The sequence below is a fragment of the Lolium rigidum genome, chromosome 7, assembly GCF_022539505.1.
Source record: "Lolium rigidum isolate FL_2022 chromosome 7, APGP_CSIRO_Lrig_0.1, whole genome shotgun sequence".
NCBI lineage: Eukaryota > Viridiplantae > Streptophyta > Magnoliopsida > Poales > Poaceae > Lolium > Lolium rigidum.
The window spans coordinates 252,145,622-252,217,710 of NC_061514.1; the positions used below are offsets into that span (position 1 = coordinate 252,145,622).

Below are 72,089 nucleotides of genomic sequence, written 5' to 3' on the forward strand. Positions count from 1 at the left end.
AGGAGGATCTACAGTGCAACTCGAAGGCCGAAGAGTCAACAACTACTTCAAGAGACAGGACCCTGTCAGAGGAGTCAGATACCACATCCAACAAGGAGAAAACCTAGTTTAGCCATAGAAGGGAACTAGCTTCCTAAACCTAGCTCCTATTTAGCTAGAATCTATTCATAGACCCTATAGCTAGTCAAATACTCTACAAATAGAGTTCGTGATAGGATTAGACTACGAGTCGTTCTTCTGGAGTTTATTTGCAGATTTACCTTATTGTAAAGTAGGAGCCTGTGCTGATCTTATGTCTGTATGTAATTCTATAGACATGCCTTGGACCCTCATATGTTTCTGTTGTACCACTCTGAGCGATATAATACTAGTGGAACGGTGTTTCATTGGTGTTATATCAGACTTGCATACTACACCATGCAGTGGTATGCCGGGTCACCACATTTGGGATTTCTAAATTTTATTAATTTTCATGTACTACCTATTATTAAACTGAGATAAAAAAAATTGTGTTAAATGTGCTACCAATAAATTTAAAATTGTGAATAACTTGTGACTATTTAAGTTTTATTGGGTAACCCAATTGGTATAGGTAACCGTCAGGTATACATGTCGGTAAAGTTTTATAACTGTAAATACAAGCATGAATAACGTTTTGGACGCATCTAGCGAGCAAACGTTGGCTCGTTGGTTCCAGCCAGCCATCGGGCCAAAAAAGGAAAGTGTCCCTTCCTCCCACCCCCTTCCGACCAAACCATTCCAGAAAAGGAAACTGGACCCCCCCCAGCCCGGATCGCAACAAATCCCGCCAAAATCTAGTCGGGCCCACCGTCCTCCCGTCCCCTATTTACCTTAACTTTCCGTGTACAGCTGCACGCTCCCTTCCCTTTCCTTTCTCTCTTCTTCCTCCCCGTCCCTCCTCCAGATCTTTCTTCCTTCATCCAGATCTCCATTGCAGCTTCTTCCTCTCCAAAAAAGCCAGCAAGTTCTTCCTCCACAACCGACCTCGCAACTTGTTCCTCCCGCACTCGCAACTTCTTCTCCCTTTCCCTTCAAATCTCCATTGCAGTCAACACAAAAGACAACAAGTACCAGCAGAAATCTCCATTGCGAGTCGAGCACAAAGACAACAAACTAACAGACAAGTTCTTCGGAGGCTGGACAAACAAGGTTAGATTTGCACAGATGCTTACCTCCCCCCTCCCATCTCCTCTTTGCTATATTTTGTTCAACCTTTTGAACCTGGCAACCAGATCTACAAGTTTTATTCCCAGAAAAAGAACACAATTTGAGCAAAAACACAAACAAAAACCAGATCTACATGGTCAGATCCATTTTCATCTGAACCAAGTAGTGCCTGATGCATAAAAGACAACTATTGAATCACAGAATTGCTTCCTGATGCATAAGTATGTTCCTCATCCATACAAATTCATGGAAAAATGCAAAACAGGCTTGTATATCATAGAAAGAGCAGCATAAACTTGTAACAGGACACATGTAGATAAAAAAACTCAACTTTGAGGGCACAAACCTATTATAATTTGGTGGGATCCTCAAGGTAGTTGCTTTTCAGTTCAGATTATACTCAAGAAAACACCTTGCAAGCAACTAATTTAGATGATCTGATGCATACTAACCATAGAATAAGCCACAAAAAATGGGAAAGAGTAGCAATGCATTTAGATGGTCACATAGTACTGGGAAGGTTCTATAGTAGCATTAGGTACCATTAGTTTGTCGAAACCATCGAGACAACCAGTTCACCGACGAACAAACTATGTTTCAACAAGAACTAGTATTGTCACATGACAAAGCTAAGCAGTAAAATGATCGACTTAGCTACCATTTGAGATGCTCAGCAAAAGTTTCTTCCGTCATAGTGCTAATTACATAGGGTTTGCACCGTTTCTCCGTGGCTGATCGATGAAGCAAAATTTGACACTTGATCTGGTCCATGCTAGCCTCCAGTACCTGAAAAAAGCAATTTTGTGAGAAGGTGTGAATGGTGGTGACAACCATAAACTTTGGTAGCTTATGTCATGCAGATCTGAATCAAAAATGCAATTCGGGAAAACAACTTAGATGGCGTTAGTGTACCAACTTAGATGAATCAGAGAAGCAACTTTAGATGCATCCATAAACAAAGTTTTCAAGTTTACTTACAAACAAAATGAAATTACTTTCGTTTTGCGAGATGAGTGGTTTGGACCTGAACCTAGAACCGGACGATGTCGACATGGAAGATGCAGGAATAAATGGCGGTGACCCCTTTTCTCGCACTCAAGCTGCCCGAGACGGAGGTTGTCGATGAGTCTCGGGACCCACTCCTTGCCGAGCATGGTGGACAAGGTGGCGACTCGATGTGCACGAGTGGTGGAGGGCAGCAATTCAATGCAGCACCACCTCCGAGCAAATCCTAGCACCGAAAACATCAACACAACGACTATGCCTACTACAACCCTTTCCGGTTCTTCTAACCCCGAGTTGGCGGATCATGGTGCCGATGGAGTTGCTCCTAATGAAGAAGTTGCATCTAGTCCTCAAGAACCCTTCCTTGGTATGCGATTTGACACAATCGAAGATGCCAGAGAGCACTACAATGCTTACTCAAAAAGACTGGGGTTTTCTATCAAATCAAACACATCACTGAGGCAGCCTTTCACTAAGGTGGTGCGGAAGCAACAATTTGTGTGCAACAAGTATCGGGCACCGAAAACAGAAGAGCAAATTCAAGAGGAGAGAGTCAAAATTGTAGAAGAGGTTAGCCCTGTCCAGTTAGATGATGAAGACGGGGATGGAGAAGAAGCTGGACCGTCCAAGAAACCAAAATCTGCGAGGAGTTAAGCGGCAAAGGGAAAAAATAAAGCAAACCAAGTGTCCAACAAAAATGTGTGTGAAGTTGATTAACAACAAATATGAAGTGACATATTTTATTGCAGAACACAATCACCCCATGCTTGTGAAACCTTCACTGACAAAGTACCTGAGATCACACAAAGGCATACCTAGAGATGAAAGGGAGTTCCTGAAATGCCTACATGACTGCAACTTAGAAACGGGGCGTATGATGACAGTGATGTCTTCTTTTTATGGTGAAGAATGTTTCGTCCCCTATGATCCAAAAGCTATAACAAATCTGCGAACAAGTTTGAGGAAGGAGGAGAAGGAATGGGACATTGCTGAGACAGTGGCTTATTTTGCAGAGTTGAAGGACAAGGACCCGGGTTTCTACTCTCGAATTTCTTTTGATGAAGAGCACAGGGTTGAAAACATTTTCTGGGTTGACAGTGCTGCAAGGAAGGCTTACACAGAAGCATATCATGATTGTGTGTCATTTGATACAACTTTCTTGACTAATCAGTTCAATATGCCATTTGCTCCATTTGTTGGGATAAACAGACATGGACAGTCCTTCATGCTTGGCTGTGGTTTCCTAAGGGATGAGAAAGAGGAGAGTTTTACATGGCTTTTCACCCAGTTCCTTGATGCTATGCATGGTTTGCAGCCAACAAATATTATAACAGACCAGGACCAGGCTATGAGGAATGCAATCAGAGAAGTTTTCTTTAACACTGTGCACCGCAACTGTCGCTGGCACGTTATGAAGAAAGCAAATGAGAAGCTCGGGCCATTCCTGGGTAGGCACCCTGGTTTGGCTGAAGACTTCAATGAATGCATCAATGAAAGTATGAGTGACAAGGGATTAACTTGTCAATGCCTATGGATTATAGGCTAGGGTTTAGTTAGAAGTAGAGGGCAAGTAGATCTCGAAGGTTTCAGCCGAAAAGTACTCGACGAATATGAAAACTAGGGTTTGCGGACAATGATTCGATGATCTTCTCGTCCCTCGACCCCCCCTTTATATAGGTGGAGCCGAGGGATTCGTGCTATACAAGGATTACATAGTCCGGGACGGTTTCTAACTCATCCCGCCAGATTACAAATAACACTTCCTATTACAACTCTATCTTTTCCTTAAATACATCTTGGGCTCTCGAGTCTTCTTATTCTTCGGGTAGTGGGCCTTCAATAAACCCCGGGTACTATATTAGGCAGGCCCATTTGGGATGCCTATGTCGGTAGCCCCGAGATTTTGCTTGAATCATAGAGTCGGGGAAAATCTCCACTGTTTATTTTTACTTGAAAGCTCTAACTTTCATACTTTTTCTCATAAAATTCTATATTGTACGGGGATATTGGTAGTTGGGGCTAGTTCATCGACGGATCGGGTACTAGTTAAGCTGCTCTAGTGGCAATCCGCAAAAACCTACTTCAAAATCACGTCCCCGGACATGATTTCGGGATGCGGGTGTAAACTTCGACGGGCGCCGCTTAAGGTCTTACCATTCTGTCGAGTCCCGGTTAAATTTATCGAGTACCTAACGCGTCCGTCGGGATTTTCCTTCGTATCTGTTGATACGGATAAAAGTAGCAGAGCGCGAGTCTTCGGCGATGCCACGCCCAGCGAGAATAGGTGCGGGGTCTTACCTTCGCAATTTTGCGGCATTCAGAAATTGATCGCAACTTCGGCGTTACGAGAATATATTGTCGAGTGCTTTTCCGGCTGTTGGAATGGCACATTTTATTGAGTCAAATATGACTTATATTGCTTTCCCGATGGGAGTATATGGAGAGTTAATGATAACTCGAAATATACTCTCTTGCTTGTTCTATTTTTCCTTTGTCAATTTCATCGGGCACGCGAACGGCGTTCCCGATGGGAGTAGCCCCGAGGCTACGGCCAAGAACTTGTGCTTGGTTGTAGGCTCAACATTTTAGTCCATCTTGTCACTATATTGCCATTATCTCTTGATATTCTTTCCTCCTTCTTCTCTCTTTCTTTTTTTTTTTTATCGGATGCGCGAACGGCGCTCACGATGGGAGTAGCCCCGAGGCTACGGCCAAGAACTTGTGCTTGACTTGTAGGCTCAACATTTTCTATATTTGCCATTGTCGAAATTTTTCTTTTTTCAAAGTAGCCCCGAGCATTTGGGCAAAAACTTGTTTCGACCAAAGGCTCCCGATGCATTCAAATAACTTATCCTGTCGCCATTCTCCTTTCTCTTGTCGACATACTTTCCCTTGTCAAATTTTCTTCAACTCTATCACTGGTCGATATTTTTCTGCTTTGTGGGTCCGTCGTTCCCACCATGTTGACACGTCGTGCAAGTGGGGGACACACGTCCTCCGCTTTTTCTGGTGCTCGTGCGGTAACGCTTGTCCCAGTACAAATACTTTTTGCCCTTGTAACCAGAAGATCAATTCTCACCACACGATTTCCTCATCCAACGGTACACTTGCTTCACCCAATTCTTATATAAACCTGTCTTCAACCTCCGTTCATCCCCTCGCTTGCGCCGCTCACCTGTTCCTCTTCGCAAATCTTCCTCTGCGCCCAATCTTCGCCGATTTCCCGCTCTCGCATACATTGCTCAACCCGCTTCCGTGGATGCCGCCGCGTGCGCGTTTGACCCGCCACGGCACTCCGAGTCCGCGATGGCCGGCTGAAGATTTTGAGTGGGAGAGATCCAAGATCTCCAACCAAGACTCCAACTCTGATGAAAAGGCTTGGCACGATGAAGAAGGAAGGCGCCATCCGCTTTCCCGGTGAAGAAAGCTATCCCAAGCCTCCAATGGAGTATCGGGTTAGTTTCGTTGATCATCTTATCCGCGGCCTCTCTACCCCAATCCATGATTTCCTCCGCGGTCTTCTCTTTGTCTATGGGATTCAAGCTGCATCATCGACCCCCAATTCCATCCTTCACATTTCTATTTTTATCACCCTTTGCGAATGCTTTCTTGGAGTTGCTCCTAATTGGGCTCTTTGGAAACGCATCTTCGCCTCCGCCGCAATGGCTCCCACAACGTCACTTATAACATAGGTGGCGTTGTTATCTGTATTCGTACGATGTCGATTATTTCGACGTCAAGTTTCACGATTCTGTCCAAGGATGGCGCAAGAAGTGGCTTTACATTCACGAAGAAAGCGCCAACTCCGTTGAGCACAACATAATTCCCTTCGACGGGAGTGCCAAAATTCAGCGCCGTCGCTCCTGGGATGCCGAAGCTTCTGAGGAAGAGAAAAAGGCGACAGAGGCGCTCATGTCTCGCATTCGCCAGCTTCAAAATACTCGAGGCGAGGAGCTATACGGTGTTCAAATCACTTGCTTACTTCCTTAGGATTAGAGTGCAGCCTCTTCGGGCTCGCAAAAATCCCCTGTGGACGTACTACGGTGAAAATGACGCCAACCGAATCTCCGGTGACCTTTCCACCAAGGACTTGGAGAAGTTGGTTCGAAGACTTTCTCGCACTGGGCAAAGATCCGAGTTCCTTCTTCTTGTCGTGTGGAACCATACAGCTCCACCAATCCACTCCCCAAGGTATTTTGTCTTTCCGCGTTTTTATCTTGTTGCACCTTTTTTCTTGCATCTCATTGTCTTGTCATGTCTTTACTTTTTCTTTGGTTTCTATTTTTTCGGGATCATCCTAGTATAACTTCCCTTCCTCCTCTTCACGAGGGTGGAGAGGTCGAAGAAATGACCATCGTTGCCGACGATACTCGGGGCTCTTACGTTCCTGAAAGTGAAGTTGCGGGTTCTCACAAATCTGCGGCTTCTCATGAGAGAGAGGCTGAGTACGAGGCCGGTGAGTCGGCTGAATCCCTTCCTCCTGCTTGTTTCTCAGAAGAACAAAAGGAAAAGGACTGAAGTCGAGGATTATGGCATTTCTAAGGCTGAAGAAGTTGTTCCTTCGGATCCGAAGGCAGCTTATGATCCTTATTTTGAGTCCCTCATCAGCTCGTAAGTCAATTTTATCTCTCCTCCTTTTTTGATGTACTCGAAAGGTTTAACTCTGTCTTGCTTTTTATCCTGTCGATTTTTGTTTACTAGTGATGAGGAAGAAGTACCGATTCGCGACGTAGCTCCTCGGACCAGCACGTCACGTGCTTGTGCTTGTTTCAGACACGTTAGTTGAAGGAGATGAAACATCGTCTCCCCAACAAAACGTCGTCACTACTACTCCACCGTCAAGCCCCCTTGTCCCTTCGCCAAAAAGGGCAAGGGTTGAAATGGTCGTTGAGCCTCCTCCTCAATTGGGCAGCTCTTCGTCGCGGCTCTTAGATGATGTAAGTTTATCGAGATCTATATTTCCTCTATTTTGCTTTTGCGGACCCTTACTCTTGTAATGCCGAAGTTTTCCCCTTCTTACTTTTTTCTTTGACAGCCTATGATCAAGGATCTCATCCGCATCGGGTCCCAATTTATTGGGTACCGCGAGTATGCCGACGAGCCGAAGGTAACGACTTGTTGTACTTGCTGTTTTTCCTTGAATTTTTACTCCTTCGTTTGTCGCTATTTTGAATCTTTCTTCTCTTTCTTTTCCTTTCTCAACGAGAAAAACTTGCGAGAGGCTAACAAACGTGCGAGACACTTTCTCGGAATCTTGAGAAAAGTGAAACGGCTCGCAAGAAGGCTGAACTTGCCGCTAGCGAAGCCGGAGCTGAAGGCGATGATGCCAAGGCAAAGGCTGCTAGTGTCGAAGAATTGCAGCAAAGGCTCAAAGATGCTTGAATCTGCCTTGCACGAGCAAAAATCTGCACGGGTTGCACGAGAACAAGGGATCATCAAGCGCTTGAATTCGCAAAGTCGACGCACGCTGAGTAATATCGCTTGTCCCTTCTTTTTTGTTTGTACTTCTTGTTTCTTGGTTTTCGACTAACATTACTGTTTTATGTGGCAGCTCAAACCAACCAAGATTTTGATCTGGAGAAATCTGTCAATGACCCTCTCCTTGACGCACTTTCTCTTCTAGAGTCCCATGGACGCGAAATTCGTGAAGGTGTGGCCAATGCCAGTGGGGCTTTGTCGGCGTTGTTCCCCTACTTCTTCCCGAAGAAAGAGGAACCTTCGACTTTCCTTGACCTCGCCAAGATGTTCAATACATCGGAAGATCTTGGGCTGAAGCTGCGCCATGAGAACATGAAGGTAGCCGTTGAAAATCTTGTTGCTACGGTTGCGACGGTCGGCGGACTCTCGGCTGGACGAAGGTTGGCGACACCGATCGATAGAACGGTCGAGGTGGAAGTCAACGATGAAGGCGGCCAAGCCCAATACGAAGAAAATCTTGGCGTATCTCGGGATCCGGCCAACGTCAACTCCTAGTTCGTCAAGGCCGGAGGTCTAGTTGCATGCCTCTGTTTTTCTTTTGCTTCTTTTGCTCTTGTCGCCAAAGTAGTCTTTTGGCGACACGTATTTCCCTAGCTCCACTGTAGTGCCCTTGTAATTATTCTTGAGAGATTAATGAAGAACTCTATCTTTTCCTGTTTTTTAATGTTGTTCTGTTTTAAATTTCAGTTGATATTTGATAACTATACTCCAATTCCTACTCCTTCCAATGCTTCGCCTTCTTCCCGCGCGGAGAGAACTGTTACTGATACTGCACCTGTCGATGATACCTTGTCGCAAGAATTGAATGATCTTCGACAACAACTTCAGTATGCGAAAAAGCAAACACTTGTGATGATGGAGCAGTCTCGTAAATCATCTGAAGCCGAAAAAGTTGCCCTTCAGCAAGTCCACGAGGCTATGGCTGCTAAGGAGATTCTTTGTTTACGAAGCTGAAAAGGCGGTCACTCGAGAAAATTTCATGCTCGAGTTAATGAATGAAGCCGGTGCGGATATGTCGGGTATGTTTGTCTCGTCTTGTGATATCTTTCATCTTCATGCTATTGTCTCCTAAATGTTGTCCCTTCGTTGTGTTGATAGGTGCCTTTATTGATCTTTGCTGCCGAGGAAGAGAGGGTAAACACTAGGACAAACCTCCTTGTCAATCTTTCCTTGGACCATGGTTCTTTGTTTTGGGCCACTCCGGAGAGGACCCGCCAAATTACCAGATTTCAGGATCGTACCTCTCAAACCCGTGATTTCCTTCATACGTACCAAAACCTTATCCATGGTTTATAACTCCATGTTTCCTCGGAATGTCCCACCAAAAACTCTTCCTGAATTGATGGAAAGGTTCAAGGATGCTCGCAGTATCCACGATTTTGTCAAAGCACAACTGGTAGCTGGTGCCAGATTTGCTCTTATCATGCTCCAGATCTGTCACTCAAAGCTTGACCTTGCCCAAGTTGTCGAGAGGGTTCATCAAAAGGTAAAACGCCGGAGAGTTGGTGTTGATAGGATTAACACGAAGGTTACGCCTATAGCCGAAGAAATGATTGAGGACCTTCTTCGGATGGATGCCGACTTTTTTGCCGATGGCCATTATGCCGACTTTCTTGGTGCTGCTCCTGAAGAGAACAGAGTTACTCTTGATGACATACTGAATCAAGACTAGTTATTTGCTTCTTGTAGAAATTTCTTCTTTGTAGTCCATGACTATCTTGTAAAGCAACCATTATATTTCTATGTTTGCCTAGCCCCCGAGTGTTTTCGGTGACTTTTTACTATATTTGTATATTTGCGAGGTTGTGGACCAAGGCATTTATATATTGAAGGCAAATATGAGCCCCCGAGCTTTTACTGAGTACTATTTTGTATTTTTATTGACTCACGAGGTATTTGAATACCAAGGCAAGATTTTTCCTTCTTTTATCGATGAACTATATTGAAATTCGTCGGGGCGATGACTTTGGTCGCGTTGACAAAGAAAAAGGTGATATAGCCACTATCTTTATTATATTGCAGCACCGCGAGCCCGCCTCATTAAAAACCTTCTCCGGCCCCACTCGGTGCCCCGAAAAAGGAAAAGAGTGCGTGCGAAAACTCGCGGGCGTTTCGGTACATTGAAGTTTTACAAGGACTATATTTCGACTCTAGGCGTAGAACCGCCTGAGTTGCGCCACGTTCCGGGGGTTTGGCTCCTCCACCCCTGTCTTCTTGTCCTTTATCCTGTATGCTCCTCCTCCGATTACTTCCGTGACGATGTAAGGGCCGAGCCACGGTGACTCGAGTTTTTCATGACTTTTTTGCGTGAGCCGAAGAACTAGGTCGCCCACCTGAAAAGATCTTGGCCGCAAACGTCGGCTGTGGTAATTCTTCAAGTCCTGTTGATATTTGGTTACTCGAGACAATACTTCATCTCGAGCTTCATCAAGTGCGTCCACATCATCTTCTAATGCTTTTCTCGATGTTTCTTCGTCATACTCCGCGACACGTGGAGAGTTGTGCTCTATCTCGATTGGTAGTACTGCTTCTGCTCCATGTACCAGAAAAAACGGAGTTTCTTGTGTCGGTGTATTTGGAGTTGTTCGGATGCTCCACAACACACTTGGTAGTTCCTCGGGCCGGGTATGTCGAGCTTTTTCTAGTGGTCCTAACAAGCGCTTCTTGATGCCATTGCGGATGATGCCATTGGCTTTCTCGACTTGCCCATTGGTTTGAGGATGTGCAAGCTGATGCAAAGTTCAGCTTGATACCCACCTCTTCGCAATAGTCTTTGAATTCATTGGACGTGAAGTTGCTTGCCGTTGTACGTGACGATGCTTTGTGGGGCACTCCAAATCTGAAGACGAGGTCTTTTATGAATTTTACTGCAGATGCTCCGTCTGGTGAATTTATCGGCTTCGCTTCTATCCATTTTGTGAATTTGTCGACAGCTACTAGCATGTATTCCTTTCCTCCTGGCGACGATTTATGTAACTTGCCTACCATGTCGAGTCCCCATTGTGCAAAGGGCCATGACAAAGGTATTGGTGCTAGCTCTGCTGCTGGAGAGTGAGGTTTTGCGGCAAACCTTTGACACGCGTCGCAAGTTCGCACTATGTCCTTAGCGTCCTCTATTGCTTGTCAACCGGTAGAATCCTGCCCGAAAAACCTTGGCTGCGATAGCTCGACTACTTGCGTGGTGGCCACATATTCCTTCGTGTACGTCCTTTAGAATTATTCTTCCTTCTTCGGGTGTAACGCACCTTTGCAAGACGCCTGAAATACTTCGCTTATATAATTCTCCCTTAACCACCGTGAAAGCTTTGGAGCGTCGGATTACTCGCCTTGCCTCAAGCTGGATCATCTGGTATTTCTTTCCTGAGGATATATGATATGTATGGCTGCATCCATGGTATCTGTATTACTAGGACCAAGTCTTGCTCTTCTTCTTCTTCCTCTTGCTTCTCCTTGATAGCCCCAGGGGTTTCTTCTCCTTCTTTTTTGACTTTGTCGTCTCGGTGGATCTCTCTGTTATCTCCTCCCAAAATACACCTGGTGGGACTGCAAGGCACTTGCGACCCGATGTTTGCAAGAACGTCGGCTTCGTCGTTGCTCAATCTGCTAATATGTTTTACTTCGCATCCATCGAACAATTTCTCGAGCTCATTGTACACCTCCTTGTATGCCATCATGCTATCATTGATTGCGTCACATTGGTTCATAACTTGCTGAGCTACCAACTGTGAGTCGCCAAAGATTTTTAGTCGAGTTGCTCCGCGAGTCTTTCGCCATCTTCATCCCGTGTATGAGAGCCTCATATTCCGCTTCATTGTTAGATGCGTTGGGGAACGTCATCCGAAGGATGTACTTCAACTTGTCGCCTTCGGGTGATATGAGTACTACTCTGCGCCGGCCCCTTCTAGCCTCTTGGACCCATCGAAGTTCATAGTCCGGGTTCTCGATAAATGCGGGGGTCCTGTATTTTGCAACTCCATCCACTCTGCGATGAAGTCCGGTAGTATTTGCGACTTTATTGCTTTTCTTTTTCATACGTGATGTCCCGAGGGAAAGTTCTATTCCCCAAAGGGAGACACGACCCGTAGCTTCACGGGTTGTTCGGTATATTTGACAAAGGAGCTTCATTGACCACTATGATCGGGTGTGCCGAAAAATAGTGGCGCAATTTTCGTCTTTGTCGTGAACACTCCATATGCTAGCTTTTGGTGCGAGGGTACCTCTGTTTCGAGGGCGACAAGACTTCGCTCACGAAGTATACTGGTCGCTGCACTCCATGGATTTTCCCTTCTTCTTCTCTTTCGACAACTAACACCGTGCTAACCACTTGGGGCGTGGCTGCAATATACAGCAGGAGAGGTTCCTTTTCCTTTGGAGCCACCAGGATTGGTGGTGTCGATATTTTTCGCTTCAGATCCTCGAAAGCTCTATCGGCTTCTTCGTTCCATTGGAATTTATCTCCTTGCTTTGATCGGCGCATAAAATGGTAACGCTTTTTCTCCTAACACTGGCGACGAATCTGCTCAAAGCTGCGACTCGCCCGGTTAGTTGCTTGTATTTCTTTCAACTTTGTTGGCTTCCTCATTGTTACTATGGCTTGTATTTTGTCGGGATTTGCTTCAATCCCTCTTGCTGAAACTAGAAACCCCGAAGTTCTCCTGCTGGGACGCCAAAAGAACACTTCGTCGGGTTCGGCTTGAGGCGAGAATTTGTCGAGGTTGTCAAAAGTTTCTTTGAGATCCTCGATCAGCGTTGCCCCCTTTTTTGATGTTATGACGACATCATCGATGTATACTTGCACGTTTTTCCCAATCTGTGTTGCTAAACACTACGCATCATCCTCGATATGTTGCTCCCGCATTTTTAGACCGAAGGGCATTGTCTTGTAGCAAAACACGCCGTAAGGTGTAATAAACGCTGTCTTGGCTTCATCATCTTCTTTTAGTCTGATCTGGTTATAACCGAGTATGCATCAAAAAGGAAAGACGTTCACAACCTGCCAGTGGAGTCGATAATTTGATCGATCCTTGGGAGGGAAAGTGATCCTTAGGGCAATGTTTGTTGAGACACGTGAAGTCGACGCACATGCGAAGGACTGTCGTGTTTTTCTTTGGCACCATCATCTGGGTTAGCTACCCATGTGGCTTACGTAGATATCTCTACGATAAAACCAGCTTCCTCTAGTCGATTTATTTCGATAGCATGGATTTGCGGTTTGGTTCCGAAAAACGCCGCAAAGGTTGTACGATTGGTTTATTTGTTGGATCCAAATTTAGGTGGTGCTCGGCAAGTTCCACGGGTACTCCTGGCATGTCGGCTGGACACCATGCGAAGATTTTCCGGTTCTCACGGAGGAACTCGACGAGCGCGCTTTCCTATGCGATATCCATGTTGTTTGCAATGGATGTCGTCTTTTTTGGATCTGTCGGGTGAATCTGCACCTCCTTAGAATTTTCTCTGTGTTGAAAGTTGATTCCTTGTTTGGCCTTCCGACGTACGGCGGTACGTCGTAATCGGTCATGCTCTTCGATGCCAAGTATTCCGCTTGCATCCCGAAGGTTTCGACAATCGATGGAAATCCTTGTCGCACTTATCGGCTAAAGCAAAACTCCCTTTGACCGTGATTGGTCCCTTGGGTCCGGGCAATCTCCATAACAGGTATGTATAGTGTGGTACTGCCATAAATCTAGCGTACGCTGGTCGTCCCAACAAAGCGTGAGTGCTTGCGATGGGAAATCCACGACTTCAAACTCCAGCTTCTCGATTCTATAATTTTCTCGGGTTCCAAAGCGAACGTCGAGGTTGATCTTCCCCAATGGGTAACTTGGTTTCTCCGGTGTGATGCCGTGGAACCTTGTGTACGTTGGCTTTAGGTTTGCTAAGGATATGTTCATCTTCCTCAATGTATCTGCATACATGAGGTTTAGGCTGCTTGCCACCATCTATGAATACTCGAGAAACGTCAAATCCTGCGATAAGCTGTCGGCGAGAATGAGTGCTTGGCTGCCCTGGTCGAGGAACTTGCTGCGGGTGGTCCGCTATGGTGAAGCCGATGTCTTGTCACGACCAATTGAGGTACTCAAGCTGTTGGTGGAGGCATTTTCTCTGCCATGAACACCTGTCGCGAGATTACTTTTTGAGCTCTATTGGATGGCCTTCCCTTCGAATCATCGACACTTGCTCCGTTGGAGTTAGGATCAACATAGGGTGGTGGTGCTTGGTGCTGCCGCTATTCGAGCTGGTGTTGATTGCCTTCGTAATCGCGGGAGGTGGCGGTAGATGAATTTCGCTCCTAGGCTCCCGAGGGTTTCTCTGTGCTGCTCGTGCGTGAGCGTTTTACGCACATCCGAACATTGCTTGGAAATTTCGACAATCTTTACGCAGGTGTCTGATTGTCTTTTCCCATTGCTATCGAGGAAAAAATGCATACGGCACGGTCCGTTCGGCATTTCTTCGGGAGACATAAAAGGTCGTGGAAACCTTGGCCCACTATTTTGCTGTTACGGGAGTCGTCCCTATTATCGCCTCGCTGCTCATTGCTTCTATGATAATCATCTCTGTTGCTTGCTCCTGTATTTGACCGAAATCCTGCCGAAATTTGCCCTGGGGCGTCGTAATTCGGATACTGCCGAGGAAATCGTCGCCTCGTCGGATAATTTCGACCACGGTCCTCCTCTGGCGACCTGTGTCGTTTATTGTGGACAGCGTCTTCTCCGTCTGCCCATCTATTTGCTATCTCCATCAACGCGGATACTGTTTTTGGATTGGTCCTTCCCAAGTCCTCGACAAAATCTCCGCGCCTGATTCCTGCGACAAACGCATCTATTGCTCTCTCGTCAGATATATTTTCTGCCGAGTTTTTTATGATGTTCCACCTTTGGATGTACTTTCTCATTGACTCATCTGGCTTTTGTCGACACGCCCTTAGCTCTTCCAACGATGCAGGCTTCTTGCATGTGGATCTGAAGTTCTTGACGAAAACGTCCTCGAAACTTTCCCAGCTGTCGATGGATCCTGGCGGAAGTTTTTTGATCCAAGATCGTGCGGCTCCACTTAAGTGCACCTGAATACTTTGCATCGCTGTTGCTCTAGTTCCTCCGGTTAGCTTCACCGTCTCGAGGTAATCAATCAACCGAGTCCTCCGGGTCTTGCAAGCCGTCGAACTTTTTGAAGTGATCGGGTAACTTGAATCTGAGGGGACTCGAGTTTTCGGACTCTTCTCGTGAAGCACGGTAGACCGCACATATCCTCGTCATTAAGCTCCGGGGACTGCCGATGATCTCTTCTGCTTTGCCTTGCTCTGTCGACCCTTGCTTGTACTCCTGTGTCTCTTGCTCCACTTGGTCCTTCCGGAGCTGCCGCCGTTACTCGCTGCGGGTCGTGGACTATTTTGCCTTGCTTGCTCCTTCGGGAGGCGTTGCTACGAACGCTGTCCCCATAGCTCCAACTCCTGCCAATGCCATGTTGTATAATGTTTCCCTTGGATCTCCTGGGGGCGGCTTGGATGCGAGGATGTAAGCTTGTGTCGCCATATACCCGGCTTCTGGTGTCTTAGGGATAATATTTCCTCTTGTATCTATCGTCATAAAGGACATGTCGAGGTTTTGAACCAAGTACTCTCTTTACGCTTCGGGTATGTGTTGTAACCTTGATCTTCCTCTGTTCAGAGCCTCCCTGTGGCTATCACCCGAAACTCTAGATTGTCCACTTAGATCTGCCCTTCTCTGCTTGGATGCGAAGCTGCCTCCTTTCTCTGTTCAACTCAGGTCATCTGTTTTTCTATTTCTCGGGCGGTTCGTGCGAGCATATATTGATAAGCTTGCAGTTCTTGAGCTGTAGGCTGTCGTCGTCATTGGTTACGAACCATCTATGGCTTTTGCCGCTCTATCCCGAGGCTGCCTGTGGAAGTTGAACTCTGACGCGTGGTGTGGGCCCGACGTATTTAGTGCCCATACCTCTCCTTAGATATGAGGGATCGACAAAAGGATTTCCCAATTGATCGAAAGCCTCCGATGTTTCCTCTTGATCTTCGATAGCATAAATCTGATGATATTTTGTACTCAGATCTATGTTGGGTTTGGTGACATCATTGTTGAGATTGATGAAGACCTTGCCCATTGTGAGAGATTTGTCGATGAAGTCGTAGCTGTCGACATCGCTTGAGCCATCGCTTATATATGAGTCCGCGGATGACCCGGACGATGCGTTGCTTGAAGATCTTGGCGAGTTTCTCTCTTGCTCGAGTGCTGACGTAGCGTGTTGCCGAAGTTTCTTCTTCGACTCGGTTGATGATGCATAGCTTGAAAATTCAGAATCGACCGCCGACGATCCCGACGAAATCGGAATTTCGACACGATACGATCCTTCCTTCTCGACACGAAAGTGGAACCTTCCGAACGTCATCTCCAAGGGCTCCGCCAGATACGCATATGCATCCAAACGGGAGGGTGGGTGAGGAACAAAATCAACGGGACCGAGTAGCGATCTGTTTACCTCGATCCATAGTGTTGCTTCCGGTTGACGATGTCGAAGATCTTGAACGTGCCATCGAGATCAGATCCTTACGCCTCTAATTCCCACAGACGGCGCCAATTGACAAAGGATTAACTTGTCAATGCCTATGGATTATAGGCTAGGGTTTAGTTAGAAGTAGAGGGCAAGTAGATCTCGAAGGTTTCAGCCGAAAAGTACTCGACGAATATGAAAACTAAGGTTTGCAGACAATGATTCGATGATCTTCTCGTCCCTCGACCCCCCTTTATATAGGTGGAGCCGAGGGATTCGTGCTATACAAGGATTACATAGTCCGGGACGGTTTCTAACTCATCCCGCCAGATTACAAATAACACTTCCTATTACAACTCTATCTTTTCCTTAAATACATCTTGGGCTCTCGAGTCTTCTTATTCTTCGGGTAGTGGGCCTTCAATAAACCCCGGGTACTATATTAGGCAGGCCCATTTGGGATGCCTATGTCAATGAGTGAGGATGAATTTGAAGCAAGATGGGCAGAGATGATTGCAAAGTGGGATTTAGCTGAGCATGAAACATTTTTATGGTTGAAGAAGTATGCAAAATTCTGGGTTCCATGCTACTACAGACATCGATTCTTCCCATTTTTGCAATCAACTCAGAGGAGTGAGGGATTTAACGCTGTTCTAAAACGTTACATCAACCCTCACAACTCAATCAAGCATTTTATTAAACAATATGAGAAGCTACAACAACGGATATTGGGTAAGGAGGGCCACAATGATTTCCGCACGAATGAGCTTGAGCCAGATCCATGGTCGCCGTTCCCTATTGAGAAGCAAGCCTTGGCTGTGTACACACGTCCCATCTACCATCGGTTCAGGAAGGAGTTCGCGCTCATTGGCTGTTATAATGTCCAACCACAGGGCAATAATTTGTACCAGCTAGTTCCTAACAATGAGAAGTGCTATCCTTATGGTGGAAGGTACTACATGGTTAATGCTAATGGTGGGCAATTCAATTGCGAGTGCTGCAAGTTTGAGCGTGACGGTTTTCTATGTTGTCATGTCTTAAAAGTGTTTACGCATATTGGTGTTGATGCTATACCAGGTCAATACATATTACGAAGGTGGACTCCAGCTGCATTGGAAACTGTGGTTCAACCAACTGTCCCAGCACAAGATGATGTTATGCCTGAAGAATCACGGCAGAAATTGTGGTTTGCAAACTTGTCAACTAAGTTTGTTGCTTTGGCTAAACTAGCAAGTGCATCAGACCAGCATGATGCTATTGCTCGTAGACACATCAGAGAAATGACAACTGAGTTTGCACAACTAAATAAGGTAAAAAGGAAGAGGAAACCAACTACTTCAGCACCTGAACAGTCAGCAAATCCTAATTCTAATAGGACATCTACTTCAGCACCTACTACGCATCAGAGAACATCTTCAGGGCCTACCCGAACGCGACCAGTACCTCCACCTACAACATCAAACAGGCAGCAGGCACCTCGGTCAGCTCCAGGGCATGTGCCAACAGCACATACTACAGGTGATGTGCCACCAACAACTAAACCCGCACCAGCAACTTCCCAGCAAGGACGAGCCGCACCGTCCGCCCCTACTCGCCAAGGTCGTCCAAACAAGAAGCGAAAAGCATAGAGTCTGACATTCCATATGTGCAACAGGCAAGTCACATGGTTGGGGCAAGTGAAGAAGCTATGGTTATTCTTGATCCTCCTAGGTCGAATACAAAAGGAAGAAAGAAGAATCGATACCCTGGTGGGATTGAGTTGCAAGCAAAAAGAACAATTCTGTGTACGTTGTGCGGATTGCCTGGACATAATTCAGCAACATGTGAAAATTCTCTGAAAGGATGAACTTAAATTATGTCTGCTCAAGGTCATTTTTTCTGTGTGTGTAAGATCGGATAGTATTGCAACACACAACAATTTATGACACAGTCTACAATTATAAGATGTAATTGTGCTTGAAATTTTGAATTTTCAATACTGCAATGTAATTTGTGCTTCCCAAATTGAATTTCAGTAATGCAAGTAGTTAGAAGGAGAGAATATACATCATTGTCCTTTCTTCTTGAGAGCTTTCCTCCAGTCGATGGTGTTGTGGATGGAAGTAACCCATGTGTGAGTCATGATTTTCCTAATATTTGATATGTCCTTCCCTCCATAGTTTGGGAGAGACCTTCCTATCCAGTGCTCAGCATTCATAAGTGCATGGACACCACAATCCTTGCTGCGAGAAAAAAAGTAGGAATATAAGTTATGTATTCGAGCAAGCAATTTATATGAGTTACAGAAGAACAAGTGAATCAAATTAGCACAAAACTAAATTAATCAACTTAAATATTATGCTTTGAACAACTAGATGTATTTGGAAAAGGAGTCCAGTTGAAATTTTATGAAGTCGGTAAGAAGCAACCTATATTATATGGGAAAAGAAAATAACTTAGCCTACTTCGAGTACAAGTACTTCACCCCCGCGAAACTATTTTAAGGATGCTGAGTAAGCAACTTAGATGCTACTAACACTTGTTGAGAGGAAGCAAAAAGGGGTTGTTCGAAGCAACTAAGGTAAGGAGAAGTTGCACACAAGAAAACTTAGCTCAAAAAAGGTAGGCAACTGTGGTATAAGTTGAAAAGCAAATTAGTATTAAATTTGAACTATGGAAACCTTCTTATAGAAGCAACTAAGTTGTTGCTAGTGAAACAAAAAAAGTACTTGATGGAAGCAACTAGGGTGTCCACAGTAAGGTGAAGCAAAATAAGAACATATTGGCTACTATTGGAAAGCAACTTAGATGTGCAGTAGGAGCAAAACTTAGATGCTAATAAAAGCAAGTTATCCGAATGAGTGTTTTTATGTGCTTACTTAGTTTTCTCGCTTTGGAGCAAAAATGTCGCTGACGTCAAACTTCTCAAGCTTGATGCGTGATTTTGGGTACTCTTCATTCCATAGAGATGTTATTGCTTCCTGAAGATTCTTCACAAGCAGGCCCAATTTTTTATCATTTATTGTCCTCATAGAGTCAAGAACTTCGAATCTTCTATCTTTGATGTTGAGAACAAGCAACCAGCAGTGGTTCACTTTCACGATTGGGTCTTCGCTCATGTTTTCTAACACTGGAAGCAACACCTGTTCGTGTGGTTGGCAGATAACAAAGAAATCAGGTGCAAAACATAACTAGAATGACCATGGTCCAGAATATGAATGAACACAAAAAAGGAAAAAGAAAGGGGGGAAAAAGATTACCAAGTCTTTCTTGTCAAGATGCGCATCCTTCTTCGCAAAGTACTTCTTGACATGCTTGTGATTCCAACCATATTCCTGGAGTAATGTCTACAGAAAAGATTTGAGGAATCCCCAGTGTGGTGCGAGTTAGTTTTGCTTCGAATATCCGTGCTTGACAAGTAAAAAGAAACGAACAAAAACGAGACACAAAAAAAGGTGTTGGGGTGCTAACCATAAATCTCAAAGGCATCACAACTTTCTTGTCATTCTTATCTTTCCTCAGCATAATTGATTCGAGACCTAGTTCGAATACTGTGTTATCTAGCTCAGCACAAGGCATCATTGAGTTTGCCAGTTCCTGATGGGACACAAAAAACTTCTTGAATTTGACAATGATTGGGGTGTTGTCCTTGTGCTGACCCCTTCCATTTCGTTTACCACCCGAGATAACTAGAGCATAGACTTCCTTCACATCACCAGAGCATGCATAGGTATTTTTGCTTGAAAAGTCTATGTACGGTGACTTATAACATGCAGCTGGTCGGATGATCCGGCCAGGAGCTGCATTTGAGTTGCTTCCAGAACCATCCATGGAAGGAGTGACCTTGTTGCCAACAGGAGTTGGTGTTTGGATTTCAGCTTCACTTTGATGTCCTGCACCGATAGTATCTGCTTCGTCTGTCAGGTAGCCTTTATCCCTTTCAACCTTGGTACATAAAGCAATGGCTTCTTCCTCCATTTCTGGACTCCAAACATCGTCGTAGTCATCGAAAATTGGAGACCCAAAGGACCTAAAAGATTGTGGTGTTCTCCCATCAGATGCTGCAACTACAGGAGTTTGTTGTTGGCTTTTCTGTGGACTATCAAACCCAAGGCTGAAAGATGGCGGGTCACAACCCTTCTCCCATCTAGGATCCTTAGCTCGCGGAGGTGGACAAGTTTGACGAGTTGGAACCGTTGATTTCTTGGCGGCACTTGTTGGTCCGCGATCCTTGACAAGTAGAAGGCGTAGCAGGAGATGTTGGAGTATTCTTGTTCCGGCGTGGAGAAGTACGAATGAAAAGAGCTTGTGCTGGATTTTTTGTTAGTGAAACTGCATGACTTGCGTCTGGAGGAGGTTGCGGTGCTGCACTTGTGTTGTGGGCTGCTATTCTTGAACTAGTTGCAGCTCTTCGAGGTGAAACAGGCGCTTGATTATCTAAAGTTGCTGCCGTATCGACCATAGTTGTGTCTGACATTGCCATAGTTCATTTTGGTCCCAACGGAGCTGCAGTTTGGTTGGCAGTCTGTACTGTGACCTGATCTCGAACTATTTCGATCTGCACATTTGTATCCAAAGGTCTGACACGATGCGCAACCATTTTTTGTTTCATCTGGACTCCTTTATCACCCCTGATTGCTAACTTATCAAATGCAATGCACTCTGCCTGAACTTTCTGTACAACAGTGTCCCTGCGGAACTGGTCCATTGGTGGTGTTGTTGTAGGAGAACCCCTTTGAGACCTAGCTATCTCCTCCATGAATATGGAATTGGGGTATATCTTCTCTGTTATATCAAAGAATTTTGGGCCCTGGTTGTTTGTCATGTCAATGTCTTTGCCTCTGGATGCCGCAAACCCTCTGGTATCTGAGAACGGGCTCAGTCCAGGCAATGGAGTGTTTGCTGCGCCAACTGATTGAGTGTTCACATTTCCCAACCTAGCAGATCTCCTTGGTGTATTGTCGAAACGAGGAGATCTCCTTGGTGTATTATCGAAACGAGCATCACGGTCTTGGAAATCATCATCCTCAATGTGCTTGTCCATTTGAAGGTTGTTGTTTGTCGGCACCATCTTCATTGTCACCTGTCGTCATCGCCTTCATCATCCTCGTCATCGGCGTCTTCATCTTCTTCGTCATCGTCATTACCATCCGCATTGTAATCCTCATCATCCGCATCCTCGGCATCCTCTTCATCAACAACAATAGAAGGTTCAGGCCTTTGCCTCTTCCTAACTCTTCCACAAACACCTTTTGCACTCTCTTCCGCTTGTTCAAAGTCCCCTACTTGTTCTATGAAAGTGCCCAACCTGTTGGAGATATCGGTGCATAGCTCCCCAATCATCACGAGCAAGTTTCCTCTTTTTACGCTCAGCAAATACAAAAGCAAAAAACTAGTGAGAATTATTTAGTTTTGTATGAAATCACTTGTGTACATTTTGAGAAAACAGAAAATAAAAAGTGGGAAAAAGGAAAAATGAAATTACCTGACATGGGTAATTCCTAGGCAACCTTGATGATACAAACTCTTCTAATCTCGTCATCCCGACAAAAAGACCGTCTCTAATAGTCACCCCCACCCCATCTTTCAACTGTAAAAAATCAGGAAATGTCATAATTTGTTAGCATGAGTGTGCAATTTGAACTGAACTATGAGCGGTTTATATGAATCACTGGAACAACTTAGATATCGAAACTAAAGTAACTTAGTTGTGCCTAGTAAGCAGCTTAAGAACACAAAAACATATGTACTAATATGAAGCAATTTGGACCAGTGTAGTAAAATAACTTAGTTATTTTGGCAAGTAACTTAGATGACACATAGAAAAAACATGGATATACGAAAAACAGAAGAATGAAGAAGTAAGGTACATTTTGTATGAGCGATTTAGATGTACTAATATGTAACAACTTAGATGTGGCTAGTAAGCAGCTTAGGAACACAACATATGTACTGAGTATGAAGCAATTTTGGATCAGGGTAATAAAAAGCAACTTAGTTATAATGGCAAGTAACTTAGATGACACGAGAGAAAACAACTTAGATATATGAAAACAGAAAAAGTAAGAACTAAGATACATTTTGTGGAAAAAGCAAAATAGAAGGGCTAATGTGACAACTTAGATGATGAAGTAAGAGTGCTTTGGAAAAATGATCCGGTTAAAAAATACCTTCATCTTTCCAAACTCTCCATTTGACTTCATATCTTTGCGCATGACAGCTTGAATTAATTTGTCATCCCATGCGGCAGCACGTATGGGACATTCCTCAACAGATGTCACATGTTCATCAACATCAAGAGAGTCAAGATATAGTATCTACAAAAAAAAGGTAAAGAGAAAGAAACAGTGAGTAAGATCTCCTGAAAAAAAGCAACACATGTTGCAACGGTTATTACGACATAAAAAACAAGGCCGAAAACACGAAAAGGGTAAAAAAGATCAAGTACCACGAGGTGATGTAAACAACAACACACAAATTTCTTTTTGACTCCCATCTTTTTCACTTCTTGAACAATTTGATCAACTGCAAACTGGCACCAATTAGACTTCTTCATGACATTGAGATCCACTAGACTTGGATATGACCTTGGACTGATATTGGCACTTGTTGATGGTGATATAAAACAGCTCACAACAGCTGACACAGTATGCCCGTAGGAACTTCATATCAGCTGCCCCTCCCATTTCCTGAATCATCTTGCGCCATTGCTTGAAACCTGGAGCAGACCCACCCTGAATGTTGTACTCTTCGTTCATGAAGGCTATAGGTTTAGTTTCCATTTCATACCGTACAGGCAAACCTTCATTGGGTAGCCCAAAGACTTTGTTGTAACTTGCTGCATCGACGGGAATGGTCCCCCTCCCTAGTATAGCTAGCTCACTTCTAATTGGGTCAAAACATTCCAAGACCCACATGCTTAGATCAACAGGCATCTCAGTAGCTTTAACCATCAACATTCCTCCCCACCCCCACTCTGTGATCAACGTCTTCTGATCACCTGATAAAATTTCATTCAGCTTCACAAGTCTAGCAGGAGACGTTTTATTCCTACCAAGCTGCACACCATGATAAGGAGAAAAAAAAGGTAAAATAGTAATTCAGGACAATTTCACACACAACATAAGAAAACTAATACACATATTTGAAGAAAACACACAAGCGAGGAAGTATGAATTGGACATACCGACAGGAACGCACGACTTTTCTTAGGTTCAACCACAGTTGCAGAAGGTCCAGCAACATTTTCTGCATGATTACCACCACCTGAAGTAGCACCACGGGATCGTAAATTAGTAGCGGGTACAGGATTCGGACCATTCATGTTCATAGGATTATCCGCAAGCGCAGCCTAAAAAAAGGAACAACATATTCAACATAAGTAAGGACAAGGTAATGTCAGAACAACTCAATTTACTTCCAAAAAACAACTAAGACATGCTATCAAAAGACAACTCAAATACTTTCAGAATAGCGAACTTAAGTATGCTATGAAAAACAAAATAAGGTCAGATGCTATACCTGCTGGCGAGGCTGCACGCATGTTACTGCAGGTCTGCCCGTTGCTCCATCTGGTAGTTGTAGACGCGGAAACCTCTTAGTCATCTCCCTACACCTGTTGATGAATAGAAAATCAAAAATCAAATTAACATGCTTACATACGCACACAAAAATGTACAATGCAACTCTGCATCACCACTTATGCAAGTTAGTCTACATGGTCATACAAAACATACAAAAGCTACGTTCGCTAAAACTTAAGCAAAACATGGCTGAAAGCAGACATCAACTTTGCTTTACTTGGAACAACTAGATGTATTTGGAAAAGTTACTCAACTAGATGTATTTCCCGAACAACTTGTTTAAGACGGATAATGGGCAAACTCAAAGGGATCGTTCATGTCATGTAAAAAAACAGAAAATCAACTTAATTAAGAACCACCAGCCAACTTAATTACTTCTAGTGGACAACTTGATCATAATGACAAAACAAGTTAAAACATGGACAACGGAAACTCGTGGCATCGTTTATGGCATGGAAAATTCAGAAAAGCAACTTAAGTAACAACGACGAGCCAACTTAATGACTCCTAGTTGACAACTTAATTATAATGACGTAACAACTTATTTAAAACACGAATAATCGCCAACTTGTGGCATCTCATGGCATGGCAAATCAACTTCAATAAGAACCACCAGCAACTTCAATAAGCAGCCTCATATGAATTAGAATGTTCCAAAGAGCAAAAATAACTACTAATAAGCAGCATCATAAGCTAGTACTGGTATCATCTAAAATTGGTAGCCTATATCAAGCAGGTGCACTAGCATGGCAAAAACAACTTAGGCTAGAATGAGTATCAAACACAACTGCAAAAGTTACTCTACATGATCCATACAGAACCTACAAGGTCTAATAAACAACTGAGAACATAAAAGTTGTACTAGCATCATCTAATTTCGGGTGTACAAATTACTCCAACCATGATCAACAGGAAAACAATGGGAACCATAACAACAAGTACAAAATTACTCCAAAAACATGCTCTACAGGGGACCATAAGAACCATAGAACAAGGACAAAAAGTGAATATACAGGGGAGAGTCCATGCACTGCCATCCATCTACTTCCAAAAATCCCGCACCATCAAAATGGGGACAAAATTGAACCAGGAAATCAAGTCCTATCGGGGATTGGGGGATGCGAGCACATATCGCTTACCCGAGTAGCTGGATCTGCAAGCCGATCAAACGTGCGGACACGGCGAACGCACACGGGACGATCTCCGTCAACGATCTGGGCGAAAAACACCACGCGCCGAGTGTACGGCCACTGATAAGGCGGCGATGAAGCTCTTGGACGGTGAATCGACTGCACTCGCCTGAGAAAAGGTCGATCTCCGTCGCGGAGATCGAAGCAGTACCTCGCGCCTCGCCCCCACCGTCGTCGACCTCCCGCTCCTTATGCCTACTGAGCTCACGAGGACCTCCCCCGGAAGCGAATCGAGCACCAGCGAGCAACCTACCCCTCACCCCCTGGACCCCTAGTGAATCGCGGCGCCGGCGAGCACGCCGTCGCTCATCCGAACCCTAGAGAATCGCCGGCCGGAGCTCACGACAAAAATGGGGAACGAGCGAATGGAGACGTTTCTCGAGTGTCTTCCTCGCACGCGCGCGACGAGGATGGCCCTTCAGGCGTGGTGCGGTCGCGGTGACGGTGGGGCCCTCAGGTGGGGACGGTCGGAACGGAAGCGAGATATATCAGGTTCTCCATCCGAGATCCAACGGCCAGCAATCGTTGGCTCGCCACGACAAACAAGCCACCGTGCACTTTTTAGCGTTTGGGAACGTTTTATACCGCTATACAGTACTTGGGTATTGGGCTACCGTACCACTGCCGGACTGCCCACTGGTAGGCGGTAGCCGGAGTGTGGCCTGTTGGGTGGGTCCGTGACTGTTCTGTGAACCGATCTGACATAACCGACTTAGCAAGGGGGGTTAAAGGAAAAAGAGCCGTCGCCGTCTGTCGTCCCTGACTCCGTCTCGGTCGCCAGTCGCCACCACCGCCGTCTCACAGCTCGAAACCCTAATCCCAAACCCGGCGATGGAGAACCCCAGACCCCAAGCCCCCGGCTTCACCCCTCCCATGGCTCCTCTCCCCCTCCCCCTCCACCCGCCCATCGCGCCCATCCCGGGGGCCCCTCCCCGCGCCCCCGCGCCCGGCGCCGCCTCCACCGAAAGCGACGACGATGACGAGGCTTCTTTATCTTGACAAGCATAACTGATAGCTCAGACAGATTTTTCAAGTTTTGAAACCTTTCGTCTCTACGCAAATTAGCAACATACATGTCTGATTCGGTGTGGAGGATTCATTCGTTTTCCTTGTTTTTGCAGTCTTTTCCCACATTGTATGTATGCTACTGCCAACAATACCACTTTTCTTTTTCTACAGTAAAATGAGAAGAAATAGAAATTTAAAAACTTGCATCTACAAAGCTAGTAGGAGTGGATGATTTCTCTAGGAAGCAACTAATGAAGCAAATCAAGCAATGAACGAATTTGGGGGCAAAGAACTGAGGAAATCAGCCAATTCGGCCGTACCTTCAGCGCTGCTCTGGGACCCTGGAGCGGGGCCGTGCGGACGGGAGGAGGGGCGCGGGTCGGGGCCGTGCGGACGTGCAACTGATGTTGCCTTTTCTCCAGTTGATAACGTCTTAGCGACAGCCTCAGCTGATAAAACTGCCAAATTATGGAACAGCGATGGGTCACTTCTAATGTCTTTCAATGGTCACCTGGATCGTCTTGCTCGCCTTTCTTTTCATCCATCGGGAAAGTACCTGGGTACAGCTAGCTTTGACAAGACCTGGAGATTGTGGGACATCAATACTGGAACAGAGCTTCTACTCCAAGAAGGGCACAGCAGAAGTGTATATGGAGTTAGCTTTCACCCAGATGGTGTTGGAGCTAACCTTGTTGTTAGAGTTTCTTCAAGTTTTATTTCATTAGTCATGCGTGTAGTCAGATAGCTGCGGCAGTGTGTGGATGCAAAATTGTGTGCACCTGCACAATGCAAAGCTAGATATGTTGTGTTAGTTAGCTACATGCGACAGGTTCAGAGGAGTCCGAGCGGGCGAGTTGCGTTGCAGACGGAGCTGAAGAAATGGACGCATATAGTTGTGGCATGCGTCAAATGAGCTCATCTGAAGAAACTTGCAAGTGACTCAAGTCTGTACGTGTGTGTGCTGTTAGTGGAGTCATTAGCGGAGGTATTAGTGGATCAAGCCGTTGGTGGCTTGACCGTGCGTGTGTGCATGCTAGGTAGTGGCTTAGTGGGTGCGTGTTAGCTGCGTTTAGTCAGCTATTTAATCCCTGTAATTCAGTTGAGTCAGTACCGAGTGAAGAAGAGAAAAGGCAGAGGTGTGTTGCCGCAAAAAAAAAAAAAGGCAGAGGTGTGTTGCCGCAATACTGTGTGTGTCCAGTATACTCGCGTGAGTCTTCTTCCTCCCTGGGCAAAGCTATCAAGTGGTATCAGAGCCATTTCCGTATCAGAGCTATCAAGTGGCGGGAGACGCTGCCGATGCGAAGGCCAAGGAGGCGGAGCTCGCGATGAAGGCGGCGGAGGAACCGCACACTCCGCCAAGGGCGCAGCTCACCGATGGCGGCGGCAGCAGCGGCATCTTGTGGGCTTGATGCACATGCTCGAGTTTGGGATCTAAGATCTGGAAGATTATACTGTACCCTCATAGGGCATGTGAAACCTGTAAGTTAACATTATTGAAACTTCTCAAGAGCCTTATTTGCTATCCTCCCATTAGAATAATCGTTACTTCTGTTATTTATTGTATTTGACGATTTGTTGGGAAATATATTTCCTTTTCTCTTTTGTAGTTGACTTGGTTCTGTTTTCTCTGTCAGGTTCTAGGAGTAAGCTTCTCCCCTAATGGTCATCTAGTTGCAACTGCAAGTGAAGACAATTTCTGTCGAATATGGGATTTGAGGACTAGAAGGATGTTATATTCTATACCAGCACATAAGAGTCTTATCTCGCATGTTAAATTTGAACCCCAGGAGGGTCATTATTTAGCAACATCTTCCTATGACACTAGAGCAGCGGTATGTTTCGTACTCAGTTTGGGTCAATTTAATCATTTTCCACTATTTAGTTCCCTGATCTTAAATACATTTCTTTGCAGCTATGGTCAACTCGGGACTACAAACCAATCAAAAGTTTGGCAGGACATGAGTCGAAAGTTACTAGTTTGGATATTAGTGGAGGTAATCATTTGCTTAAGCACTTACTAATATTCTCATCTCGTACTGTTTAGTACTTTATTTAGCAAAGTCATGAGCAGCGGTATCTTTTTCTAGAATAATAATTTAGTAACTTTATTTATGTGGTCACACTGAAAAGCAAGTTGGACCATTCACATTCTCATCTTGTACTGTTCACTTGGTTACTTTTTCTGCCCCATCTCTCACAGCAATTACAATGTTCACTCTAGATTATCTTACACTAGCGTGGCATTCTTTTCTCTGAACTAGCACCAGTTATTTAGTGAAAGATTTTAAGTCAAGCCATCTTTCTTTGTGATCAATTAAATCGCAATCTGTACTACCTCACCCTCCTTACCATGTATACATATAACTTTCTACTTCTTTTAGTTTTAATCATCAATAATATTATGGTCCCACAATACAATTGTTCATTTTTGGTAGTACACTGATGGATATACCAATGATGATTATCGCAAGCTGCTTAACATTTTGTATATTTGGATGTATCTTTAACTAAAATGTGTCTATATACATCCGTATCTAGACAAAGTTGAGCAGCTTATTTAGGAACGGTGGGAGTACTACATTTTCGCTGAACATATCACCCTTGTAGACTGTTTATTGTTGATAGTACAAAAGTTATTTGTTCACCTCTACGATATTTATTTTCCCAAGAGTTACTTGGTTCACTTAAGATATTCCTATAGAAGCATCAAACATGTCATAGCTAAACAACTGACTAATGGTTTACCTATATGATATGTGCAGATGGACAACAGATTGTGACTGTTTCACATGATAGAACGATAAAGATGTGGTCGTGCAGAAGCAGCATACGGGATAATGAGATGGAGTTGGATTAAGCCATTGTCTTCAACTGTTCATGGAATCAGGCTGTGCCAGTCTCTCCTTTCGTGGATCTGCCGTTTCAAGCTCTTTGCATCGTTGCATTTATAACCCTTAGCATGTGAAATATGCCGTCCACTTTCTTGACATGTGTTGCTCATAATTTCTCCAAAAAATTGGACTTGATAGCTCTCTTAAAAAACAAAGGAGCTTTCTAGTAACAATGGAGTTCTTCAGTTTGGATGAAGTATATGGGTCATCCATGTAATCTTTTTTTGGCTAATTTGTCTTGAGATATTAGCTTTTCACGGCTGCCAGTAGTTTGTACTTAAACCCGAACAATCGTACAGATGGCTTCTCGACTCGGTTGTTCTTTTGCTTCCCTTTTTTAACTAGGGTTTATCACTACAGACTGTAACATCATTATAGTTTATTTATCTTACTCCCTCGTTTCATATTAGTTGTCGCTCAATATGTGAGAACTAATATGCAATGGAGGAGCACCTCCTCAGAAGTCATCTTTCCTATGTGTGTACTCGCGTGACGTCTTCTGCCTGCAACCCCAGCTTGTCGGACATGAATTCGCTGGCCGAGTGAACCAGAAAAGAGAGATACAGTGCAACTCCAGACTAAGGATGGCAATGGGCAGGGTGTGGGCAGGGTAGAGCAATACCATACCCATACCCGTATAGTCGATGGGTACAAACTTCTACCCATACCCGTGCCCATGGGTATAAAACTTTACCCATACCCATACTCGGCGGGTACCTGTACCCATTGGGTACCCGGTGGGTAGGCTAAATTGTACATAAGTTTCTCGCAATTTTACATTTATCGATAATAAATTCCATTAAAAAATAAATCATCTCAACTCGATAACATGTAGTTGAGTACATAATAATTAAAAAAAATCTAAAAAATCCCATTCTCATATAGTAACTCATAAGTCAACAAAATTAGATGTGTAACATAAGAAATTGACAATAAACGGAGAGGGTATGGGTGTACCCGCGGGTACAAAGCTATACCCGTGCCCTACCCATGACTTAATGGGTAGGGTATGGGTACTACCCATGGGCATAAAAGTGTACCCATACCCTGCCCATGCGGGTACGGTACCCGCGGGTACCCGTACCCATGGGTAAAATTGCCATCCTTACTCCAGACCATAGGCCCGTCAACCTCCTTCTGTGGTATGGTCACCCAAGCTAAGTTGAACGGACGCAGTCTACCGGAAATTCACTTTTTTTTTTTTATCTTGGGTGGACATGCTTCTGCCGCCGGGTAAAATACAATAAAATGTAAAAAAAAATCTGAAGAAATTTTTTGCTTTTTCATCTCGACATTCTATCTCCTCGCGTTAAGTTTCGTGGAAAACTGATATTTTCTATGTTCTGTATGAAAAGATAGAAAAATGTCTAATGAAGAGCATTTTTTGACATCGAATTTATCTATTTTACAAACGGCACAAATAATATAGTTTTTTATGAAATAACTTTATGACCACATAGAACGTCAAGAGATACGCACGTCATTTTGAAATAAGTTCAAAACTTATTTAAAAAAACAGGAGGTATGCTCCTAGGTGCAACAACGCCTTGTCGCGCTGTCTACTCCTTTTTAAGTAACCATTCGTAACAATTAAAAGCTTCTAGCGTTGTACACTTGTGCATGCGGTTATATATTTGTTTTTTAGAAATTTGATTCCCTCTATCCATAAAAAGTTGTCTCCCTTAATATAAAATTTAGTTGTATCTAGACCCGATTGAGTATATAAATACATCCAAATTTTGAAAAAGTTGAGATATCGTCGTATGGACAGAGGTAGTATTTGTTATACAGTTGCTCTATGCATTAATCGTGTCTAGATAAATGCAAATTTAGATAAATCTCTGAGATGCTTTGACGGAGGGAGTACATTAATGTGCACAGTCTGCGCATCGCTAAGGAAATTGGGATCAAACACATCATATGCTGTGGAGATTCCGACTTGGTGGCACAACAAGTAGCCGGAACTTGGAACGCCAGAAAGTCCATCATGGCGGCTTACAGAGACGAAGTTGATGAGTGACATAGGCATCCCAAATGGGCCTGCCAAAGATAGTACCCGGGGTTTAATGAAGGCCCACTACCCGAAGAATAAGAAGATTCGGGAGCCCAAGATATATTAAGGAAAGTAGAGTTGTAATAGGAAGTGTTGTTTGTAATCTGGCGGGATGAGTTAGAAACCGTCCCGGACTCTGTAACTTGTACAAAACGAAACCCTCGGCTCCGCCTCTTATATAAAGGGGGAGTCGAGGGACGAAGAGATCATCGAATCATTGTTCACAAACCCTAATTTTCATAATCGTCGAGTACTTTTCGGCTGAAACCTTCGAGATCTACTTGCCCTCTACTTCTAACTAAACCCTAGCCTATAACCCGTAGGCATTGACAAGTTGATACCTTGTCAATGAGATCACCAAGTGCTTCCTCGGATATGAAGTCAGGTACGTCAGAAGAGATGATAACACAGCGGCAGACATGCTGTCCAAGCTCGGATCCGGCAGGAAACCCATTCCGCTTGGAATTTTCCTCGAGCACTTACGGATACCCTCGATGAAGGGCGCTAACCCAAAAAACCCAGTTGTGGCAGTGTCTCCGGCCAAGGAGGTGATGGTAATCACTCTGGCTTGGACCAAGCCTTTCCTGGATTACCTCATGGACCGCAATAAGTTGCCGGAGGACGAAGTTCTCGCACGACAGGTCATCAGACGAGAAGATTCTACACAATAGTTGATGGACAGCTCTACAAACGAAGTGCAGACGGGGTATTTCTGAAATGCGTCTCAAACCAAGATGGCATCGAAATCCTCAGAGAGATCCACGCAGGTGATTGCGGGCACCACGCCGCTCCCAGGCCCCTCGTTGCAAAAGCTTTTCGGCAAGGATTTTACTGGCTCACAGCTAAAGATGATGCTGAGAAAATAGTGAAAACCCGTCGAGGTTGTCAGTACTACGCTACTCAACCAAATGCTCCGGCTCAGGAGCTAAAGACCATCCCTATCACTTGGACGTTCGCGGTCTGGGGGCTAGACATGGTCGGAAAACTGAAAAAATCATCTCCTGGCGGTTTTGAGTACCTCTTGGTTGCTATTGACAAGTTCAGTAAGTGGATCGAGGCAAAACCAGTGAGAAAAGGCGATGGTGCTACGGCACTAAAATTCGCCTGCATCCTCGTAGTGAGATACGTCATCCCACACAACATAATCACAGACAATGGCATGAACTTCGCGCAAGGAGAACTGAAGGATGAATTCGGTCACCGCTCTTGAAATTTCGCCACCGTATATAGGGGCGGCTCTCTCACCGCCAAATCCAAATCCCCCATTTTCGAGCTAATCCACCCTTCCCGGTCTAGAGATATGGGCCGTTCTTCCTCACCTGCACGGTCGGCTAGGCTTGCGGCGGCGACGATGGCTATGGCGGCGGCTACTGGCCGCGGATGGTCGTCTTCTTCCTCTGCATCAATGACTTCGGTTGTGGTAAGCTTCTGTAAACCCTGGTCTTAGATCTAGATCTTGTGGGTACATAGTGGTGGTCTGAACGAATCCATAGTAGGACATTCCTTCGTCCCCGGTCGAGGTTGTGGAGGTTTTCCAGGTTGCATCTGACTGTACCACTGGGACGCTGGTGCTGCCTGCATCTTCGCGAGGATCCCCTGCTTCTCCGACCTCGGTGTTGCGTGTGTCTCCTCTGACTGTAAGGCCGTTCTTACTTTTCTCGCTCTTCATTGATGTGGTACTGCTTAAGGATGTAGATGTGGTAATGGTAGTTCATTGATGTGGTAGTGCTTAAGGATGTGGTACTGGTAGTTCATTGATGTGGTAGTGATTAAGGATGTGGATGTGGTAGTGGTAGTTCATTGATCTGCTTGTGTTTATCATGTAGGCGATCATACCATTGGGCTCCCCTGATCTTTCTGCTCCTACTGAGCAATGTCTGATTTCAAGCAAACCATTCATGGTTTGGAAACCTGAGCTTTCAGAGTTTATGCTCAACCGGTTGGTTCAGCTCGCCCAGAGCGGCGTCTGTTTCAACATGGGATTCAAAGAGCAGCAGATGAAGAAGGTAGCTGCTGATGTTCTTGCATTCGCTGGCATACATGTGACCAATCTTCAGCTCTACAACTACATCAGAAACTGGAGGACCAAGTGGAGAGTCATACTGAAGATGAAAACAGGACTGGAGCAAGGATAGTTGCTGCTTCTATGCTGCTGATGAAGATAGGGCGTACGAGTACATTCAGGTAGTAAGTCTCATTGAGTTCCTTCATAGATCTGTATGTGAATGTCGTCCGCACTAACAGTTATTCCTTCTGGATTGCAGCGCTACCCGAGGCATCGCCCTTACGTCAGGATCCGATCACGAACTATACTCAGATGAAGACGATCTTCATGCCCCGGTTGTTCTGCAGGGCGCAGCTATTCCAACCTAACTTGCTGGTCAGGACTATCGACTTCATTGCAGACAACGAAGAACAGCATGCCTACTACCATAAGCTGCAGCCACCGGAGAGGAGGAGTCGAGGAGATGCCTTAGGACCTGGCTTCGTAAGCAGTTTTCTACTTACTGCTTCTGCATCATTGGTTATGATCTGCTCATTTTGAGAGGTGGTCTTGTAACCCTCCATTAGCTAAGACTTGCTTGAACCTGGTCCCCGGTTTGTAATGATTAACTTGTTCGAGGTGGTATATACTAACCCCTCGTGTGATGAACCTGCGATGCATCACGAAATATAGTTGCTTCGCTCGTGATGCATCGTCCACTAAGTAGTTGTTGTGTATTACCAACACCTTTTGTGATGAACTGAATCTGATGTCTGTTGTAATTCAGTTATTAGCAGTGCTGGGTAACCTCACCACTCTAAAGGAAGGGGTTACCACAGCTCGCCTCTATCTGCAACCAAACAGTGTGTAAGTTACACGAGCGAACAGGAAAGAAAGTAGTCTGTGCATCCACCCAAAAAATGGGACCTATCTTCCCTCTCCAGCTTAGAAAGTCCATCCAAGTTATTATGGTCCATGACCTGTTCGCTCGCTAGCCCAGTTTGTCACGTGCCTAGCTCTCGCGTGAAGGCGGCAGACGGACCCAAAACGAACCTACATCTCGAAGAGCTCCCTATTTATAGGAAGCATAAGAGTTAATTAGAAGGATCTGGTCGGAACGCGTGGTGACAGACTGTCGCTGTTGGCAGGTGCCGTCTTGGTATTATTTTCATCGATCGCAAGCCAAACCGAGTTGGAATCAGTTTTCTTCATAGATTCCGAGTTTCCGACTCGAATTCTTCCCTCCACAGGCCCCTCTTTATATATAAATCTCCCACCGCATCGGCAGACCTGCACCGCATCGTACCATACAATCAATAGAGCCACCCAAGACGGTCAAGGTGAGCAGCGGCTTGTGCGCGATTCCACTACCATCGGGATTTTCTCGGTGGGAAAGAAAGCCCCGATGGGCGGCAGATTGGATGAGGGGTCGTCCAAGCGGCGGCGACGGAACGCCGAGAAGCCGCCGCGGAAGCAGCACCTTTACTTGGCCCTGGATGACTGGGAGGGTGGGTACAGCATCCACAAGCTTGACGCCGACATCATCTTGGACGATATAGGAGACGGGGGAGAGCACAAGCTTCCGGAGCCTGCTGCCATCCGGATAAAGACGCCAGTGTATGGCAGGATGATCTTCACCGCTCTGGGCACCACCATCTTCATTGACACCAATCCACACAACCGCGGCGACAACGCCCCCCCAACGTTTGTATACGACACAGAGACTGCTGCCCTCACCGTGGGCCCGCGCATTCCACGTGGGATTGATGGCTTATCGACTTTCATGGCTGCTAGCGAAAAGCTATATGCCTTGACAAGCGTAGACTCGCCAGATCATCCCTGTGTCCAGGCCTTATCGTGGGCTCGCACCGCCACAGACAAGATATGGGAACCAGACATGGACTGGTCCTGGAGCAGAGTGCGGTCGTCACAACCCCGGTGCCATGGGATCGACGTCGTCAGCTACGCGTTGCACCCGGACGGCCATACCATCTTCATGTCCACGTACAAGGGAAGAACCTACACCTTCGACACCAGCACCGGCGAGTGGAAGGAGCTTGGGAACGATTGGGTGTTGCCCTTCAGAGGACGAGCTTTCTTCGACGCACAGCTAAATGCATGGGTTGGGATTGATCGCAAGGAAGCTGGATATGTTTGTTGCTGCCAGATTGCCTCCCGCAGCGCCACCACCAGACGGCCGCTGGAATGCAGGGTGCTCAAGGAGAAGTTGTTCCGCTTCAACAACGAGGAGAAGTACAAGGACGGCGGCCGGTACATGAAAGCCACGCTTACCTACATGGGCGATAGCAGATTTTGCCTCGTCGAGAACATCTTACGCAGCGAGGAAGGCGTCGACGACGGCACCGTGCTCCATGTTACCTTGTTTGGCCTCAAGTACGACCACATGGGAGAGCTCCGAACTAAGCTTCCCTGTGGCACTAAGTCCTATGCAGTGTCCAAGAACAATGCCTATTTCTCTCACGCCGCATTTTGGATGTAACTAGGACTCACAGTCGTTTGTTCCTCGTTTTGTGCATGCATGACCACACCTCTGTTGTTTGATGGGTTAATAAAACTAAATTAAATTTACACTCCCGATCTCACTACTAAGACGACTATTTAATTAGTACTCCCTCCATTTCATTAAACTTGTGTTAACTTTATCTAAATTTAGATATATATATATTATTATTTAATGCCTAGATATATTTAAATTTTATCAAAGTTAAGAAAAATTTATGAAACAGATGAAGTATATTAAATTGCTAGAGGTGGTGGTAGGTAAAAAAAAACTTAATTTGGTACATTAAGAAAACCAGCAACTTCGTTCACCGATTGGTATGTCCGTTCGTTGTTCGCTGGTTCAATCGCTAAAAACCAGTCACGCGAGCAGAGTTCCATCCGAACCAGAAAACCGGGGCAAGACATGGATAACCAACGGTTGGCGTGACAAAAAACAACTCCCGCCCCGCACGATAATAAGGGGTAGGGTGCTGAAATCACGGGCTGCTGGTTAAGATTTTTTTTTTTTTTGCGAAACACAGTACAATCAAAGACGCTCATACATACACGCACACACTCACCCCTATGAACGCACACACGCACCCCTACCCCTATGAACACCTCCAAGAGACTGCGTTGAAGAACTGATCCGGCAGGTCTTGAGATTGACGAAGTCACCACGAGCGCCACTGCTCGACGGGAACGTCGCCTCCCACTGAAAAATATTCCACCTTTTTTATGAGACACCAAAGTGTCAAATCTGGGATTTGAACTCTGGTGGGTTGGGGGTACCACTGCCCTCCTAACCATCCAACCACAGGTTGATTCTCGGCTGCTGGTTAAGATAACCAACCAACAACATGCACCTAATCCCGTAATATTATTTCCTTAACAGATTGTCCCTAGGTCTAGCATTTTTGCTCTTCAAATTACCAACTCACGACTAAAAAGGATCGCCGTTCGCTGAGCGTTACTGAGATCGCACTAGTAGAAAATGTGTATTTCGTTCGGAGCTGAAAAGAGCATTAGTCCCGGTCCCAGTTCCAACGGCTAGAACGCGCAGCAACCTCTAGTTCCGGTTCGAACATGACCTTTAGTTCCGGTTGGTATAGAACGCGCAGCAACCTCTAGTTCCGGTTCGAACATGACCTTTAGTTCCGGTTGGTGATACCAACCGGGACTAAAGGAGAAACGGCGGGTTCTATCACCTTTAGGCCCGGTTAACGAGATACGGCGAGTGCGATCACCTTTAGGTCCAGTTCACCAACCGAGACTACAGGTTCATCTCTATATATACCCCAGCATGCTCAAAGTTGTGAGCCACACTTAGTTTTTTCTTTCAAACACAAGAGGTGTATGTTGGTGTTGGCTTTCTCTTCTTACTAGATAGATAGCGCGCTTCGCCGCGCCGCCTGCCTGACGTTGTTGCGCAGCATAGGCATGCATAGTGACCAATCCGTTGGTAGTTTAATCAATTTTTGACGTGGTGTTGGCAATTGTTTGGTGTAGGAGAGTAGTGTTTTTTTAGGAGAGTAGGTTACTGCAAAATTGCTGGCACACTGGTTTGTGACCAGTCATATGGTGAGCAATGAGATTGTTTTTGATAGCACTGTGTTAAAATGGGATGAATAATCGAAGCAGACTCTCTTGCGTAGTTTCCATATCGCCCAAAGCCAAGCCCAGTTATCTCCATGTTCTTTCTGCCTAGTAGCATCATGCCACCAAAAGTATCTTTTGTTGCAATGGAATCATGCTAGGTCAGTTCAAAACAGATTTGGCTTGTTCATTATTCAGAGCCACACAGATAGCAAATTCAGCAACTCCCTCATCTTCCCTTGTAGTTCCACACTGAGCCATCTTCTAAAGGTCACTGTAACATTTGCTCTGCCATGGCTGCCACTGTAGCATTTTGCACTCCAAAGCATACCACTGTAACATTTTGCTCATTGTTGATATCAAAAGCTTTTTTTTTTTTTTGAAAACTCATATCAAAAGCTATTGAAACTTTTCGTTTAATGTTGTGGACCCACATCAAGTACCACCCCAAAAATATATTCTTCTGCCCCATACTCATTTTCCTTCACGCAGATGTACCTACCTGACATGTAACATGTATGACCAAAATGCTGAACCCATAGCTTGTGTTTGATGCCAAAAATACAACCATCACCTAAATGTTCTTCCAGCCTCCACATCATTTACACATTAGGTTTACACTGAATTTAATCATCAAATCATTAACACCCTATTCCGGGAAGATTCATGACAGCTGGCATCCCTAAAAGTGTGGTGAAGCTTGTGTATCACAATCTCTTTGATCAGCTGATAACATGTGCGGTGAAGCTTGTGTATCACATATTCATTCACTGCTAGATTATGATAAAAAGGAGATGCAATACAAGTAGAACTCCACACAGCATAATAGTTCTGCTGTATCAAAATACCACTATATAGTTGATTGTAACTTGTTGTATACCAGCATATTCATTTTCATGTTTCTTGTTTCCTCACGACAAGGCTTTATTAATAAATACAGCAGAACCACGACCACGATAAACGTAATTCTTGAAAAAAAGTTCACAAAAAAATTGTTGTGTATTTGACGATGAATCTAAAGTGCAAAGTGATCTACTACCTGTTGGAAGTAGGATGCAATTTGTCACTAATTTAATTCCTTTAACAAATACGTGCAAAGAGCAATCAAAAGTACTGCAGACTACTTTCTTTAATAACTTGCACCAAAAATTAACTAGGGAGTAAATCAACAGCACTAGTCCATGTATAATCAGCATGTACGAGATAGCATCAGGTATCATACTAGTACTGTCTATGGAGCCAGTGATAACATAACAACATGCCAGGTAAATAAAGATCATGATGTTGCTTCTACTAAGCAGATTAACCATGGCAAGATACACTAGCTAAACCAATCGAGACAATTTAGATGTACTAGATAAATCACGTACTGACCAAGCTAGTGCAGACCAATATTTATCTAGTGAGACCGCTAGTAATGGAAACGATCAGATGCACTTACAGCCTTGACGCGAAGCCAAAGTATTTAGTGCAGGTTGATGTAGATGTGATCGTACGTATCCCCTCCAGTACACGTACGACTGATGGAGCTTGCCGACGATGCCGCCGCCGAGGACGCAGGAGATCGAGCGGTCGCGAGGACGCTACCCAGAAAACTCTAGACCGCCCCCGTGCAGGGTCGATGATCGCGGCCGGAGCTTCGGAGACACCGCTCGCCGGGCTGCCGCTGCACGGCGGACAGCACGGCCGACTTGGTTCGGAAGACGGCGCAGCACTGTGGTATAGAAGGAAGAAGATGGAGTTGAGAGTAGTATCGATCTCTCCGAATCTCCGATGCCCTGCTTATATAGAGGCTTATCTGGAACCAGTCCAACTGAGCAACGTTCCAATGGAACGTCTCCGGCCTGACTCGCCGAGCAAGACGCGGTGCTCACGTTGAAAGCAGAGGAATTCGGAGGAGATGAGGTATACTGCGCACGTTCTAGCTGAAGACTCGGGAAGAAGTTGCAGCATCCTAACGTTCAGCAGCACATTTTCAAACAAACTGTGTGGAGAGATACAACAACTTGACATAGAAAGTTGTACGTGACAGAACAAGGAAATCACAACTAATGGCAATTGGAATTCTCCGAACTAATGGATACAAGCATTATTTCCAACAGTCCCCACCAATTCCAAAGGCCACCAGCTTGAGTTTGAGGAAAAAAAAGATGATACCACTGTGCTGTTTATATATTAGCTTTTCGACTATAGTCCCTTTCGGGTTGAACTAGCGTCTAGTACTTCAAGTTCCACTCAGGTGCAGCTAGACAATGGACGTACCTTGAATTGCTAGCTTTCTGCAAATGAGTTTCTCTCAAAGACTTTGCTAATACTAGGCCACCAAGAACCAAGTCTCAGGTTGGAGCTTTAACGGTCATGCTCCCGTGTCTATTCATGAGCTTTCTAGAGAGTTTCCAAGTCTCATAGACTACGACCACATAGTCGAGCTCATATAGGTGCGCTCTTCCGAGTATACCCTGTAGGATAGTATCTCGCCTTTGAAGGACCTCAGAGCGCATTAAGACATACAAAGTCATCCTACCATACAGTGTACTGCATCTCCAACGGGAATGGTTATTTAGAATTGTACTCTCCTGTTACACCAACAGCTTGTTTTTCCCATAAATATTTCACGGGATTTCCGATCATATATTCTGGGTTACCGCTGTGTTGTAACTCACATGGGTCTCAATCCCATTTCCCTTGATGCTCTTTCAATCACATTACGTGATAAACCCTTTGTGAAGGGATCCGTCAGATTCTTTGCAGTCTGGACATAGTCCACTGCGACTACTCCGGAGTTTCTCAAATATCTGACGGATTTTAGGCGGCGTTTCACATGCCTTGAGGATTTTATATTGTCCTTTTTACTCTTAACCTTAGTGAGAACTGTTTGGTTATCGCAGTACATAAGGATAGCCGGAATAGGCTTTTCGCCTATAGGTAAATCCATCAAAAGGTGACGTAGCCACTCTGCCTCAACAGTGGTCGTGTCTAGTGCTGTTAGTTCCGCCTCCATGGTCGACCTTGTTAAAATCGTTTGTTTACGAGATCTCCATGACACTGCAGCACCGCCGAGAGTGAATAAATACCCACTTGTGGCTTTGATCTCATCGGCATCCGAGATCCAGTTAGAATCACTATACCCTTCAAGTACAGCTGGGTACCCGGTATAGTTAATTCCGTAAGACATGGTTCCTTTTAGGTACCTCAATACACGCTCGAGTGCTACCCAGTGATCGCCTAAACCGGCTCAGTTTGCTAACTGCATATGCGATGTCCGGTCTAGTAGCACTAGCCAAATACATGAGAGAGCCTATAATTTGGGAGTATCTTAATTGATCCTTCCCTTGTCCTTGATGCTTTTTGAGCTTTAGACTAGGGTCATAGGGTGTAGGGGCATCTTTACAATCCATGAACCCGAATCGGGTTAGGACCTTCTCCACATAATGGGATTGTGTAAGAGCAATTCCATTCTCACCCTTGATCAATTTAATGTTTAAAATCACATCAGCCTCTCCCAAATCCTTCATGTCAAAGTTTTGGGACAAAAACGACTTTAAGTCATTTACAACATTAATGCTAGTCCCAAAGATGAGTATGTCGTCAACATACAAACATAGGATCACACCATCACCCCCACCAAACTTATGGTAAACACACTTGTCGGCTTCATTCACAACAAAGCCCGCAGATGTCAATGTTCTATCGAACTTCTCGTGCCATTGCTTGGGCGCTTGCTTGAGGCCATACAAAGATTTCAACAGCTTACACACCTTTCCCTCATGTCCGGGTGCTACAAAACCATCAGGCTGCTCCATATAGATCACCTCATCTAGCTCACCACTAAGGAAAGCCGTTTTCACGTCCATTTGATGAACATAGAGACCATATGAGGCAGCCAATGATAAAAGTACACGGATAGTGGTCAATCTCGCAACAGGTGAGTAAGTGTCGAAGAAATCCTCGCCTTCTTTTTGGGTATATCCCTTTGCCACAAGCCTTGCCTTGTACTTTTCAATAGTACCATCGGGCCTAAGCTTTTTCTTGAAGACCCACTTACATCCAACTGGTTTGCAACCAAATGGACGATCAGTGATCTCCCATGTTCCATTATTGAGAATGGATTCCATCTCGCTATGGACCGCGTCCTTCCAGTACTCTGCATCAGGTGATGCATATGCCTCTGAAATGGACTTTGGCACATCATCTACGAGATACACAGTGAAGTCATCACCAAAGGATTTCTCAATCCGTGGTCTTTTACTCCTTCGTGGAGCTACATCACTGTCATTCTCCACATGCGTGTGTTCAGAACTTTCAAAGGTAGGTGGAATTGGATTAAAGTTCGCCTGACTAGACGATGCCCCCGTATTCTTCATAGGAAATATATCTTCGAAAAATGTAGCATCACAAGATTCCGTCACCATGTTTACCGGCACGTCCGGTACATCGGATCTTACTACTAAAAATCTGTAGGCAACACTGTTATGTGCATAACCAAGAAAGACACAATCAACCGTCTTAGGTCCAAGTTTGCGCTTCTTCGTTATAGGAACATTGACTTTCGCCAAGCACCCCCATGCGCGCAAAAACGAGAGAGTAGGTTTTCTTCCTTTCCATCCTTCATACGGAGTCACCTCACTATTTTTAGTGGGAATCCGGTTAAGGATATGACAAGCGGTCAGGACAGCCTCGCCCCATCATGCCTTAGACATACCTGCACTATCTAACATGGCATTCACCAAGTCCGTGAGAGTGCGGTTCTTTCTTTCGGCAACCCGGTTTGATTGGGGATAATAGGGCGCTGTCACTTCATGGATTATACCATGCTCCCCGCAATATTCGGAAAATTCATTAGAAATATACTCTCCACCTCGATCTTACCTTAGATGTTTAATTCTTCTATCTAGTTGGTTTTCGACCTCTGCCTTGTAGATTTTAAAGTAGTTCAATGCTTCATCTTTAGTCTTAAGTAAATACAGGTAGCAAAATCTAGTTGCGTCATCAATGAATGATAGAAAGTATCTTTTCCGTGCTTTAGTCAACACTCCATTCATCTCGCAAAGATCTGAATGAACTAGTTCTAAGGGTGCGGTATTTCTCTCCTCGACCATCTTAAACGGCTTCCGAGGTTGCTTAGCTTGCACACATACTTGGCACCTAGAACCTTTGACTACGGAAAATTTAGGAATTAAATTCAAGCTACTCATGGGAGAAATGCTACCAAAGTTAACGTGACATAATCTTGAATGCCAAATGGATGCGTCTTTATTTGCACTAAGAACACTAATAGTGTTGTTTACAAATTTATTCTCTGAATCCAACAATGAGGCACGGAACAAACCTCCGCACTCATAGCCTTTACCAATAAACGAACCAAATTTGGAAATAACAAGTTTATTGGACTCAAAAACCAATTTAAAGCCATCTCGGCATAAAAGAGAGCCACTAATCAGGTTCTTCTTTATTGATAGAACATGCTGCACATTCCTCAAGGTGATGGTTTTTCCAGAAGTGAGCTTCAGGTCAACCTTCCCGACTCCAAGTACAGCAGCACCTGAGCCATTTCCCATCAAGATGGAGGAACCTCGAGCAGCCTGGTAAGAGGAAAATAAATCAAGGTCAGTGATACGTCTCCAACGTACCTATAATTTCTGATGTTCCATGCTTGTTTTATGACAATACTTACATGTTTTTCTCGCACTTTATAATGTTTTTATGCGTTTTCCGGAACTAACCTATTAACAAGATGCCGAAGTGCCAGTTCCTTGTTTTCTGTTGTTTTTGGTTCCAGAAAGGCTGTTCGGGCAATATTCTCGGAATCGGACGAAATCAACGCCCAGAACCTTATTTTTCCCGAAGCTTCCGAGAAAGTCGAGAGAGGGACCGAGAGGGAGCCACAGGGGCCCCACACATGGTGGCGGCGCGGCCCAAGGGGGGGCGTGCCCCCCTAGTGTGAGGAGGCCCCGTGGCCCCTCCGACTCCGCCTCTTCGCCTATAAGAGCCCTTTCGACCTAAAAACGCGATACCAATTGACGAAACTCCAGAAAGACTCCAGGGGCCCCGCCACCATCGCGAAACTCCGTTTCGGGGGACAGAAGTCTCTGTTCCGGCACCCTGCCGGGACGGGGAAGTGCCCCCGGAAGCCATCTCCACTACAAGAAAAGTTGCCATGGTCGACGAAGTTGAAGTCGCGCCGTGGTTGCTGGTGTACCATGGCCGACGATTTTTGGTCCCTCCGTGGTGCATGTCAAAACTTTTTTTTTCTCGTTTTTGAGGCCACCTAGCCCAACGAAAGCGGCCAAAACGTCGCGTATGGTGGCCCGGGACGTGGTGCATCTCGAAATCTCGGGTTCGCCGGCCGAGTCAACGCAAATCCGCACCGCCGAGGGATGTAGGGCCCGGATGGCAGCCTCTACGGCATTGTTTTTTTCTCGATCGCGCCATCTCGTTCAACATTCTCCGATCGAGCCGTTTACGATGCGGGATCATGGGTCCCGCATGTCATCCTCTATGAACCAAAATTCTTTCTATTCTTGGATTTTTTTGACCCCCGATTTACGGCTACTTCCTTTTTCTTTTGATCCCTTGCCGCCTTGGAAACGTTGAGACCGCTGTCGCTAAATGGGACCCGCATGTCATCCTCTATGTGCAATCAACTTTCTTTTCTTGGAGTTTTTTTGGCACCTCAAATTTGGTCACTTGCCTTTTTCTTTCGATCCCCTGCCGCCTCTCAAACGGTGATACCGCTGCTGCTAACTGGGACCCGCATGTCATCCTCTATGTACTATAAAACTTTCTTTTGTTGAATTATTTTTGGCACCTCATATTTGGTTACTTACCTTTTTCTTTCGATCCCCTGCCGCCTCTCAAACGGTGATACCGCTGCTGCTAAATGGGACCCGCATGTCATCCTCTATGTACTATAAAACTTTCTTTTCTTGGAGTTTTTTTTGGCACCTCAAATTTGGTCACTTGATTTTTTCTTTCGATCCCCTGCCGCCTCTCAAACGGTGATACCGCTGCTTCTAAATGGGACCCGCATGTCATCCTCTATGTACTATAAAACTTTCTTTTCTTGAATTATTTTTGGCACCTCATATTTGGTCACTTACCTCTTTCTTTCGATCCCTGCCGCCTCTCAAACGGTGATACCACTGCTTGCTAAATGGGACCCGCATGTCATCCTCTATGTACTATAAAACTTTCTTTTCTTGGAGTTTTTTTGGCACCTCAAATTTGGTCACTTGCCTTTTTCTTTCGATCCCTACCGCCTCTCAAACGGTGATACCGCTCGTTGCTAAATGGGACCCGCATGTCATCCTCTATGTACTATAAAACTTTCTTTTCTTGAATTATTTTTGGCACCTCATATTTGGTCACTTACCTTTTTCTTTCGATCTCATGCCACGTTTGAAACGTTGAGGAACCTGCAGGCTCATGGGACCTGCATGTCATCCTCTATGTACTATAAAAGTTCATTTTCTTGGTTTTTTTTCACCCTCTGATTTTTTGCAATTTCTTTTTTCTTTTGATCCCCTGCCGCCTCTCAAACGGTGATACCGCTGCTGCTAAATGGGACCCGCATGTCATCCTCTATGTACTATAAAACTTTCTTTTCTTGAATTATTTTTGGCTCCTCATATTTTTTCACTTGCCTTTTTCTTTCGATCCCCTGCCGCCTCTCAAACGGTGATACGGCTGCTGCTAAATGGGACCCGCATGTCATCCTCTATGTACTATAAAACTTTCTTTTCTTGAATTATTTTTGGCTCCTGATATTTTTTCACTTGCCTTTTTCTTTCGATCTCATGCCACGTTTGAAACGTTGAGGAACCTGCAGGCTCATGGGACCCGCATGTCATCCTCTATGTACTATGAAAGTTCATTTTCTTGGTTTTTTTCACCCTCGATTTTTGGCAATTTCTTTTTCTTTTGATCCCCTGCCGCCTCTCAAACGGTGATACCGCTGTCTGCTAAATGGGACCCGCATGTCATCCTCTATGTACTATAAAACTTTCTTTTCTTGAATTATTTTTGGCTCCTCATATTTGGTCACTTGCCTTTTTCTTTCGATCTCATGCCACGTTTGAAACGTTGAGGAACCTGCTTGGCTCATGGGACCCGCATGTCATCCTCTATGTGCTATAAAAGTTTATTTTCTTTATTTTTTTTCACCCTCCGATTTTTGGCTATTTCCTTTTTCTTTTGATCCCCTGCCGCCTTGAAAATGTTGGGTAAGCTGTCGACTCATGGGACCCGCATGTCATCCTCTATGTACAATCAACTTTCTTTTTCTTTTGATCTCAAGCCGCATTTGAAACGTTGAGACCACTGCTGCTAAATGGGACCCGCATGTCATCCTCTACGTACAATAAAGTTTCTTTTCTTGGATTATCTTTGGCTCCTGATATTATGTCACTTGCCTTTTTCTTTCGATCTCATGCCGCCTTTGAAACGTTGAGTAAGCTGCTGGCTCATGGGTCCCGCATGTCATCCTCTACGAACAATAAAAGTTTCCTTTCTTGGAGTTATTTTTTACCCCTAATTTACGGCTATTTGCCTTTTTCTTTCGATCTCCTGCCCCCTGCGAAACGATGAGGACGCTCGTTGGCGGGTCGGTCCCACATGTCATCCTCTATGAACAATAAAAGTTTCCTTTGATGGATTTATTTTGAACCCCTAATTAATTTCTGGATATTTCCCCTGCCGCCTTGGAATCGTTGAGGATGCTTGCTTGCCTCATGGGTCCCGCATGTCATCCTCTCGGAACGGTAAATGTTTATTTTCTTGGATTTTGTTGACCAAACGATTTTTGGCTTATTTTTTCTTTCGATCACTGCAGCCTTTAAAACGTTGAGGACGGCTGCTGGCTCACGGGTCCCACATGTCAACCTCTATGAACAATAAACGGCGAGGATCTTGCTTGCCTCATGGGTCCCGCATGTCACCCTCTCGGAACGAAAATGTTTCTTTTCTTGGATTTTTTACCAACAGATTTTTGGTTTATTTTTTCTTTCCATCCCCTGCCGCCTTTAAAACGTTGACGACGTTGTTGGCTCATGGGTCCCCGATGTCGACCTCCCCGTACAAGAAACATATGATATCTTGATTATTTTGCAGACAATAAAAAATGTATTGCGCTCTGAGCTATTTCAAACGGATAATTAAATCTTTATTCTTACATAAATAAACTTATATGTTGAATCTCCTTGTTTTTTTGTCTTTGCGAAGCATAGGACTTTCCTGTTTTTTTGAAAATTCGGAACTTTCTGTTTTGGAGTGGGCTGAAATTGTACGAGTCAAAAGGCCAAGCAGGATAGTTCGAAGGCCCAGATGTCCAGATGCAGCCCAATTGAAATCTTTCTTCTTGGATTTTTTCACCCCCTGATTTCTGGCTACTTCATTTTTCTTTTGGTTCTGTGTCGCCTCTCAAACGGTGAGACCGCTGCTGCAAAATGGGACCCGCATGTCATCCTCTATGTACAGTAAAATTTCTTTTCTTAGATTATTTTTGGCTCCTGATATTTGGTCACTTGCCTTTTTCTTTCGATCTCATGCCACGTTTGAAACGTTGAAAAACCTGCTGGCTCATGGGACCCGCATGTCATCCTCTATGTACAATAAAACTTTCTTTTCTTCGATTTTTTTGGCACCTCATATTTGGTCACTTGCCTTTTTCTTTCGATCCCCTGCCGCCTCTCAAACGGTGATACCGCTGCTTGCTAAATGGGACCCGCATGTCATACTCTATGTACAATCAAGTTTCTTTTCTTGAATTATTTTTGGATCCTGATATTTGGTCACTTGCCTTTTTCTTTCGATCTCACGCCACGTTTGAAACGTTGAAAAACCTGCTGGCTCATGGGACCCACATGTCATCCTCTATGTACTATAAAAGTTCATTTTCTTGGTTTTTTTTTCACCCTCTGATTTTCGGCTATTTCCTTTTTCTTTTGATCCCTGCCGCCTTTGAAACGTTGAGGACTCTGCTGGCTCATCGATAAAACTTTCCTTTCTTGGAGTTTTTTTACCCCCTATTTCACGGCTACTTTCTTTTTCTTTTGATCTCAAGCCGCATTTGAAACGTTGAGACCGCTGCTTGCTAAATGGGACCCGCATGTCATCCTCTATGTACAATAAAGTTTTCTTTTCTTGGATTATCTTTGTCTCCCGATATTTTGTCACTTGCCTTTTTCTTTCGATCTCATGCCGCCTTTGAAACGTTGAGTAAGCTCGCTGGCTCATGGGTCCCGCATGTCATCCTCTACGAACAATAAAAGTTTCCTTTCTTGGAGTTATTTTTGAACCCTAATTTACGGCTACTTCCTTTTTCTTTTGATCCCGTGCCGCCTTGGAAACGTTGAGACCGCTGTCTGCTAAATGGGTCCCGCATGTCATCCTCTATGTACAATAAAATTTCTTTCTTCGATTATTTTCGGGTCCCGATATTTGGTCACTTGCCTTTTTCTTTCGATCTCATGCCGCCTTTGAAACGTTGAGGAAGCTGCTTGGAGCATGGGTCCCGCATGTCATCCTCTATGAACAATAAAAGTTTCCTTTCTTGGAGTTATTTTTTACCCCTAATTTACTGGCTACTTCCTTTTTCTTTTGATCCCTGCCGCCTTTGAAACGTTGAAGACTTTGCTGGCTCATGGGTCCCACATGTCGACCTCTATGAACAATAAACACTTCCTTTCTTGGAGTTATTTTGTACCCCTAATTTACGGCTATTTGCCTTTTTTCTTTCGATCCCCGGTCGCCTTCTAAACGTAGAGGACGGCTGGCGGCTCGTGGGTCCCGGATGTTAGCCTCCATGGACAATAAACCTCTCCTTTGTTGGATTTATTTTTCACCCTACGATTTTGGCTATTTCCTTTTTCTTTTGATCCACTGCCGCCTTGGAAACATTGAGTAAGCTCGCTGGCACATGGGGCCCGCATGTCATCCTCTATGTACAATCAACTTGCAAGATCTTCGAGCGAAAGAGCTTGTATTAGTGGGACCCATATGTCAACCTCTATGTACAATAAAAGTTTCCTTTCTTGGATTATTTTTAGCTCCTGATATTCGGTCACTTTCCTTTTTCTTTCGATCTCAAGCCGCCTCTGAAACGTTGAGTAAGGTGCTGGCTCATGGGACCCACATGTCATCCTCTATGTACAATAAAGTTTCTTTTCTTGGATTTTTTTACCCCTGATTTTTGGTCACTTGCCTTGACGCTGCTGGCTCATGGGTCCCACATGTCGAGCATCTATGAACAATAAACCTTTCCTTTGTTGGATTTATTGTTTACCCCTAATTTTTGGCTATTTGCCTTTTTCTTTTGATCCCCACCGGCCTTTGAAAACGTTGAGGAACCTGTTGGCTCATGGGACCCGCATGTCATCCTCTATGTACTATAAAATTTCTTTTCTTGGTTTTTTTTTCACCCCTGATTTTTGGCTATTTCCTTTTTCTTTTGATCCCCTGCCGCCTTGGAACGTTGAGTAAGCTGCTGACTCATGGGACCCGCATGTCATCCTCTATGTACAATCAACTTTCTTTTTTTGGAGTTTTTTTACCCCCTAATTTCTGGCTACTTTCTTTTTCTTTTGATCTCAAACCGCATTTGAAACGCTGAAACCGCTGCTGCAAAATGGGACCCGCATGTCATCCTCTATGTACAATAAGTTTCATTTCTTGGATTATTTTTGGCTCCTGATATTTGGTCACTTGCCTTTTTCTTCCGATCTCATGCCGCCTTTGAAACGTTGAGTAAGTTGCTGGCTCATGGGTCCCGCATGTCATCCTCTACGAACAATAAAAGTTTTATTTCTTGGAGTTATTTTTGACCCCTAATTTCTGGCTACTTCCTTTTTTCTTTTGATCCACTGCCGCCTTTGAAACGGTGAGGATTCTGCAGACTAATACAAGCTTTTTCTCTCCAAGATCTTGCAAGTTGATAGATTAAATCATAGAATTATTAGGATATGTTTTAAATTTCAAATCCACTTTATGAATTATTAAAAATACCGTTATCCATGTGGGTATGGAGCGAACAAGGATTTTCATATTGGGCATGAGCAGTTTCAAAAATTGGAACCCAATAATTCAAAATAAATAAAAACAACTTTTATGTAGAATCTCCGCGTTATTTTTCTTTTGCCATTCATAGGATCTGTGTTTCATTAGAAAAGGGCCGAAATTGCATGAGCAGAAAGGCCCATTTGTAGTTATTGGGCTTCGACAGCAGGAGCAAGTAGGCCGATAGCAATTACCATGTAGATGGCCGTTGGCAACCCAAAGTGAAATATTGGGCCCAACAGGGGAAGGCTGAACAGTACTATTTTCTAATTGGAAGGTGGTACATGGCGTAATCCTGCCAAAAAAAAAGATGGACACGGGTTGCTGAAATTTGCCCATCTGCGCCTAATATCGCCGCCGCGGCTCCGCTTCCGCCGCCGCCATGCCTCGTCTCGCGTCGAGCTCGCGGTACTGCCGCGTCTCGGGCACGGGGTACCGCGGATTCCGCGCGCGCCCCAAAGGTACGTATTACGCGGAGATACGTGACGGCGGCGAGCGCATCGGCCTCGGCACCTACGAGACCGCGCACGAGGCCGCGCGCGCGTACGACGCCGTGGCGTCGCGGCTCGGGCGCCCGCGATCGTCGATGAATTTCCATGTCGTGTGGACGCGCCAGCAGGCCGAGGATCTCGCGCCGCCGCCGTACATCGTTAGACAGGAGGAACAGCACCGCCGCGAGACGGAGCGCCGTTTGCGCATCGCCGAGCGGGACGAGCGCGCGGCGCGCGAGTGGGCGGCCCGCTTCCCCGAGGACGTTGCCGCCGAGAACGAGCACTTCCGCAGATGAAGGGCGGAGAAGGTGACGAGGCGGGCAGCGAAGAAGGAGGACCGCGCACGACGGAGGGCGGAGAAGGCGACGAAGCGGGCCTTCATCGAAGCGCAGCTCGCCGGGCCGACCACCATTGGCGAGGACGACCCCCGTTGGATTGACCTCTTCTCGTCGGATCCGGTGTCGGGCACGACACCTGACTCGTCAGATGTCGAGTTTTAGTTTAGTTTTATCGCACTACTTTGTAAAAATATGAACTACGGAGTATCTATCAAGCTAATTTTATCCTATTTTATGTCTATTTCTAGTCTTTGTTTGATCTTCTGTTTTACTGCACTCTATTTTTCATTATATTCTGTTTTTGGCGCTGCATTTATAGCGCCTCTGAAAATACGCTGTTTCAGCCCTGCATTTGGCCGCCACAGTTTGCAGCTTCCGGTGAAGCTATTGCCGGCTCCATGCGCAGCATCCGCCATTCAGCCCACGGCGCCAAAATATAGAGCCACTGCTGGGAGTTGCTTGTAATATGTTTGTCGGCAGGAGCTTACCTAATTAGTTAAAAAAAGATGTTCGGCGTGGGATTCGAAAAAAGATCTTCATGTTTTTTTCCTAGCTATCCTAGTTCGGACTTTTTATTGTGTTGGCTACTGCATGAAGCTTGACACCTGTATTATGTGATCCCGATATGAGGATAAGAACACCTTCAGCTTGCATTGCTAATGGTGTCTCTTGCGGCGAGTGGCGTACATTCAATGGAGACTGATGCAAGAGAGTTGGTACTTGGTGAGCCTGCACTTGACATCATCGTGCCACCTGAAGTAGGTGGTGTATTGGGATTAGGCCGATAAGCATAGCACCTTGCAAAGAACAAGATGATGCTAGTGTTGGTTAACGTTATTTTACGCCAAAAGTCATGTATGCTCAACGAGGTGCCGTACCTAGTTTGGATATTGTGTTGTTACCCTTTTGTGGTTTGGTGTTTGTCCAACGAGAAAGCTACTCTTTTCCCGTGTAAGTGTTATTATTTGAACAAAAGTTGTGTGTACATATATATCGGTCGAGAGAACCAAGATTGCATATTCTTGCCTGGTTATAACACATAAGTCATAATAACAATTAAAGAGAAAAGGAACATTTGCCTTTGCAATGTGATTGTGCCAAGTAGATTAGACAACCAACCACAAACATTACGGGTCAACGACCAAACGCATGCGAAAGTCCTAAGGTAAGCTCCATAATACATGTTGAAACCAAAAGCCTAGAAACCATAAGAAAGGTAGCTCCACATCATAGTTCCACGACAGCAGCATACTGATCATAAAACATATATCAAGTCAGGACAGCTGCACCACTCGGGTAAGCATCCATGCGGTCCGGCTCAAGAGCGAAGAGCGTGTGAATGCTGCAAAATGTAGCTCTTGCCTCACCCCACCCATACATCTTATCATGGAACCTTACCAAATCAGCATGAATCATCTTGACATAAACATAGCTCCTCTCTCCATGCTGATGGGATTGAACAATGCGCCAGTTGCAGTGCTTCAGCTTGTCAAACGAGTATGCGGGAGATGACGAAGCATGCTTGGCTGGTCTTTTGTAGTGACAATGGCTTGGAGTAGCTGGTCCTGTGAACCACCCAAGCTCGGATCTTTAGAGCTTGAAGGACAGTCCGTGCTATATAAGCTACCGTTGCTGACTTCAGCTCAGGTTCAGGTGAATGACGCTGACATCTTGTCCTAGAGATGCAGATCCTTCTTGATCAGATTCAGCGGAATCATCACCACTACTTACAGGTGCGTCAGGTACATGCTCCAGTTCATAGGAGTCGGGTGGGACAGCACCGTTTGCTGAAATCTCTACAATACCAGCTCCAGGTAGACCACCAGTCTCTACAGAGGGTAAACCACCAATATCCACTTCAGAGGATTCTCGTGGCACGACACCTTTCGCTAGAGGCTCTACCCTACCAGCTCCGGGTCCACCACCGGTCGAGTACCGTGGGCATAGTCATGACGGGTTCTACCAATACAAAACCTCCTTCGGGTGCAGGATCATCGTAGCAACTCCAGCATCAGCACCAGTTAAATCGGTCTTGACAATAGGTAAACCGTTTTGCTCCGGTTCGAGAGAATTCCCGTGGCACGACACCGTTCACTAGAGGCTCTACACTAGCGGCTCCAGCTGCACCACCGGTTTCTACAGCGGGGGTAAACCCAATCCACAACCTTCTTCATGTGGCACGATGATGCCGGTATAGGCTCATCGGTACCAGGTCCAGTCGCATCGAGTCTCCATAGACGGTAAACAAGGTGGCGTCGGAGGTTTAAAAGACGGCATGCCATTTCACCTTTGTCATCAGACAATATAGAGTTTTCTTCAACTCTATGTTTACGCAATAATAAGCACATGAACAGAAATTAGACCGAGCATCTAGCCATCTAACGAGGGCAGCGGCAAAACAAGCGTCGGTCCATATGTTTACCTTGTCATCTGGGATATCAGAACACACAGATTTAGAAGTCATTTCACATAGCATCCGCTTTTTCGTTCCTTCCCCTACGTCCATCCGGAATAAGTAATACTATTGATCACATAAAACTAATTAATCAAATATATGCATATGTTGAGAAGTTTGCACGGCAAATTGTGGATTCTGCTTTTATCACCTACGAATCGTCGTTCTATATATTTACCTTGTTATCTGGGATATCAGAAGTCACAGAATGAGAAGTCATCTCACTAAGTATCGGTTTTTCGCTCTTTCCCCTCCATCCATCTGCAATAAGAAGTACTATTGATCACATAAAGCCAATTCATTGAATATATGCATATGTTGAGAAGTTTGCACAACAAATTGTGGATTCTACTTCCAATCACCAAGTAATCTCGTGAGAAATGCATGATCAAGATATGTTTCTCCCTCTTGATCGACATCTGCATCTCCATTAAGACTAATCATCGTGCGATGGTGCTAGCGCATACACTTCCAATCACCGGACAAGCAAAAAATTGTTGATTCTATTAATGCTTAATCAGCGGTGGCCATGGAACGACCACGGATCGACCAAGCAAAAAAATAAATCATCGGCCCTACGACCACCGAGGCAAAACAAACTAGGCCCATACATGGCCTCACAAATCATCATCAAACGTCGATCAAACTAGCAAGTTTGAACATGGATTACTAATTTATTTTCGATAAAGTGAGTATATTAATATCGAAAGATATTGATTACAACGAGCCTCTGCAACAACGCAATACCTTACTTGGTAGTACGGATGCACATGGATTCCTAATACTCCCTCCGTTCGGTTTTAATTAATTAGTCGACGCGAGGGAGAAGAAAATGAGCTGTCGATGCTTTCAACTAGAGTCAATTAAATACGAACGGAAGAAGTACGTAGTAGTATTGACAAATATCCGGATCTAGTCTAAAAACAAATTGGCATGTAAATCCTAGTAGTCTACTAAACTAGGATCAATACCCTAGATTAGGGTTGCAAGCGGCGTCCGCGAATCTTCCATAAAGCGGAAAATTAGAGCAAATAGTGGTTGAGATTAGAGCAGATTTAAAGCACTCGCACTGAAACTAGCTAGCCCGCTACCCACCCCGCTTGACACCCTGCCCTAGATGTGAATCTACACCAAATATTCAAACAAGGATGAGCAACCGCCAATAAAATTTTATCCGCACATCATCATCTCTACCATACACAAGGGTATGGTGATTTCACATACAGCCATTGTTGCCGCGGGACGAGGATGAGTGATGCGCCGCGGAGAAGGTGCCTCACGCCTCTGTCGCCGCCGCCGTCGAAGAGGAAGTCGAAGCCGCGCGATTGTGGTCCATCGCCGATATGGAGGTGGAGCTACTAGGGAAGAGATGGAGGTGGAGGTGGAGAGGGAGTGATGGTTTGTACTAGTGGCGGCCGGTGAGGTAGTTATAAATACAGCCTCTCTCTCTTTTTTGGCAAGGAATGCGGCTTCTCTTGGAAGGCAACGAGGCAACGCACTCCAGATTTCGTATATTACTATAATAATATGGGCGGAGAAATTTGGACGCATACTGTGTTGTCTTGTCAAATGAATCACCGAGGATTTGCTTTTAGTACTCCAGATTTGGGCGACCCAAGGAAGTAGAGATAGTAATGTACGCCATCTAGCTGCACGCTATCAAATCAAATAAATGGTCATGCCATTTACTTTTAAGATGGTGCAGCAGTTATTATGACCAAAGAAACATGCACGTCTGCTGATTATTTCGATGGGTATACATTTACCGTCCGCTAGCAAAGATTGTTTGGCACATTGTTCTTATGGCTTTCAACATCACACCCCTTAATAATATTATTAATCAATGTTTGGGCAATCAATTGAGTGTGTTAATAAAAAATTAAAACCCACAAATCCAAGCTGTACTATTTTTAGGGCCATATGAAGGACAAGGAATGATTTTAAATGCCATATGGAGTACCTCCAACCATGTGAAATATGGTTACGTCATGCGAGTGATACCCATGGCTTCGCATTGGATCTGTATGTTGTCCTACATACAGTCAACTATGAAGTACCACGATTTGGTTTTTGGGTGCAACCGGCTAGAGAATGATGCACGGGTTTGTACAGCCGGTACAATTCACATTAAGATTTTACGATAGGATGTTGATGTGTATATGTAAGAATCATACACTAGAATGTCTTCTATGTTTAGATGGTTGATCTACGTTTATACTTTACTGTGAACCATGAGGTTAAGACCTTTGTACTTGTAATAAAGATTGCTAAATAACGAGTATATATGTATGCCTCTAGGGACAACTGAAACAACCAAACAACCATGCATGTGCATAGACCGTATTTGATCAAATTAAAAGAAGCACCTCGGTTCATGCAAATAGCATCAGTTAATCACCTAAGTCCATTAGCTATAAATAGTTAAATAGGAGTCAAGACCAACTGAGCTAGCTAGTAGTATGATCCTACTATTACATAAATATCCCTAACTCTGATTGTCTTTGTTCCAGTCCAGCGCGTTGGTGTAGCTTGGGATGAACCAAAACCCCGTATGCCAGTTGGCCCCTGGACCGCTGCTTGAGAAAGAGATGCTTTGGTGGTCTTCGCCATTTAGACTGAAGCGGAAAATTTCTTGATGTGATGTGTCAAACTGAGAGCCAATGGCATGAGGCGTGGTGTAGATGCAGTTTCTTCTTGTCAAATATCCTGGGGAAATGTTGCACCACCCACTGGCATGAAAATCGGATAGTTCAACCCAAGGAACATAGAATAGTCTCCAAGATTAGTAACCCTTTCCCACGGGTTGGCTGGAAGTAACCGACTAGTGTCATTCGAGAATACAATGCAGGTATACCCCGAATAGGCTGTGAACAGCGCGACCGCAATGGACAGAAGGGGTACTATCATAATAATAAAATGGAGCACCGTCAGCGTCAAAATCCATTACGCCACGTGCATAGACCAGGAGAAGTCTAGAACGATCTTGAGATCTTGCCAGCCACCACGTACGACTATTAGAGTCAAAATCATCATCGCCATCAAATCCAGCCGTCCACGGAAGGAATGGAGCGAGGGAGCACTATAGGACCTTGAAAAAGGAAAGAACACGTCACATGAAAATATATTTCATGATTTATCTACTAGTGATATTGATTTGATATTGTAGATGCCAATACTAGTACTTTATAAAATCATGGTCGAACATAAGATGGTTTGAAATATATTTCGAACATCTTGGTAAAACTTCATATGGATTAAAAACATGTTCCCCAAAATATTGGTCCAAATTTTAGATGGTTTGAATATAGTACTCCTTATTCTCTAGAACCAGGGGAATATAAACAAATGAAAGTCTTTATCAATATTGCATGGCAGCTTTATTGATTCTATTTCTACTCTACCTTAAATTTTCTAGGGAGTAATAATAAAGAAACTTAATTACTAGGGGGCCTTTTTCCTAAGGAACAACATGCACATTAGACCATACTAAAATTCCTATAGATGTTAAATTCTAAATATGTCCATACCACAAGAGGGTTATGGTGTGCGCCTATGGAATTCCTTTAAGCCAAAAGATGCCAAGACGAGTTCAACAAATAAGAGGTGAAATACTATATAAGTTACGTATATAAAAAAGATAGGGAGGAAATGTTACCAAATTGATTAGGATCCCATGCATAAACATTTCCAAGCTCGATAACGGCGAACACAAGTCCGTTATGTCTAATTGCATCGCGAGTATATGGCGCCGATCTTGAAGCTGGTTTTCAAGAATTATCCATGTACCAGGATATTCGGCATGGAGGTAGGCAATTGCAAAGTCGAAGATTGCGACAAGGGAGAAATCTTCATACCGCCGAGCAGCTGTAGGAACTTGGCAAATAGCTATCTTCTGCAGTTGAATAGCAGAACCCTTATACCCGAATATAAGTGGATTGCGTGTGGTTTCAAACTTCTTCCTCAAAGATGGAAGTTTGATCTTGCGATGAGTGTAGACATTGAGGAGGTTCCACTTGCCTTCGGGGCCAACCATGGCGATCCAATCTCCATTGGCACCTGCCCGCTCCTCATCCTTACCGTGTGGCACTAGGCCATCATAGGAGAACCTGTCCAGCGGCACTAGTTTGCACTTGCTGTGCACCGGCAAATCCTCCTTGAACACCCATGGTTTATCCGCCGGGTCACAACGAGAGAACACACGGAAGGCCAAACGGCTGAGAAGCAGGCGAGTGGCCTTGTATTTGGCTGAGCGAAGAATACTTTTGGAGGAACCGACTAGGGACGCGGCGGTGATGGCGTCGCACTGGCTGATGAGCACTTCAAGGGGGCCTTCCGTAAACACCTTGTGAAACAGCCCGGATCCACAGACCCTGCTCGATTTCGCCATCGCAATGAGGCGGGTGGTACAATGGGGTTGGTATTTTCTTGGGAGATCTACTGATTCGAACTTTGGGAGAGAGATGGCGATCAATGGCGGCAGGTGGGGGTTTGAGTTGGAGAACAGAGGCTCTCAAACTGGGCACTTGCTTGGATAGGATGCGAAAGGGCCATGGCGGAGACGCGGGCGCGTGCTATGGGAGGCTGGGCGGAGTGGGGATAGACGACGGAGGTGAACCGAGACGCTCCTCCTCTTATGCATATACTGCCTACTGCAGTTTCGAGGAGAGTGTGAATGTGTTCAAAAAAAGAGGAGAGTGTGAATGTGTTCAAAAAAAGAGGAGAGTGTGACTGTGACCCGACACCCGAGTAGGAGCAGACGGACTATAGGAGTAGCCCCATCATTACAGAACATTAATCGTGCTTCCTACAATAAATAAGTGAAACATCCCGGGCTTGTGTTGTCTAATCAAATCGATGGCCATGTCAGTATTATGGTGAACAAATAAAACAAATACACACCAACCTTGTTCTTTTTGCAACGTACACCAACCTAGCAAGGCATCAACCTTCTCGCCATCAACTACGACTCCGTGGCTCCGTCCCACCAAAGTTGTCTCAACTTTGTAAAAAAAAACGGTTTTGCTATGTCTCGATTCAGCTGAGATTTTCTTAAGTCTAAGTCACTTACAAAAAAGTGCTTTGAGTTGCACTTTTACGTTAAAAAGTGCAATTGCACTTTTCTACCGAAAATGTGCAAGCTGGACCGAGTTGCACTTTTCTTTGAGCTGCGAGTTGCACTTTTACGAGGTGAGTCGAGACTTAAGAAAATCTCGATCAAGCGAGACATAGGCACACCAAAAAAAATACATCTATCCATCTAAATTTTAACAAAGGTGAGACACTTTTGGTGGGACCGAGGGAGTACAAAAAAACTTTACTACTCCATGCTAGTATCGGCCACTAATTCAAATTTCAACTGAAGGCGTGCTATTTTATGGTCCTGAAAATTGCCAAAAAAAATACAACCCAAAAATGCAACAGATCCATGTTAAGGGGGTACACCCTACGCAATATACATTAAGAAACTTCGAAACTTCAGCGACCTTGTAAGAATGCCCATGACGGTGCAGTTTTGCCAAATTAGGAAGAGACGAAATATGAATTCAACCAAAGAAATCTAAACGAATCCTTAGACAATAGCATAGTTAACACGTTCAGAAAAAAATGATGACTCCAAAAGAACAACATTAGCAAGAAATACTCCATTTTAGTTTGAATTTGCGAGTCACATACATATACTAGTAGTACTTGCCAAAATACTATAATACTCCGAGCTGCATTCTAGCACTCCAACTAGCTAGCTAATAGTTATGGAGTAGTAGTACTACTATACAAGTCCAAAATACATCCGAACGAACCCTACTTCGAACTAAACTACTCCCTCCGATCTTCGAGTAACTACATTGCAGTATGACTAAACGAAGATTATTGTATAACCTTCTTGTTGATGCAAACGCAGATAGGCAACACACGCTGCCCTCCATTATGCTTCGCGTAACGGGGCGGCACCGCCGGGAAAGAAGTGAGCTGCTGCAACATGATCGAGCTAGGCGTCGGGGAGCTCGTCGGCTCGATTACCGCCATCAAGGTGTCCGTCGAGAGGTCACTGGTCCCGGCCGTCGCCGGCGCCGGCGGACCAATCACCGGCAGGCTGCGCCTTGTACATCGGAAACAAGCACGCGGCCGACCTGATGCACACACGGGACACAATGGTGGTCGGGCCGAGCGCGCCAACGGTGATGGCGAACACGCTACCGTCTTCTTCCCCACTTGCCGATGAACAGGTGTCCCCGCGGTTGTGCCGGAACACGAACTATGCACCGGGCGGGTATGCCATGCTTGGAACGTAAACACTGGGATGGAGTGGGATGCTTGGAGGTGTACCAGGAGCTCCCGCGGCGGGCCGGTGAAGCTGCAGCCGGTATTGATGGCCTCTGTGCAGCCGCACGGACCATGCGGGCACGCGATATAGTGCTTGTAGGACTCCGTGGAGGCGACCAAGCTCTGGCAGCCGACGCACTTGACCATTGCCCCAGATCGATTCGACGGCGGCAATCTTGCCCCAGATCGATTCGACGGCGGCAACCTCGCCGGCTGCTCGCACTTCTTGCACGGGTTCGGCGCAAGCTCGCCGGCCGCAGCGCCGACGGCCCATATGACCGCCCTTGCCTTGCACGGAACAACGTACGTGGCATCAGTTGTCATTGACATTTCTCACAGGTGCACCTAAGAATGAAATCGGAAGGGAGCGACCTTGGATATGGGGGGTTTGAAGGGCAGCGGGCGGAGGGGCACAAGAAGAGGGCCTCCTCCATCTTCGAAGAAGAGTGATCGGGAAAACGAGAACGGGATGGGTTCTTTTTTTATACATGCCTTGGAGTGGAGTATGGATACTACTACTTATAGGAAGAACTTCCTTGCTAAGAATCGGCGTCGGCCGTACGCAACCATAGATGCACCAGCGGCTCTGCGGTTTGTCAAAATAAAAGGACAGAGCTGCAGTGACTTGAAGTCTCCAAATCTCATTGTGACTTGGTGCCACCATCTACCAACCATTTGAGATCCAACGTTCCAAACTATCTCTTATTTCGAACCTAAAAACACAAATTATGAAAAAAATCCAGTAAAATGTAGATGCCTTGTTCTAAAATCTGTGAATATTTCATCCCACTCGGACGATTAGCTTGTGATTAAAGAGCTTTTTACGTATACGAGCACTAGTTTAAACTAAATACTCCCTCGGATTCATATTAATTGACTTCAATATGGATGTATCTAGAACTAAAATGTGTCTAGTACATCCATATTAGAGTCAATTAATATGAACCGGAGGAAGTATATATTTGCTCACAAACCTTTGATTCAAATCGAATGAAACTTCACCAAAATATAAATCGAAATATGCACGATTAACTGGAAGTTCTTGAAATATTTACGAGCAATTATAATAATTATTTAGTTTAAATTCTAAGTCGATCGCATACATTGGATGCTGAGATGGATGGTGGATGGTGGCACCAAGTCACTGTGAGACTTGGAAGTGTATCAAGTCAGTGAAGCTCTATCCCAAAATAAAAGCTTCGTGAAGGGGGCGGTTTGGTTCAAAAAAGAAGACAGTGCCAAGCAGTTGTCAAACAATACCCATATAGTCAAATGTACTCCCTCTGATTCAAATGAATTGACTCAACTTTGTCTAGATATATGGATATATCAAGTCACTGAAGCTAAAATAAAAGCTTCATGAAGGGGAAGTTTGGTTCGAAAAAAAATACAGTGCCAAGCAGCTGTCAAATAGTACCATAACGTCAAATGTACTCCCTCCGATTCAAACGAAATGACTCAACTTTGTATTTTGCATGTTAAAGGTTTTTCGTAAAACTTGGCCAATCTTAACATAGTTTGCCTTTCTAAAAAAAGATATAAGCCCTAAGGCTCCTTTGATTCATAGGATGGGAAAACCATAGAAATATGAAAAACATAGGATTGAGATTTAATGGCTAGTTGAATCATATAGGAAGATGAGTTGTGTTTGATTGTGCCAAAGGAAATTTTCCATGAGGTATGACCTAATGTTTTATTCGTATAGGATTTGCACTTGCAAGATTCCTATAGGATATGTTCCTATGAATCAAACAACTAGTGTGGGGAAAATTCACATGTGATCTAAATCCTACATAATTCCTATACAAATCCTATATATGAATTTTAGTTGTTAGGTCACTTAAAATGACTTCACTTGAAGGGTTACATTTTTGTTTTTTCTGAATTAGTAGTGATGCCTAACCATATATATACCTAAACCAAGAGAATCAGCATAAACTTATGTATATTAATAGTAAGCGCATATATGAATGTTTTTTATCTACAAACCCGGGGTCATATATATGTACATAGAAACATGCATATATGCTAGTTTTTGTACCTTGGTGTGTTCCTCTTTTGGGCTATCTCTTTTTTGTTCACCGGTTCACAACCAACGCCCTAGATTAATTTGGCACTTAGAAAATAACATTTTGTTTTTGGCGCACTAACACAAATAGTAGTAGCACGGTCAACAATGTAGAGAAGTACAAAATAAATGTGTGTGGGTAATAATAAAATCCTTAATATGCCTTGAAAACCCACACGTACGCTCTTTCTAGGACAGAGGCAGTATGAGGTAATGCACCCACGCGGCTGTCATGCGCCGTTCGTGCTATGTCTCCCAAATCTTGAAATATCGTCAGTTATCCATTTCACGTCCACACTTCTCCCTCTCTCCACGGACTAGGAAAAAACCCTCTCTTCACTTCCCCTTCCCATTCCACCGATGGAGAGCCCAACCGACGCCGTCAACGCAGCGAAAGCGAAAGCCGCGCGGCTGGCCTTAGCCGCGAGAGGAGGCGTCCGGAGCCGCGACCGCGGCACGCATGGCCGCAACGGCGGCGATCATCGCCGCGGCGGATGCCAAAGACGAAGCGGAGGCCATTGCCGAAGGTCGGGCCATCGGTCGCTCATCGGCATCTGATGCTGTTGGTAGATGGGTCCACTCTCTTGGGAAGCATCCCCTAGATGACGAGGACGAGGTTGAACTCATCTTTGAACCGCCGCCGCCGACCTTCGACGAGAATATCGTCGACGAGGGGAGGAAGTATGTTCCGATTCACCTCTCTCCCTTATTCAACATAGCCCTGTATCGATTTGCGCTATGGTCTCTCCCTCTTTTTTTTGCGCTATAGCGTTTTGAATTAGCGTCAGAATCTTTTTAGATTCATATTCAGTATTAGTTCCAGCTGCTACATATTTGCTTCACATCCGATTCACCTCTCTCCCTTATTCAACATAGCCATGTATCGATTTGCTCTATGGTCTCTCCCTCTTTTTTTGCGCTATAGGGTTTTGAATTAGCGTCAGAATCTTTTTAGATTCATATTCATTATTAGTTGCAACTGCTACATATTTGCTTCACCTGTTTATTTGGCATGTATCAGGTTGCTACTGATGAGGTTGACAACGATGTCGAGTCGCGTCATAGGAAGGCCAGGGCCACTCTCAACAAGCTTAAGGCGGGGAAGTTCGACAAGTATTGGAGTGAACCCTGGACTGGTGCCAGGAACAGCTGCCCCTTACGCACAAAGAGCATAAAGGTTGACTTTCGAAGCGTCTGCGGCATGCCGAAGCCGGTGGGTCCGGCTGTCTCAAAGTTGGGGAAGCTGTTAACCGATCCGGCTTCATAGCCAACCACATGGCCTATGGGCTATTCCTAAGGAAGAAATTGAACCAAGCTATCGAGACCGGTCGTGTGCCTCCTCCCAAGCCCAAGCCACCAAAGATTAAAGGTATGGGCAGCAAGAAGCGAAGAAGCGGGACCGGGAGGAGGCGACGGGAAGAAGATGGTAAATATACTCCGTAACTGTTGTGCATGTTTGTCTCTCCTACTGCTTCAAAAGCAGCATCTTTTGTTGAACTCTGTTTATGTTTGCTGCTCAGCAGCGTTTGTGGTGAACCTATTAGCTTAATTAGGGGTTGTTGAACTATGTGTTGACTGCCAAAACCCACCGGCGGGCAGCGGCCTTGTCAACACTGTAGAGCCGGGGGGAGCCTAGAGCTGCGGCTGGCTGAGACCCCTCCGAGCGACGGCCCGCAATGCTCTTCTGGTCACACGCGGCGTTGCGAAGTGCAAGGGCGTGCCACCTGACCTATACCTGGTCAGGAAGGTGATGAGGGTGCCTCGCTTAGTTTCCTGCAGGGCATACATGTAAACATTAAATACGAGCCTCGATCGGCTCTCAGGTTATCCTGTGAATCGGCTCAAAGAGCCGATCCACCCATGATCCGTACGGGGTGCACGAATACTTGGCGGTCCTGCTTGATCAAGATGAAGCTAACGAGATCTACGACGATTTAGGGTTTTCACCGCATAACCGGATCATCCTACTCCAGGTTGGGCCTTGCGGCCACGCACGGTGCTCGTAAGCCGATCCTAAACAAGGCCGAGAAAACCAACATGAAGTTGATCCTAGGAACATCCCGTTTAGGACTTGCGAACGCCACCCTACGTGCCCTTTGGATCCTCCCCCCATTGTAAGGCCAAACTATTGCGAGATATTAAACTAATCCTTGCGGAACAAGGAGCAATCGTAACGGATCAGATCTACTAAATAATGATCAAGCGGGGTGCCGCCCCCACACTGAGATAGGCGTGAGGACGGCTAGATATGCAAGGGTTGCACTACGTAAGCATGCTTAAACGAAGAACAATGCTAACCCTAACACATCTAATGATAACTACGTTGCTCGCCATCAAAAGCGCTTCAGTACGAGCAACGCATGAACAACGTGGGGCTTGTGCTGCCTAGATCGCAAGATGTCGCTTACCTGATAGAAACCCTCGAGACGAAGGAGTTGGCGATGCGCCGAGATTGGTTTGTTTTTGGGGTTGAACGTGAGTTGTTGTTTATTCCATAAACCCTAGGTACATATTTATAGTCCGGGGGACTCTCTAATGCGGGCATGCACTAAACCGTGCACGAATAAGACTCTATCTCTAAACTAAAATACGATCTAATATGTTACAGATACACGGGCAATTAAGCCCAACTTGGTATAAAAGGCCGATCCACATACTTCTTCTATATATTTCTTCACATCCATCTTCGATCGCGGCCCACCTCTGATTTAGCCAAAATCTGGTGATAACACATGCCCCCCTGGTTTTGGTAATGATAATTTCAAAACCACTCTGTTTTTTCCTCAGAGGGGTCGTATCACGCGAGAGCGGAGGCTGTCGCAGCATGCCTCATCATGACGACTTGCCTTCCCAACTTCTGCACGATTTGACAGTTTTGGCACCATGTCCTCGAGAACTGCTCGGAAATTAAAAACCCCCACCTCCTTTTATTTAGCCGCAACGAACAGTTCTCTTCTTTACCCCTTCCGCGGTGGCACTCCAAAAACCCTCCCCTGCAACCATGTCCTCTTCCTCTTCCTCTTCTTCTTCGTCGGATCTTTCCCACGTGTCCTCTCCCATCCGAGAGTCGACGCCCTCGTGGGGTACGCAAGCGGCGTACGACATCCTTGCCCCGACAAAGTGGGACAAAGAGGACCATGACTCCTCCGTCCGGTCCGAGGATGACAAATCCCAAACCGACGGGGAGAGCGACCTCCGCTTCCTTGCCGACGAGGAAGCGGTGGTGGAGAGCGAAGACGACCGCCTCTCTCCGGGCGGACTTCACCACCTCCGAGGAGGTGAAGGAGGAGGGAGAGGAGGAGGAGGATGAAGACAGCTCCTCCGACGAGCCGCCGGCCAAACGCCGCCACCTGCGGCCCGGGAACTTCAGGCGACGTCGATAGTGACGACGATGCCGACGAAGAGGATGAAGACGACGAGGGTCCTATCGGCGGCCGCCGGAGCAGCGATGACGAGCCGGCAGGGAGCAGCGCCGGCGATGGCGATGACGGTGACGACGACGATGACGAGGGCAGCAGCGGCCCCTAGATAGGGTCTTAGCATAGGGCTAGCGATGGCAGGACGGGGCAATGTATCCCCCTGGTCTTTCCTTTTGAGAGCAATCAGCTCTTCTCTGTAAGAAATCTAGCTTATCAATGAAGAAATTCCCCAACTCGATTTTGCCGATTCCCTTTATGATAATTTAGCCGATTGTCTTCCCTCCTGATTCTGCCGATTGCCACACTGGACAATGCCCAACAAGCCGATGGCATCGCATCGGTCTCCCACACTAAATTTCGAGATAGATTCACCCAGACCCAAACTCCTTGCCACACAAGGCCAAGCCTTACTCGCGCGAATCCACAGATCTCACTCAAGATGACATGTTGAACCTAGCGGCAGAACCCCTGAAACAATGTCAGGTCCCCTTTTCATTATCCTCTCCGAATTCTGCTCGTTCAGCTCCGACAGCTTCCTTCTACAATAAACACTGTCTTTTGAACGAGCCGTCACGAAGAGTGGGCCCACTTCGACAGAGTTGGTTAGACCTCGAGGGCGAGCTGCCCCCCGAGCTCTTACTCGAGGCGAGAATGTCGGAGAGAATGTGCCGCAGCCGATCTTCTTTCTGATAGTCATCGCACAACTAGAGTCGATGGCTACGCATCGGCTGGTTCTTGATTCTGAAGTCGATGTCTGCTGCATCGGCTGTGCTCGAAAATTTTCGAATTTTCACTTTTTATTTTTACGGCCGACCTGTGCATCGGCCCCCATATTCCAATACCCGTCAACAAAAGATGAGATGCTTCTGTTGCATATCCTCGTATTTTCATATACACAGGTGCCCCCGAGCCGATTCTCGTCAAGAAAATTGATGGTATCGGCTCTGTTGGATAACATGTTGAACCCGAGCAGAAAGGTAGGTGAGGATAATTTTGGCCGATTATCGGAATCGGCCTCCACGTTGCTTGCTTGTTGAAGGTTTTGTAAGTTCCCTTCGTAAAAATTTTTTGGGGCCGATCACAAGGATCAGCCTCTCTGGTTTGCTCATTGGTTTGATCTTGCTACTTGGTCGAGCTGGATGAAACCAACCCAACCTCCGACTTGATGCGCTTGCTCGTCGTCCACCTTGAGTGCTCCGTAGAGTCGTGGAGCGCTAAGCTCGTCGGCAAGACGAGTACCATGTTTGTGCCAGCCGATGTCTCATCATCGGCTTTCCTCTGTTTGGGGCGCCACTCCATTTTCCGTGGACGACCCTCTTCATCCAGGGTTCGCTGAACCTTTGCAGCCAGATCGGGCCGTGCCTTCCTTAGCGTATGCAGGTACAACCTTTCGGCTTCCTCCAGGCCGCGCAATCGCTGAACCCTGCGCTTTTGAGAACGGCTGAGTCCGTCAGGGCACCACCTTGGCTGGTGGTACCTGTCTTCTTCCACTTCTCCCTCGTCTTCTGAATCCTCAAGATCTGCCCAACGAGGTGACCCAGCGCGTTCGCTCTGTGGCGGGAGAGGCCCTAGGCGCTCGAACACAGACACGTTGGCTGCCTCCTTCTTTCTCGATTGCATTCAGGCAATTGCCGATCGTGGGCAATCGGCTCATCCCTGAATCCCAGCGAGTGTACGAAGAAGGGGCAGTCCCAATGCCCGGCGTTGTCGTCTTGCTCCCTTGATGCTTCCGTGGCATAGCGCTCGTGCTCCTCCTCATCGCGATTACGCCGACGATGTCTTCCGGCTTCTCTAGCCAAACGATCTTCTCTATCGTAATTGGGCCGCCGGCGTTGGTCGTCTCGACTCACATATTTGTTGAGGAGGTGATCGGAGAGGGGTCGCTGATATCTTATATTCTTCACCTCTCCCTCCGTGACATAGCGCTTGCCATCATGACGGAGCCGATCGCGTGGAGCGGCCTCCTCTGTATCCTTGCTATGAGAGCAGCTGCCCTCATCTCCATCTTTGCCGAGTGGTTTCCGGGTCCTACCATGTTGATGCTCGAACGAGGGACCCGGTCGGCAGCCTTCGGGTAGATGATTTCTACCATGTTAACGGCGGGGAAGGGTTGGGTGTCGACCTTCATGGCGTCTTGGTTAAAAATTAGCCGCCCCTTCTCTATCGCCGCTTGGATGTGCTGACGCCACACCCGGCAGTCGTTGGTGGCATGGGAAAGCGAGTTGTGGAATTTGCAGTACGGCTTTCCGTTTAGCTCTTTCGCCGTGGGGAACTTGAGACCTTCGAGGAATCGTCAACTTGTTTCTCCTTGAGCAGGAGGTCGAAGATTTGTTCGGTCTTGGTTATGTCAAAATCAAATCCCCTGGGCGGCCCCGGTGGCTTTACCCATTTGCGGGCCACGGGGTTCCCCCTGCGTCCACTCGGCCCTTGCTATCTCTTGGCCTCCCGCGAGCACTTCATCCTCCTCCGTATCGACCATAACTACTGCACGCTTGAACTTGTCTTGGTACAGGTCGGGGTGGCGCTGTTCATATGCCGATAGTTTCGAACCATGTGCGCCGGCCGAGGGATAATCTGCTTGGGAGGCCATGTCCTTGAGCTGTGTTGCAAGGCACTGCTACGCCAACTCGGCTGCTTCCTTTTCGGTTATACGAACCGAATAACATCGGTTCCTAAGATTCCTGAAGCGCCGGATATATTCTGTCACCGTTTCCCCGCGCTTCGACGTAGTTGTGCTAGATCGGCAATGCCCGGACTCGGAAGCTTCCGAATGGTATTGCATATGGAATTGTTCTTCCAATTGCTTCCAAGGCTGGATGGAGTTTGCTGCGAGAGAGGTGTACCATCCAAAAGCCGATCTCGTGAGGGACTGTGAAAAGAGCCTCACACGTAGCTGATCCGACACTGAAGCCGGTCCTAGTTGAGCCAAATATCGGCCGACGTGCTCGATGGAGCTGGAGCCATCGATCCACCGAAATTGGAGAAGTCGGGGAGCCGATATTTAGGTGGCGGCGGGATCATCTCATAATCATCGAGGTACGGCTTGGAATAGCCGACTCGCCCTTCTTTCGGCATCATGCCGAACTGGTCTCTCGGTATGGTGCTGATCTGATCCGCTGTGCTGGCCGTAGGAGTTGCACTGCGAAGATTCGCCGGGGTGGCGTACTTGGCCTGCCATGTTTGCTTTTCCAGCTCCGAGCCGACTGCGGGAGCTGGGCTCGGGAAGTTTCGTCGGTGTGGCGTATTTAGTTAGCCACGTCCGCTCTGTCGCCGACGTTCCTCCGGTCTTCGCCGGAGTCCCCGATGTTGTGGCCTGGTTTGTGAGTGCCCGGTCACCACAATCCGGCACATACATGCACGCGTATCCATGAGGGATCTCCTTAGGCGCCTCCATTAAGAGCTGGTAGTCACTGGAGTCGCCACCAGTGCACGTAGACGAGGAATGCCGGTGTAGTCGGCACTTCGGCAGGTGCTGCCAACGCAAATGGCAACGGTGGACGGGACCGGAACGGCAACTCTCCTTGATGAGTCCCGAGAGCTGGTCCTGACGGCGAGTGCGGTGGCTCATGATCTCCTGGATCACGCGCGGAGCGACACGCTCCGGCACGTTGACCAAGTTCTCGGAGTGGCGGTGTAGCGAGTGAGCCACCGGGTAGTTGATCTCCTGCCGCGGACCCCTGGTGCGTTCCTCCGAGCGAGGTAGAGAGGTCTATCCCATCGAGTGCACCTTCCGGTGAGAACCCCTTCCATCCGATGCCACCGGAACGGGTTCTGCGAAAAGAGCCGATGAGGTCGGCTTCGAGGGTAGCCTTGATCTCGTTGTATTGCTTCTTGAGGTCGTCGAGGCGGATCCTCGTAGGTGAGCCGGCGTGCCGTCCGCCATCTCAGATGTAGATGGCGATGTGGTTGATGTAGACGATAGTCCCACTCGGGCGTGCCGGAATGTGTTGATCTGCCAAAACCCACCGGCGGGCGGCGGCCTTGTCAACAGCTGTAGAGCCGGGGGAGCCTAGAGCTGCGGCTGGGCTGAGACCCCTCCGAGCGACGGCCCGCAATGCTCTTCTGGTCACACGCGGCGTTGCGAGGTGCAAGGGCGTGCCACCGACCTATACCCGGTCGGGGAAGGTGATGAGGGTGCCTCGCTTAGTTTCCTGCAGGGGCATACATGTAAACATTAAATACGAGCCTCGATCGGCTCTCAGGTTATCCTGTGAATCGGCTCAAAGAGCCGATCCACCCATGATCCGTACGGGGTGCACGAATACTTGGCGGTCCTGCTTGATCAAGATGAAGCTAACGAGATCTACGACGATTTAGGGTTTTCACCGCATAACCGGATCATCCTACTCCAGGTTGGGCCTTGCGGCCACGCACGGTGCTCGTAAGCCGATCCTAAACAAGGCCGAGAAAACCAACATGAAGTTGATCCTAGGAACATCCCGTTTAGGACTTGCGAACGCCACCCTACGTGCCACTTGGATCCTCCCCCCATTGTAAGGCCAAACTATTGCGGATATTAAACTAATCCTTGCGGAACAAGGAGCAATCGTAACGGATCAGATCTACTAAATAATGATCAAGCGGGGTGCCGCCCCCACACTGAGATAGGCGTGAGGACGGCTAGATATGCAAGGGTTGCACTACGTAAGCATGCTTAAACGAAGAACAATGCTAACCCTAACACATCTAATGATAACTACGTTGCTCGCCATCAAAAGCGCTTCGAGTACGAGCAACGCATGAACAACGTGGGGCTTGTGCTTGCCTAGATCGCAAGATGCGATCTAGGCAGCATGTCGCTACCTGATAGAAACCCTCGAGACGAAGGAGTTGGCGATGCGCCGAGATTGGTTTGTTTTTGGGGTTGAACGTGAGTTGTTGTTTATTCCATAAACCCTAGGTACATATTTATAGTCCAGGGGACTCTCTAATGCGGGCATGCACTAAACCGTGCACGAATAAGACTCTATCTCTAAACTAAAATACGATCTAATATGTTACAGATACACGGGCAATTAAGCCCAACTTGGTATAAAAGGCCGATCCACATACTTCTTCTATATATTTCTTCACATCCATCTTCGATCGCGGCCCACCTCTGATTTAGCCAAAATCTGGTGATAACACTATGTCTGTGTTGAACCTTGCTTAATTAGGTTGTGTTGAACTCTGTTTGTGTTGGCGTGGGAAGGGGGGCATGATGCTACCCTGAATTTGCGGGACCCCCAAAAAACTTGCAAATACGAGTGATGCATCCAAAAGGAACAAACTTTTACATGGTAGACCCCAGTCTGAAAGCAAGAAATGCGATCGGGTCCTTAACAGCCACCGCCCGGATTGATCGGGTATTTTGCCTGCCTACCGCATGTGACTTGTGCTCACTGAAGTTTGGGACCTCACGCATGGGCACCACACGTAAGTGACAGACCTGTTGGTGTAAAAACTCGGGTGATTATTATACTGCATTAGTACAAAGTTTCCTATGGATTCAAGGGTTGGAAAGCCAAGTTAACTCATTTTCATGACTAAGAAGGAGCCAAGCTTACTTTTTCATTTTCATGTTTTAACTTGTTTAAATCTTGGTCAAACAAAGGATTTGACCAGGATTCAAATGGGCATAAAAATTCAAAAAAGAAATAAAAAAAACCAAAGCACATAAGCTTCTTATGTCATATAGTAAGCATTACAGTTGATCAACGAGTCTAGACATATTCAAACCAGAAAAATCATGTATATACCCCCTAACCCTAAACTCTGTCTTATGAAGTCAAGCATGAAGAAAAGTGGTTTTGGGTTTCAAACATTGGAAATTGAAAAAACTCCCAAAAGCTTCATTTTGGAGTGACTAAGAAGAATCCAGGCTTACATTTTCATTTTCATGTTTTAAACTGGTTTAAATCTTGGTCAAACCTAGGATTTGACCAAGATTCAAATGGACATAACAAATTCAAAAAAATCAAAACCAAACACATAGTCTTTTGATGTCATATAGTAAGCATTCAAGTTGATAAACAAAGTCTAGACATATTTAAACAAGAAAAATCATGTATATACTTGGCCCCTAACCCTAAACTTTGTCTTATGAACTCAAGCATTAAGAGAAGTGGTTTTGGGTTTCAAACATGGAAATTTAAAAAACCTCCCAAAAGCTTCATTTTGGAGTGACTAAGAAGAATCCAGGCTTACTTTTCATTTTCATGTTTTAAAGCTGGTTTAAATCTTGGTCAAACCTAGGATTTGACCAAGATTCAAATGGGCATAACAAATTCAAAAAAAACCAAACACATAGTCTTTTGATGTCACATAATAAGCATTCAAGTTGATAAACAAGGTCTAGACATATTCAAACCAGAAAAATCATGTATCTACCCCCTACCCCTAAACTTTGTCTTATGAAGTAAAGCACGGAGAGATATCATTTTGGGTTTCGAACATGGAAAATTAAAAAAACCTCCCAAAAGCTTCATTTTGGAGTGAATAAGAAGGATCCAAACTTACTTTTCATTTTCATGTTTTAAACTTGTTTAAATATTGGTCAAACCTGCTAGGATTTGACCAAGATTCAAATGGGCATAAAAATTCAAAAAAAATAAATAAAAAATTAAACCGAAAACCACTTCTCTTCGTGCTTGACTTCATTAGACAGAGTTTAGGGTTTGGGGTATATACATGATTTTTAATGTTTAAATATGTCTAGACTCCGTTGATCAACATGAATGCTTACTATAACTTAAGAAGCTTATGTGCTTTGGTTTTTCATTTTTTGAATTCTTTATTGAATTTTTATGCCCATTTGAATCTTGGTCAAATCCTAGGTTTGACCAAGAATTAAACAAGTCAGTAACATGAAAATGAAAAAGTAAGCCCGGATCCTTCTTATTCACTCAAAAAATGAAGCTTTTGGGAGGGTTTTTGAATTTTCCATGTTTGAAACCCAAAACCATTCCTCTTGTATGCTTGACTTCATATATATGACAGAGTTTAGCCTTAGGGGGTATATACATGATTTTTCTAGTTTGAATATGTCTAGACCTTGTTTATCAACTTGAATGCTTACTATAAACCAAAAATTCATGTATCTACCCCTAACCCTAAACTATGCATGAAGAGAAGTGGTTTTGGGTTTCAAACCTGGATATTTCAAAAAACCTCCCAAAAGCTTCATTTTGGAGTGAATAAGAAGGATCAAGGCTTAATTTTTCATTTTCATGTTTTAATCTTGTTTAAATCTTGGTCAAACCTAGGATTTGACCTAGATTCAAATGGGCATAATTTAAAAAACTGAAAAATCAAGGCACATAGTCTTCTTATGTCATATAGTAAGCATTCAATTAAGTTGATAAACAAGCTCTAGACATATTCAAACCAGAAAAATCATGATGTATCTACCCCCTATATATCCCTAAACCCTGACTTATGAAGTCAAGCATGAAGAGAAGTGGTTTTTGGTTTCAATCATGGAAATTTCAAAAACCCTCCCAAGAGCTTCATTTTGGAGTGACTAATTAAGAAGCATACATGATTACCTTTTCATATTCATGTTTTAAACTTGTTCAAATCTAGGTCAACAAACCTAGGATTTGACGAAGAATCAAATGGGTATAAAAAAATTAAAAACAAGCTCTAGACAAGCTCAAGTTGAAAAACAAGTTCTAGACATATTCAAACCAGAAAAATCATGTATCTACCCCCTATATATCCCTAAACCCTGACTTATGAAGTCAAGCATGAAGAGAAGTGGTTTTTGGTTTCAATCATGGAAATTTCAAAAACCCTCCCAAGAGCTTCATTTTGGAGTGGCTAAGAAGGATAGATGCTTAATTTTTCATATTTATGTTTTAAACTAGTTTAAATCATGGTCAAACCTAGGATTTGACCAAGATTCAAATGGACATAAAAATTCAAAATAAATGAAAATAAATGAAAAACCAAGGCACGTAGTCTTCTTATGTCATATAGTAAGCATTCAATTAAGTTGATAAACAAG

General features: G+C 45.3%; 2 protein-coding genes across 2 annotated transcripts; both read left to right on the forward strand.

Annotated features, from left to right (window-relative positions):
• Positions 1–26,327: 26,327 nt before the first annotated feature.
• LOC124672636 (U4/U6 small nuclear ribonucleoprotein PRP4-like protein) lies at positions 26,328–29,230 on the forward strand (the record flags this gene model as incomplete). The annotated part of the gene is made up of 5 exons (XM_047208834.1): positions 26,328–26,607; positions 27,294–27,412; positions 27,568–27,765; positions 27,846–27,927; positions 28,696–29,230. Coding segments are annotated over 5 exons (774 nt in total), but the record flags the coding sequence as incomplete, so codon positions are not given.
• Positions 29,231–34,266: 5,036 nt separating this feature from the next.
• Positions 34,267–35,361, forward strand: LOC124672637. The gene has a single exon (XM_047208835.1). The coding sequence runs from the start codon at positions 34,267–34,269 to the stop codon at positions 35,359–35,361; it is 1,095 nt and encodes a 364-aa protein (XP_047064791.1).
• The last annotated feature ends 36,728 nt before the right edge of the window (positions 35,362–72,089 follow it).

Coding starts and splice junctions, on each gene's coding strand:
- LOC124672637 (XM_047208835.1), top strand. CDS start 34,267: ATGGGCGGCAGATTGGATGAGGGGTCGTCCAAGCGGCGGCGACGGAAC.